Here is a 72,089-nt window from a genome sequence, read left to right as displayed (position 1 = left end):
TATGTCAAAATGTGTTCTACCTATAATTTCCTCTAATAATATAGATTTAGAACGACTGAACTTATATTTAGGTATTTAATCCAGTTTGAGTTTATCTTCTTGTATGATGTTAAGGAGTGACTAAAGGTGATCCACTGAAGAAGTGAATGGCAAAACACCCCAATACACCGATGAATTAACTCTATAAAAAGGCAAAAACATATTACCCTAAAAAGTGTCTCTCCCGGTGCAGAAGCTGTCCAAAATGCTACTGGGGAAGAGTAGAGGGCGATTTCTAATGGCTGTAGGAAACATAAAGTGGTGAGATGAAAGAGGAAATGAAGCTCAGTTATGGATATGTCTGATGATGAAAGTAAAATCTGATGTGCAAGGAACAATAATGCATAAGAACACGGAATGATAGGCCCATGAATCAAGGTAAATTGGATGGGGTCAAATGGGAGAAAGCAAGAGTAAACATCAGCTAGGATTCATGGAACTAAAATGGAGAGGAATGGGTGAATTTAATTCAGATGACTATTTTTTCTATTACAGTGGGCAAGAGTCTCATAGGAGTAAAGGAGTAGTAATCATAATCAACCAAAGAGTCTTAAATGCAGTATTTGGGAGCAGCCTCAAAAGCGACAGAATGATCTCAGTTCGTTTCCAAGGCAAAATATTCAACATCACTGTAATCCAAGTCTAGGTCCCAAAAGCTGACCCAAAGAAATTGAAATTGATCAGTTCTATGAAGACTGCAAGAACTCCTAGAACTAAGACTGAATGAAAGATGTCCCCATCACCATAGGGGAATACAATGCAAACGAATGAAGTCAATAAATACCTGGACCAAACTGGAGCAACTTTGACCTTGGAGTACAAAATGAAGTAGGGCAAAGAAAATAGAATTACACCCAGAGAATGTACTGGTCAGAGCAAACATTCTTTAACTACGTCACAAGAACCGACTTTACACATGAATCTCACCAAAAGGTCTGTAAGGATTATCAGTTTGGTTATTCTAGGCAGCAATCAAGATGGAGAAGCTGTATAGAGTTAGCATAAACAAGACCTGGAGTTGATTGTGGCTCAGATCATCAGCTTCTCATGAAAAAGTTCAGGTTTAAAATAAAGAAAGAGTTGATTGGGTTGGAACCGCTAGGCTAGCCAGGTACAACAAAAATCAAATTGCCTCTAGAAAATGCAGCGGAAATCACAGCCAGTTTTAAGGGCTTAAATCCAGTAAACAGTTCCCCAAGAACTACAGAAGGAGCTTCAAAATGTTGTACAGGGAGCAGTGAACAAAACCATCCTAAAAAAAAAAAGAAAAGCTCGAAGACAAAGTGATTTTCTGAGGAGGGTTTATATGTAGCTGTGGAAAGATGAGAAGCAGAAAACAACTGAAAAATATAAAGATAGCCCAATTAAATGCAGAATTCCAGAGAAATTCAAGAGACAAGAAGTATCTTCAATAAATAATGGAGATAAATAGAAGAAAGCAAGCAGATAGGGAAATACCAGTGATGTATTCAAGAAAATTGAAAAGATCAAAAGATCATTTCCTCCAAAGATGGACACAATAAAGGACAGAAACAGTAAAGGACTAAAGAAGCAGAAGAGATCAAGGCAGGATAGAAAGAATACAGAGAAAAACTTTAGAAAAAAAAAAAAAAACAAAAACCGTAATAACCCAGATAACCACAAGGTGTGAGCATTCACCCACAGACACTCATTCTGGAATGTAAAGTCAAGTGTTATGAAGCATTTCTGACCATAGAACTAGTGGAGGTGATGGATTTCCAGCAGAACTGTTGAAATCTTAAATGCTCTCAAAGTGCTGCAATCAAAATGGTGCAAATGTGGAAAACATAGCAGTGATCAGGCGACTGGAAAAGGTTAATCCTTATCCAAATTTCCAAGAAGGACAGTACTAAATAAAGTTCAAACCACCACTCAATTTCACATATCTCCCATGCTAGTTAAGTTATGCACAAATTCCTTCAAGCTAGTCTTCAGCATTACATGAACTGAGAACTTCCAGAAGTTTGAGCTGGGATTAGAAACATCAGAGGAACCACAGATCAAATGATCACCGATTACTGGATCACAGAAATACCAAATGAATTCCAGAAAATCTCTGCCTGTTTTTCATTGACCACTGTAAAATCATAGTCTGGGCAACATATAAGTTGCGGAAAACCCTTAAAGAGATGGGAATAGCAGAACATTTTATCTGTCTCCTTCATACTTGACCTGTAGGCAGGTCCAGAAGCAATAGGGTCAAGTATGCAATGACTGACTAGCTCGGGGTTGAGAAAGGAGTATGATAAGGCTGTTGATTGTCACCTGATTCATTTAACTTATATGCATAGCAAAGCATGAGAAATGCCAGGCTGGATGACTTACAAGCTGAATCAAGATTGCTGGGGACAATGTCACCAACCTCAAATATGTGTGTGACTATCACTCTGCTGTTATTGCTACTACTGCTAAGTCACTTCAGTCGTGTCCGACTTTGTGTGACACCATAGATGGAAGCCCACCAGGCTCCCCCATCCCTGGGATTCTCCAGGCAAGAACATTGGAGTGGGTTGCCATTTTCTTCTCCAATGTGTGAAAGTGAAAAGTGAAAGTGAAGTCGCTCAGTCGTATCCGACCCTTAGGGACCCTGTGGACTGCACACCGCCAGGGTCCTCCATCCATGGGATTCTCCAAGCAAGAGTACTGGAGTGGCTTGCCATTACCTTCTCTGAATGATAGAAAAAGATGATGAACTAAAGAACCTTTTAATGAAGGTGAAGGAGTACAACAGCTTTTTTTTTTTTTTTTGGCGGTGGTGACAGGATAGTTTACTTTATTACTCATTTCATTATTTTCTTTGTTTAAATTTATTTATTTTAATTGGAGGCTAATTATTTATATTATTGTATTTGTTTTGCAAATTGACATGAATCTGCCCCAGGTGTACATGTGTTCCCCATCTTAAAACCCCCTATTGTACAGATTGAATTAAGCAAAAGCTTTTGAAGAGTGCAAAATGAAAGTGAAGTAATTTAGTCGTCTCTCACTCTTTGAGATTATAGCCTAACAGGCCCATGGATTATAGCCTAACAGGCTCTTCTTTCCATGGAATTTGCAAGGCAAGAGTATTGGAGTGGGTTGTCATTTTCTTCTTCAGGGAATTTTCCTAACCCATGGTCTAACTCTGCTCCCCCGCCTTGTAAGCAGACACTTTACCATTTGTCCCGCCAGAGCAGGCCTAAAACTCAATGGTATAAAAACTCAGATCACAACCTCTGGTCCCGTCACTTCATTGCAAAGAGAAGGGGTAAAAGGAAAAAAAAATGGCAGATTTCCCCTTCGTGGGCTCTGACATCAAGGCAGATTGTGTCTGCAGCCATGAAATTAGAAAATAAATGCTTCTTTACAGAAAATGTAAGACAGAATTAGATACAGTGTTACAATGAAAGAAATCACCTTGCTGGCAAAGCTATGGTCTTTCCCGTAGTCGTATACTGTTGTGTGAGGGACCATAAAGGAGGCAGAACAACTGAAGAACTGATGCTTTTCAACCAGGGTTCTGGAGAAGACTCTTGAGAGTCTCTTGGACAGCAAAGAGAAGAAATCAGTCAATCTTAAAAAATCACCCTGAAATACCCATTGGAAGGATTACTACTGAAGTTGATGCTCTAATAATTTGCCCACCTTATGTGAAGAGACAACTCATTGGAAAAGACCCTGATGCTGGGAAAGACTGAAGGCAAAAGGAGAAGACAGCATGAAGGATGAGATGATTGGGTTGCATCAGTGATGCAATGGACATGAACTTGGGTAACCTTCAGGAGATGGTGTGGGACAGGGAAGCCTGGCATGCCACACTCCATGGTGTCACAACAAGCCAGTGTCCTAATTTCATTCTTTTACTTTTAGCTGTCCAGATTTTCCAACATCACTTATAAAAGAGATTATGTATTCTCCATTGTATATTGTTGTCTCATTTGTCAGAGATTAGATGACCACTTGGGCAAGCGATTATCAGGGTTTCTATCCATCCCAATGGCTTATATTTCTGTTTTGAGCCCATTCCATGATGTACTGATTACTGTAGCTTTGTAGTATTGACTTATGTCAGGAAACTTGATTCCTTAAGCTCTGTTTTCTTTCTCAAGCTTGCATGGCTATTCAAGGTCTTTCGCATTTCCATACTAGTTGCAAAAATATTTTGTATTAGTTCTGTTAAAAATGCCATTGGTATCTTGATAGCAACTGCATTGAAACTGTAAACTGCTTTTTATAGTGTAGCCATTTTCACAATATTGTTTCTTCCAGTGCATGTTAATGGTATATCTCTCCTTCTCTTTGTGTCAGCTTTGCTTTGTTTCTTCCATGCTTTATTATTTTCTGCACACCAGTCTTTCCCCTGCCTCGGTAGGTTTATTACCAGGAATTTTACTCTACTTGTTTCCATGGTGAATGGGATTGTTTCCTTCATTTCTATTTTTGATATTTTGTTGTGAGTGTGTAGGAATACAAGGGATTTCTGCATAATAATTTTATATCTAGCAACTCCCCTAAACTTATTGATCAGCTCTAGTAATTTTCAGGTGGCATCTTTGGATCTCCAGGCATAATAGCATAGCACGTGTAAACAGTGGCAGTTTTACTCCTTTTCCCGTTTGTTTGAAATTGTATTTCTTCTAATCTGATTGATATAATGAGGAGTCCAAAGTCTATGCTGAATACCAGTAGTGATAGTGGGTATTTTTGTCTTATTCATGAATTAGAGGTCACATTTACAGGTTTTCACCATTGAGAATCATGTTTTCAGTGAGTTTATCCATATGTGGCCTTTATTAGCTTGCAGATGGTTCCGTCTGTTCCCACAAGTTATATACAGGGTTTATTTTGAATAGGTCTTCCATTTCGTCAAAAACTTTTACTACATCTCTATCCTAAACTGTTTCAAGATCTTTCCTCTTAAAAGTTAGTTGTCTTTTAGTGTTCTTTCTTCCTTTGTCCACCTAATGCAAAGAACTGACTCATTAGAAAAAGCTCAGATAGTGGAAAATATTGAAGGTCAAAGGAGAGGTGGGCAGCAGATGTTGAGACAGTTAGATAACTTCACCACTCTATAGACATGAATCTGAACAAATTCTGGGAGATAGTGAAAGGAAGCCTGACGGGCTTTAGTCCATGGGGTCACAAAGTTGGACATGATTTCCTGGAAGAGCAACAAATTCTCTCCTCTGTGATTGAGACCATTACTTATTCTCAACTGCTTCATTTTCTATCCACCTCACCCTCTCCATATCTCAGGTATCTTAATTTTACTCGTTATCATGTTTAGAATCAGTTATGTTTGTTTGACTTTATTGTCACCCACCTGGCCCCAAATTTGTGTGATATCTCAAATGCACATGACTTATATGTGATGAGAGCATGGCGTTGACAAATAAAGATATTGAGAGGTGCAGGCAGAGATGGGTTTTTTCCAAGTCCGCTGAGCACAATGCCCTATGCTATTTGTCTGTGGTTTCTGGAAAAAAAGGACAGAGGATAGAATCATGCCAACGTGAATAGCACTGTGAATCTGTCCAAAGTGATGTGAGAATACAGAACACTGTTGTTCACTTCTCAGCTCTCCATAGTGAGCACTTCCAAACCTGCCCACCTCTTTGCAAGGCTGTCCTCCTCAGGAGCAAATCCCCAGGTTAGGAATCTTCCAGGATAATTAGCAGAAGTGGAAGAGGTGCTTGACTTGATTGAAGAGGGAGTGAAAAAAAGAAATAAAAAAGAACTGGGACAAAATAAAAAGTGGGGATGTTGCTTGCATGAAATATTGAATTTTGTATGCTTCACATTTGAAAACTGGGGGAAGATATTCTTACAATTAACGTGAAATCTCTGTATTTCACATGTGAAAATGTAGGTGTAGCTTTTCACACATGAGATATAGGATTTTATATGTTACCAAGATAAAATCAAGTCCTAATATTTTTTTCTTAAAATATGGAATTTTCTACATGAAAAATAAAATCTCTGAATTTCCCATATGAAAATATATTGGTCTTGATTTTTGTGAATACATTTTGGAAGTTTTTGTGTTTCACATAAAATGGAAATCAACCCCAGGATATTTCTATATGAAACATAGATTTCTCTTTCTTGCTGACATGAAGACCTGCACGCATGTTTTCCTAAATGAAAATAAAGAATTCCTCGTAGTCCCTGTGTAAAAATATTGATGGTGATTTGAAACATTAAAACTTGAAGTGAAACATGGAATTTTCCAATTTTATATTTTAAAATCTGGGTGGGTATATTTCACAAGATAATCGGAAATTTTTAAATGTTTAATGAACTCTGCACTGATTTTCCTACATGAAGATGGAAAAATCATGTATGAAAACTTTAGATTTTCCCCCTGAAATAGGTTTTGACATCTATTTTGCACATGAAAAGCTGAACACACCTTTTCCTAAGTGATAATTAGAACTCTCTCTATTAGTTCATGTATGATTCTGTGTGTGCATGTTTATACATGAGTCATTTATTTTTCCAAATTTTTGTATGTTAATCAATGTGCTGGTTCTCTTCTATGAAATACGGAGTTCTTTATGAACACATATCTAATACTTGCGCTGATTATTCTACAGCATTATACGATTCTCCACATTTCACATATGAAATTTTGGGCATAGATGTTCCAACAGGGAACCTTGTGTCCTCTGTAATTAACATATGAGAACTGACTTGATTTTCTGACATGAAAAATGACATTACATATAATTAATATAGTCATCCTACGTGTGGTGAAATATGGATTAATCTATAATATATATATGAAATTCTGCAGATAGAATTTACTACATAAAATATATAATTGTGTATAATTTACATATGAGCAATTGAGTATAATTTTTCAATTTAATATATGGAATTATCTGTGTTTCATATATGGACATCTGAATAAAGCTTGTTTGACATGACTTTTGAAAGTTGTATATTACACATAAGATTTTCTTACATGAAATATGAGGTGTATATTTCACATATGAAAATTAGGATACAGTTTTGATAGATGAAATATGGATTGCGTTATAATTCATAGGAAAACGTGGGTACATTCTCATAAATATATTTGGAAAGTAAAAAATTTACATGCAGTCCTAAACCCAAATTGTCATGTGTAAAATAGGAGTATTTGATATTTTAAATATAAAGAAATCACTTAGTCTTTCAAGCATGAAATATAGAATTTCCTATATTGTTAATATGGAAAACTGAGTGCATATTTTCTCATATGAAACAGAATAAACTCTATTTCACATTTGAAACTCTGGACACAAATTTCTTACATGAAATTTCAGATTTTCTGTATATCATATATGAATATATGTGCTCCAGTTTTTACAGGAAAAATGGAATTTTCTCCTTTTCTTTTATGAAAATCCAGATGGCAACCATCTACCTGAAATATAGGATGCTGTGTATTTCACATAAAAAATTTGGGCTTATCTTCTCTAACATGAAACATGAAAAGTTTTTTACTCTTCATATGAAAGCCTGGACTCTGATTTCCCTGTAAGAAATATGGAATTCTCTGTGCTTAACACAGGAATCCTATAAACAAATTATCTTACAATAGGGTTCTCTATGTTTTACCTACGAAAATCTGCACACACCTTCTCCTGTATGAAACATGAAATTCCCTACATTCAATATATGTAAACCTGGGCACAGGTTTTTTAGCATGATATATAGAGTAAAATATGCAAATTTCCCTATTTTTTATATACAAACTGGGATTCCATATAAAATATAAAAGATTTCCATATAAAGTATTTGTCATTTTACTGAATTTATATGAAATATACTTACAGTTTTTAGTATATGAAATATAAAAATTCTAACATTATATATGTTAAAATAGCTTCAGACTTCCAAACATGAACCAAGGAGTTTGTACATTTTGTATATGAAAATCTGGGCAAAGTATTTCTTATGTGAAGACATGAAAGCCTCTTTATGTTACATTTGGAGTTTGACATGCAGATGTTCCAAAATGAAATTTGAGATTTGCATATTTCATTTCTGAACAGCTGGGTGCTGTTTTCTACATGAAACATACCCAGATTTTCTGTATAACATATGGAATGATCTGTTTTACATATGAAATCTGGACTTATTTTCATTTTAATTATATCCTATCTATATTTCATGCATGAAAATATGGGTCCAGGTTTTCCTCTTGAATTTACTATGCAATTAACTTTGCTTCACATATCAATTCTACACACCAAAATTTCTCCGTGAGTTATGGGATCCTCCTTATTTTACATAGGTTTATCAGATGGTAGATTTTTCTACATGAAGTATGGAATTCTCAATATGATATAAGTATGAAAACCAGAGATTTTCTTACATGAAAAATGTCACTTTCCAGATTTTGTATATGAAAACGTGTGTGGAGGTTTTTTAAATGAATTACTGAATTTAAAATATTTCATGTGTGAATGTATGGATAGAATTTAATGCATAAAATATGGAATTTCCTGTATTTAGTATATAAAACTCTAGACAAAACTCTAGGCAAAAGTTCTATGATTGCAAAGAAATTTTCTCTTTCACATGTGAAAATCTGTGCCCAGGTAATCATCCAAAAAATATGGGATTGTCTATATTTCATATCTAAACCTCTAAGGACATATTTCCACTATTAAGTGTATATTTTATGCAATATATCACAATAAATAACTTTAGGAAACATGAAAATCTAATCATCAATATCCTTCATGAAATATGGAATTTTGTATGCTTCACATATTAAACCTTGGGCACTGATTTTCCATGAGGAATTTTGGAATTTTCTATTCTTACATAGAAAAATCAAAGCACTGATTACTCCACATGAAGAATGGAATTTTCTTTCTTTCCCATATGGGTGTCTATTTTCCCACATATAAACAGAATACTCTATATTTCAAATGTAAGCTATGATCACTGATTTTCCTACATGAAATAGAGAATTCTCTGTATTGCCCATAGGAAAATCTGGGCCCAGGTATTCTTCCATAACCCGTGAAATTCTGCATACTTCAGGGTCAATTTCACCTGAATGAGTGCATTGCCTGCATATGTGAATCTTCTAAAAGATTCTAAATATAGTACTGAAGTCACCATTTTACATATGAAAATCTGCATGTCAATTCTCTCCCATGAAATATGGAATTCTGAAATTTATCGTACAAAAATCTGGACTCTGGAATATACATTTAGAGAAAATTTCATATTCTATTTCACATGAGCAAATATGGATGTAAATTCTCCAACAAGAAATGTGCAAGTGGCTAAATCCAGGTGTGTATTTTATAAGGTGTGTATCACTTATAAGCTATAGGTTTTCCTATATCATGGACTGAATTGGATATATTTCATGCATGAATATCTGGACACAGATTTTCCTAATTAAATATGGAATTCTCTGAATTTAATATACTAATCTAGTCTCTTTACCTACATGAATTATTCCTGCTCAGTTGCTGCATTCGTGTTAGACTCTTTGTGACCTTGGATTGTAATTTTCAGGATTCTCCGTCCATAAGATTCCCATAAAACATGGAATTTTCTATTTTCAATTATGAAATCGTAGAGATGATCCTATATAAAAAAGTAATTTCTCTATACTTAAACATCTGAACATTTTCCCACCTTTTTTCATATATGAAATTTGGAATTTTCCTTATTACATAGATGATTGTATGGGAGCCAGTTAACCTATATATGAAATGTTAAATTCCCTACATTTCACTTGTGCGCATCTCGACAGAATTTTCTCAGAAGAAATGTTGAATAGGATATTTAGCTGCAATATAAAATACTGTATATTTTCCACATGGAAGTTTGTGCAGAGTTTCCACATGCAGTACAGAATTATTTGTGTTTAACTTATGATAATCCAAGAACTTATTATCGAACATGACATATGGAATCTCTATGTCTCCTTTAAAATTCTCTGTGCAGAATTTTGTACATTCAAAATTGAATTCTCTATATTTCACATATGAAAATCTTATCAAAGATTTTCTTCCATGACTTACTGAATTCTTTAGTTTACCTATGAAAATCTGGATGTTGATTCTCCTACATGAAATTGGGAAATTTCATTATTTCACATAGGAAAATCTGGGATAGATATTTTTTCTTAAGTGAATATGGGTTTCTCTATATTACTCAAATAAAATCCAAACATGGATTTTTAAGATTAACTTGAAATACACACTCATATTTGAAAATATTCTTATATCCAATATGGAATCATATTTTTTCACATATGAAATTCTTGACACAGATTATTTTCATGCAGTATTCTCTAGGCTTCATGTATCAATTTAGGATGAAGATATTCCGAAGTGAAGTACGCCTTTCTTTCTATTTCACATATGAGCATCAGAGGGGTGGTTTTTCTATATGATACTTATGGTACTCTTTATTTCACATATCAACACTTGGAGTAGATATCCTACATAAAATATAGATTTGGTATATTTCTCATATGAACATCTTATCACAGATTTTCCTACATGAAATATGGAATTCTCTATGGTTTGCATATCAAATTGTGGGTGGTAATTTTTCCATATGGAATTCTCTAGATATAATTTATGCATGTAATCTGAGTGGCAATTACCCTTATGTATTTCTCTAGATAGTACTTATGAATATTAAGATCTACAGGTGCTTACATGAAAAATGGAATTCTCTACTGTGTTTCACCTATCAAAAATCTGGTTCAGAAACATAAAATTCCCTTCACATCACATAGGAAATTTTGGGCTCATTTTTCTGATATAGGGCATGGAATTATGATATGATACATGCATATATGGTCGTATGGGTCCCTATTAATCTACATATCACATATGAAAACCTAATCACACATTTTCTCAAATGAAAGTGTGAATCCACTGTATTTAACATTGAAAATGTAGCCCCATAATTTCCATATTAAAGTATGGAATTCTCTGTATTTCACATATGAATATCTAGCTGCAGATTTTCCAACAGAAAATGTGGAATTATCTATAGTTCATACATGAATGGCCAGGTGATATTTTCCATGTGAAATATGGATTTCTCAATATTACACATGTATAAGTGTGAGAATACAAAATTATCTGCATTTCATATTTGAAAATTTGAATGCAGACTTTCTCAGAGAAACTTGGGTTTCTCTATATTTCATAGAGGGATGTATGGGTGCAAATATTCCTACTTATAATACATTTCAAGTGATCATACATGTGAAAATCCGCTAACACTTTACTGAGACGTATTACGAAAATTTCTATTTGTCTTATTGAGAATTTGTGTTCAGTTCTTAAAAGACTAAATATGGATATTTCGGGTTTGTGTATTCAAATCTGGCTGGCTATTTACATATACAATATTTGTAACTTTCCTGAATGTATATGAAAATCTACAGAAAGCTTTTCATATGTGAAATATGAAAATTCTAGAATTTTATATGTGATAAATTTTTGGATTTCCAAACATGAAATATGAAATCCTTTATATATTGTATAAGAAAATCTGAACAATGGTGTTTCTATGTGAAGTACATGAAAGCCTCTGTATGTTGTATTTGGAAATGGATGCGGATGTTCCAAAATGAAACAGTAGAATTTGCTGTATTTCATATCTGAACATTTGAGTGCAGATTTTCTACATGAAATGTGGAATCCGCTATATTTCACATAGGAAAAATATTGCTGTCTATTTTTCTGTCTAAAATATGGAGCAATCTATACTTAACATTAGCAGGTTAGAGTGCAGATGATCCTAAATGAAATATGGAATTCTCTATATATGACACATAAAAATATAAATCCTGGTTTTCCTGGATGAAATACGGGATTCTCTATATCTCAATGAATATTTGTACTGAGGAGAATTTTCTGTCTGAAATCTCTATATTTCACATAAGAATGTAGGTACAGATTTTCCCACATAAACTTGGAATTTTATATATTTCACAATATGAAATATTGACTTTCCTGTATTTCACATGTGAACATCTGGGCATAAATACTCTCAGATGAAATGTTGAATTTTATATTTTAAATGGCAATGTGACAGTGTATATTTTTAATAAAATATGAAATACTATATTTTCAATAGGGAAAATATGTGCACAGATTTCTAGAAACAAAATGCCATTTTCTGTATTTAGCTATGAATTTAGCATATGAAACTCCAAGAGCTTATTATTTTACACATAACATATGGAAATGAATATATACACATACATAATATATGGAAATCTGTATTTCTCCTGTAAAATTCTGTTTGCAGAATTTGTACACACAATATTAATTTCTCTTGATTTCACATGTGTAAGTTTGTCAAAGATTTTCCTACCCATAATACTGAATTCTTTACTTTACATATCAAAATCTGGATTTGGATTTTCCCTTATGAAATCGGGAAATCTCTGAATTTCCCATATAAAAATCTCGGGACAGATTTCTCTCCATCAAATTTGATTATTTTCATTTGATAAATGAATATACGATACTTATTTTTCTACATTACATGCATATATTTTGAGCACAGGTTTTCAACATGATATATGGAATTAAAGATGAAACACACATTTCAGAATAGGTAGGACCAGAATTCAATATATGGCACTAGAGAATTCTATATATCATGTATTTAAATCAACATTCTAGTATCCATATATGAAATATAGAAACTTCATATTTCATGTTTGAATTTCTTTTTTCAGGTTACCACATATAAAATGTATAAAATTTCATATTATATTTCAGAAAATGTTCATTCTGATTTTCAATGTGAGTATATAGAGAAACAAAGGTTTCAATAGAAAATTATGCAATCCTTTTTTCTCTGTGAAATATACAAAGGTCCCTATTTCTCGTAGGAAAATCTATGCGTAGAGTTTAAAAGGTCTAATATTGAGCTTTCCATATTTCATTTGGGAATATCTGTGCCACGTTCTCAAATGTAAATTAGAGAGAATACTATATTATTGCACAAAAGTTTGTGTCCAGATTTTCAGAAGTATCCAGTAACATATTTTGTGAGATATAGAATACGCGTTTGAAAGATTTTGAATAGAATTAAGTACATAAAAAATTAAAACATAACAAATAGACCCGAAGGTAACCTGTTTCGATTATATCCAGGTTACTGATAGTAGTTCTGTTGCCACCACTTTTAAAGCAGATTTTCTTTGGGGGAAAAAAAAAAAACAACTTTTAGTCTTTTAACATGCACATATACACTAATATATGTACAACACATTCAGCTTTATTTTACTATTTTCTTAATAAGTGTATTATATATTTGGATGACAATTGAAATTTTCAATAAGATACTGACATTTAGATTTCTTATTTTGACTTCCAAATTGACGTGAGATCCACCAAGACTTATACTATTTTAGTAAAATCATTAATATACATTGAACAGTTAATTTTATTGGAGTATAACTGATTAAGAATACTTTACTAATTTCTACTCTAAACCACAATGCTTGTATATTGCATTCTGTGGGGTAGAAAAGACTCAGAAATGCCTTAGTGATGGAACAATAACCATATATCTAAACCTTCAATTTTAGACTTCCTCCCAATTTAGGTCACCACAGTGCATTAGGTAGAGTTCCCTGTGTTGCATATAGGCATCATAAGCACATGTGTGTCTGTTACGGTTTCCCAGTAGCTTCCACCACAGACCGTTTCCTCCCTGCATCCTTATATTTCTTCTCTATATATGTGTCCCTATCACTGCTTCTCAAATAAGATCATCTCTATCAGTTTCTTAGAGTCCATATATGTGTTAATCTGTAATATTTGTTTTCCTTTTTGCAATTTAGTTCTTTATGATTATACAGTAGAAATGAGAAATAGATTTAAGGGGCTAGATCTAACAGATAGACTGCAGGATGAAATATGGACAGAGGTTAGTGACGTTGTATAGGAGACAGGGATCAAGACCATCCCCATGGAAAAAAAAATGAAAAAAAACAAAATGGTTGTCTGAGGAAGCTTCACAAATAGCTGTGAAAAGAAGAGAAGTGAGAAGAAAAGGAGAAAAGGAAAGACATTCCCGTTTGAATGCAGAGTTTCAAAGAATAGCAAGGAGAGATGAGAAAGCTTTCCTCAGCCATCAATGTGAGGAAAACAACAGAATGGGAAAGACAAACGATCTCTTCAAGAAAATTAGAGATACCAAGGGAACATTTCATGCAAGATGGGCGCAATAAAGTACAGAAATGGTATGGACCTAAGAGAAGCAGAAGATATTAAGAAGAGGTGGCAAGAATACACAGAAAACTGCACAAAAAATATCTTCACAACCAAGATAATCACGATGGTGTGATCACTGACCTGGAGTCAGACATCCTGGAATGTGAAGTCAAGTGGGCCTTAGAAAGCATCACGACGAACAAAGCTAGTGGAAGTGATGGAATTCCAATTGAGCTATTTCTAATCCTGAAAGATGATGCTGTGAAAGTGCTGCACTCAACCTGTCACAAAATATGGACAACTTTGCAATGGATACAGGACTGGAAAAAGTCAGTTTTCATTCCAATGCCAAAGAATTTTCAAGCTACCACACATTTGCACTCATCTCCCATGCTAGTAATGAAATTCTCCAAGCCAGACTTCAGCCATATGCGAACCGTGACCCTCCAGATGTCCAAGTTAGTTTTAGAATAGACAGAGGAAGCAGAGATCAAATTACCAACGTCTGATGGATCATTGAAAAAGCAAGAGAGTTCCAGAAAAACGTCTATTTCTGCTTTATTGACTCTGCATAAGCCTTTGGCTATGTGGATCACTATGAACTGTGGAAAATTCTGAAAGTAATGGGAATACCAGGCTGCCTGACCTGCCTTTTGAGAAACCTATATGCAGGTCAGGAAGCAACAGTTAGAACAGGACATGGAACAGACTAGTACCCAATAAGAAAAGGAGTACATCAAGGCTGTATATTCTCACCCTGATTATTTAACTTATATGCAGAGTGCATCATGAGAAACGCTGGCCAGAAGAAGCCCAACCTGGTATCAAAATTGCTGAGAGAAATATAAATAACCTCAGGTATGCAGATGACACCAGCCTTATGGCAGAAATTGAAGAGCAACTCAAAAGCCTCTTGGTGAAAATGAAAGAGAGTGAAAATGTTGGCTTAAAGCTCAACATTCAGAAAACTAAGATCATGACACCTGGTCCCATCACTTCATAGCAAATAGATGGGGGAAATGTGGAAACAGTGTTAGACTTTATTTTGGGGGGGCTCCAAAATCACTGCAGATGGTGACTGTAGCCATGAAATTAAAAGACACTTACTCCTTGGAAGGAAATCCATCACCAACTTAGATAACACATTAAAAAACCAGAGACAATACTTTGCCAACAAATGTCCATCTAGTCAAGACAATGGTTTTTCCAGTAGTCATGTATGCATGTGAGAGTTGGACTGTGAAGAAAGCTGAGCACAGAAGAACTGATACTTTTGAACTATGGTGTTTGAGAAGACTCTTGAGAGTGCCTTGGACTGCCAGGAGATCCAGCCTGTCCATCGTAAATGAGATCAGTCTGGGTATTCATTGGAAGGACTGATGTTGAAGCTGAAACTCCAGTACTTTGGCTACCTCATGTGAAGAGTTGAATCACTGGAAAAGATCCTGATTCTAGGAAGGTTGGAGGCAGGAGGAGAAGGGGATGACAGATGATGAGATGGCTGGATGGCATCACCGACTCGATGGAGATGAGTTTTCATAAATTCCGGGAGTTGATGATGGACAGGGAGGCCTGGTGTGCTGTGGTTCTTGGGGTCGCAAAGAGTCAGACACAACTGAGAGACTAAACTGAACTGAACTGATATGACCTTTTCTGAATCCAGACACATTTCTGCAATTGACATGATTTCTTTCCTCTTTAAGACTGAACTCTGTGGTAGAGGGTGAGGGTGGGATGTTTTGGGAGAAAGGCATTGAAACATATATATTATCATATGTGAAACGAATCACAGTCCAGGTTCGACACATGATACAGGATGCTCAGGACTGGTGCATGGGGATGATCCAGAGGGAGGATAAGAAGAAGAAGGAGGGGGGGTTCAAAAAAGGGAACACATGTACACCAGGGACCGATTCATGTCAATGTATGGCAAAACCAATATTGTAAAGTAATTCAGTTCAGTTCAGTCGCTCAGTCGTGTCCGACTCTTCGCGACCCCATGAATCACAGCATGCCAGGCCTCCCTATCCATCACCAATTCCCGAAGTTCACTCAAACTCATGTCCACAGAGTCGGTGATGCCATCCATCCATCTCATTCTCGGTCATCCCCTTCTCCTCCCGCCCCCAACCTTTCCCAGCATCAGAGTCTTTTCCAGTGATTTGCCTCCAATAAAAATAAATGAATAAAATAAAAAATAAAAGACTGAGTGATAGTCTAATATATGAGTTCAATTCAGTTCAGTCACTCAGTCGTGTCCTAGTCTTTCCGACTCCATGAATCACAGAACGCCAGGCCTCCCTGTCCATCACCAACTCCCAGAGATCACTCAAACTCATGTCCATCGAGTCGGTGATGAAATCCATCCATCTCATTCTCTGTCGTTCCCATCTCCTCCCACTCCCCAATACCTCCTAGCATCAGACTCTTTTCCAGTGAGTCAACTCGTCGCATGAGGTGGCCAAAGTATCAGAGTTTCAGCTTTAGCATCAGTCCTTTCAATGAACACCCAGGATTGATCATATTCAGAATGGACTGGTTGGATCTCCTTGCAGTCTAAGGGACTCTCAAGAGTCTTCTCTAGCACCACAGTTCAAAAGCATCAATTCTTCGGTGATTATGTGCCAGATTGTCTTTATATATTTCTCCGTAGGTGGACACTTGTTTTTTCCAGGTGCTAGCTATTGTAATTATTGCCACCATCAATTTGGGGATATGTATCTTTTGGAATTTAGATTTTTTTCAGGTATATGACCAGTAGTGGGATTGTGAATCATAAGGTAGTTGCATTTTTATTTTTTAAAGGACCCTCCATATTGTTCTCCGTAGTGACTCCTTCAATGTATATACCAAGCAGGAGGAGAGAAGGATACTCTTTTCTTCACACCCTGTGTAGGATTTATTTTTTTTGGTAGATATTTAGATACTTGCCATTAGGGCCAATGAGAGTTGATATCTCATTGAAGTTTTTATTTTCTTGTCTCTAACAGTGATTTTGAGCATCTCCTCATCCATATTTGCCATCTCTATATCTTCTTGACAGAAATGTGTATTTCGTCTTCTGTCCAATTTTTTTTTTCAATTTGGTTGTTTGTTTTTCTGTTATTGGGCAACATCAGCTTCTTCATATTTTGGAATTTAACCTCTTGTAATTTCCTTCATTGCAAAATATTTTCTCCCATAGTGTGAATCATTTTCTGTCATATTTGTCGTTTTGCTGTGCAAGCCATTTAAGTTTAATTAGGTTGCACTTGTTTGGTTGATTTTTGTTTTATTTTCATTAAAATAGGAGGTAGGTCAAAGATAAAAAATAAAGATATTTTGATATAATTTATGTCAAAGAGGTTACTTATACTTTCTTCTAATGTTATAGATTTAAACTGGCTGGGATTATATTTGTGTCTTTCATCCATCTTGAGGTTATCTTTTACTGCAATAATTTGGCCACCTCATGCAACGAGTTGACTCACTGGAAAAGACTCTGATGTTGGGAAAGGTTGGGGGTGGGAGGAGAAGGGGACGACTGAGAATGAGATGGCTGGATGGCATCACAGACTCTGTGGACATGAGTTTGAGTGAACTCCGGGAGTTGGTGATGCTCAGGAGGCCTGGCGTGCTGTGATTCATGGGGTCGCTGAGAGTCGGACACGACTGAGTGACTGAACTGAACTGAACTGAACTGAACTGAAAGAGTGATTCCAGTTATCCGCTGATGAATGGCATGGCAAACCACTCCAGTCACTTGCCCTGATTCCCTCATGGATGTGTAAAAAGGCAAAAAAAAAAAAAAAAAAACCCACACAAATGACACTGAAAGTTGAGTCCTTCAGTTCAGAATGTGTTCAGTATGCTACTAGGGAAGAGCAGAGGAAAATTACGAATGGCTGTAGAAAACATGACGTGTTTTGACCAAAGCTGAAATCAAACTCATTTATGAATTTGTCTGCTGAGGAGTGTAAACTGTTTTTTTCCCTACTTTTGTGAAAGGTTCTATTAGTAATTGCATAGGAATTACATTGAACCTTCAATCTCTTTTTGTAGTGTAGGCATTCCCCAATATTGATTATTCCACTGCAAGAGAACAGTATATCTCTACATTTCTTTGTGTTATTTTGATTCATTTTATTTCTGCCTTATTCTTTGCTGCACACCAGTATTATCCCTACCTAGGTAGACATATTCCCAGGAATTTCATTCCACTTGTTGCTGTAGTGAGTGGGACTGCTTCCTCAATTTAAATTTTTGTCCTTTTGCTGTTAGTGTGTAAGAAGGAAAGATATTTCTTTAGGTTAATTTTGTATCCAGTAACTTCCCTAAGTTACTGTAATTTTGTATCCAGTAACTTCCCTAACGGAGAAGGCAATGGCAAGCCACTCCAGTACTCTTGCCTAGAAAATCCCATGGATGGAGGAGCCTGGCAGGCTGCAGTCCATGGGGTCACTAAAGGTCTGACACGACTAAGCGACTTCACTTTCACTTTTCACTTTCACACATTGGAGAAGGAAATGGCAACCCACTCCAGTGTTCTTGCCTGGAGAATCCCAGGGATGGGGGACCCTGGTGGGCTTCTGTCTATGGGGTCACACAGAGTCGGACACGACTGAAGTGACGCAGCAGCAGCAGCAGCACCAACAACTTCCCTAAACTCAACCCTTAATTCTAGGCATTTTTAGGTGGCTTATCTTTCACCATAATCTATCATCTCAGACTGGATCTTCAGGATAAGGTAATAACATTCCAGAGCTCTAGCCTCTCTGCTTTCACAATATACATGTTTTCTGCTTTACTAACTCTTCAGTGTGATTGTGTGAATGAATGACAACTTGCAGAAATGAACCTTGAGCCCTGCTCTATGGTTTCTCAGTGCCTCATAATGACTGAAAGTAGTCCCAAAACGGGGTGCCTTCTCAGGGGTTTATACCAAACTGCCAATACCAAGAGGCATACAACATCCCTGTGAAGGGAGTGGCTAGAAATTGGTGAAGTGTGTAGACTGAACTTTCCTTTCTAGGTCACCTTTTCATGATCTCTTTGACTATTTCATAATCTCATCAGGATGTATAACTACTAACCTAATCTGTCAGATTATCCACTTTCAAGGGACTTGAGAGCCATGTTGTTGCTGTGTACTTTTACTTAGCCTCCATGTTTGTAAACATCTAGCCTTGTTAGGGGCCAAAAGTTACAGGAACACGTTTGGAAATGATTTGGAACTCTATCTTCAGCACCAACCCACTTTGCTGCCTGCCTCAGGGGCTAGGGACCTGGAAATGACGCTTTATCATGCTGTGCCTCTGATTGATAGATCTATGTGAATTGGAAGAGCAATGGACTTCTTCCTTTGGTAGTGCTAGCTCTTAACAAACCAGACAAAGCTCCTCAGTGGCTTCAGTTTCTATTATATAGATAGTTGTTTTGTAGAATCTGTGGAAATGAACTGAAAGTGTTGGCCCTAGTAACTGGAGGAGAAAATTCACTTTTTCCTTGCTGGCCAACCCTCTAACACCTCTTTTGATTTCAAACATACTAGCATGGTGAAACTCAGATGGGACATCTTGGTTCTTGATCATTCCTTTATGACTCACTGTTTCTACTGTGGTCACGACTACTCAGGAATGTGTACAGGTACACATTAGATGGATGCCTCCCCAAGTAGTCCTAGTTTGAGAAACATTCTGAGAAAGCTACTCTGTTACACTCTGGGTGGTATCTGACTAAAGTGAAAATCAAACAAAGGTCTTGGTGATAAGTAACTAGAAAATAGTCTGGGATGCCATCAGGTCTACCACTGGTGCATCTCCACCGTGCCTCAGTGGTATAACCGGGAGGGACCAGTAACACGCCTTTGTTGGTGAGGAACAGACTAAATCCGAACAGGGAAGGAAAGCTTTGTTGGAAAATCCTGTCTCCACCCACTTCTAGAGTAGGAAGGGACACCTCCTGGTGAAAGGAGCCATGACCGTGGATGCTGCTTTTTTCTCTTTTACAGATGGGAGATTGACATTCCGGAACCACTCCTTTAAAATGTGTTAAAACAGCAGAGGGAGGAAGATGGCAGAGGAATAGGATGGGGAGACCACTCCCCCCCTCCCCCGCAATTCATCAAAAGAACATTTGGACGCTGAGTAAATTCCACAAAACAACTTATGAATGCTGGCAGAGACATCAGGCACCCAGAAAAGCAGCTCATTGTCTTCAAAAGGAAGTAGGAAGTAAAATAAAATATAAAAAGAGAGTCAAAAGAGGTAGGGATGGAGATCTGTCCGGGGAAGGTAGGCTTAAAAAAAAAAAAGAGAGAGAAGTTTCCATACACCAGGAAACACTCACTGGCAAGTCTGTGGCAAGTCTTGGAACATAACTGAGGGCAACATAACTGAGAGAAAAAATAAATAAATAATTTAAACCCACAGATTATGTTTCCAATTGTAACTCCCAGTGGAGAAGCAGCGCAGACGCCTGCATCCCCACTAGAAAAGAGGGGCTGGGCAGGGTGGAACAGGCTGCATTGCTTAGAGTAAAGATTGGGCCTGAATGTCCCGAAGGCAATCTCAGGGAACTAACTTGAAATACCAAAGCAGACTGTGGGATACCTACCCCGTGAAAAGGCGAAAAGCCCTAACTTAAGACACTGCTAGACATGCTCACTGAACAAAGGACTGAGCAGAGCTAGCCAGCTGTGGATGGTCTATCCCTGCCAAGACAGGCAGGGTAGGGCAGCCAAAGCCAGAAGGGGGCAATCGGGCCCTCAGAGAAACATCTGATACCAAACTGCAGGCAGGCTTCATTGCTAACCAAGACTTCCTGGGATTCAGGCCAGTCGACATCCACCTGAGAAGGTACGCTGGTTTTACACTCAGAAAACACAGGGGCAGGACTGGGGAGGAGATAAGTCACAGTGACAACGCTCGCCAAATATCTGGTCACCTGAGCTGCTCAGAGAAGGGCACAAAACGCAGGCCCAACCAAGTCTGAGCCTTTGAGGAGTGCCCGAGTACCTGACCCTGAGGGGCTTAGACCTGGGAAATGCATACAACCCAGGGAAGTCTTCAGACTCTTCCTGGCAGAGCAACCTAGAGCCTAAGCAGTATAAACAGGGAAAGCACATACACTGTGAGCGGGGACAAACACAGTGTGGCTGAGACACTGCAAGCACTCCCCACAGACGTCAGTGATATTTGTTTGCAGTGTTCCTCCCTCCCCACAGCGTGACTGAACAAGTGAGCCAAAAAGGTGTCCACCACCGCCCCCTTGTGTCATGTCGGAAATTAGACATTAAAGAGACCAGCAAACTGAAGAAGCTAAAACAGAGCGAACTGCCTTGGAAGTGATGGATGGAGAAGTCTTGAGGCTACTGCAAGAATAAGACTGAAAACTAGAGGCAGGAGGCTTAAGTCCAAATCCTGAGAACAGCAGAGAACTCCTGACTTCAGGGAATATTAATCCATAGGAGCTCATCGAACGCCTTCATACCTACACTGAAACCAATCACTACCCAAGGGTCAACAAGTACCAGAGCAAGAGATACCACAAAAAGTCTCCAGCAACACAGGAAAATAGCCCTGAGTTCAATATACAGGTTGCTCAAAGTGACTCCAAACCCATCAACATCTAATAAAACATTACTGGACACTTCATTGCACTCCAGAGAGAAGAAATAGAGCTTCACCCACCAGAACACCAACGTAAGCGTTGCTAACCAGGGAATCTTGACAAGCCACCTGTCCAATGCCACCCACAGCAAGGAAACTCCACAATAAAGAGAAATCCACAAACTACCAGAAGACGGAAAAGCTACCTCAAACACAGCAATATAAGCACCATGAAAGGCAGAGAAATGCCCAGCAAGTAAAGGAACAATATAAATGCTCATCAACCCAAATAAAAGAGGGAGAGATAGGGAATCTACCTGATAAATAATTGCCAATAATGATAGTGAAAATGATCCAAAATCTTGAAAACAAATTGGAGTTACAGATAAAAAAAACCTGGAGACAAGAATCGAGAAGATGGAAGAAAGGTTTAACAAGGATCTAGAAAAAATAAGAAGAGTCAATACACAATGAATAGTGCAATAGATGAGATAAAAAAAAAAAAAAAAAAAACCTCTGGAGGGAACCACAATAGAATAACGAAGGCAGAAGATAGGAAAAGTGAGATAGAAGATAGAGTGGTAGAAATAAATGAAACAGAGGAATAAAGAAAAGCGAATTAAAAGAAATGAGGACAATCTCACAGACCTCTGGGACAATGCTAAATGCCCGAAAATTCGAATCATATGACTCTCAGAAGAAGAAGACAAAAAGAAAGACCATGAGGAGATACTTGAGGAGATAATAGTTGAAAACTTCCCTAAAATGGGGAAGGAAATAATCACCCAAGTTCAAGAAACCCAGAGAGGACCAAACTGGATAAACCCAAGGCGAAAAATGCCAAGACATACATTAATCTAATTAACAAAGATCAACGCAGAGAACAAATATTAAAAGCAGCAAGGGAAAGGCAACAAATAACACTCAAGGGATTTCCCATAAGGATAACAGCTGATCTTTCCATAGAAACTCTTCAGGCCAGGAGGGAATGGCAGGACGCACTTGAAGTGTTGAAAGAAAATAACCTACAGCCCAGATGACTGAACCCAGCAAGGATCTCATTCAAATATGAAGGAGAAATCAAAAGCTTTACAGACAAGCAAACCTGAGAGAATTCAGCATCACCACATCAACTCTCAAGCTAAAGGACCTTCTCTAGATACGAAACACAGGAAGGGTGTATAAACTCTAACCCAAAACAAAAAAGTAAATGGCAATGGGATCATACTTATCAATAATTACCTTAAATGTAAATGGACTGAATACCGCAACCAAAAGACAAATCCTGGTTGAATGGATACAAAAAAAAAGACCCCTATATATGTTGTCTACAAGGGACCCACCTCGAAACGAGGGACACATACCGACTGAAAATGAAGTGCTGGGAAAAGATACTTTACGCAAATAGAGACAAAAAGAAAGGAGGAGTACCAATATTCATATCAGATAAAACAGACTTTAAAACACAGGCTGTGAAAAGAGACAAAGAAGGCACTACATGATGAGCAAAGGATCAATCCAAGAAGAAGATATAATAATTATAAATAAATATGCACCCAACATAGGAGCACCACAATACGTAAGGCAAATACTAACAAATATGAAAGGGGAAGTTAAAAAAAACATAATAATAGTGGGAGACTTGAATACCCCACTCACACTTATGGATAGATCAATTAATAGAAAATTAACAAGGAAACACAAACGTTAAATGATACAATAGATCAGTTAGACCTAGTTGATATCTATAGGATATTTCACACCAAAACAATGAATTTCACCCATTTCTCAAGTGCACATGGAACCTTACCAGGGTAAATTAAAAATAAAAATAATAATAATTCCCAGCATCTTTTCTGACCACAATGCAGAAAGATTAGATCTGAATTACAGGAGAAAAACTATTAAAATTCCAACATATGGAGGCTGCACAACACAGTGCTGAATAGCCAACAAATCATAGAAGAAATAAAAAAAAAGAAATCAAAAAATGCTTAGAAAGGAATACAAATGAAAACACAAAAACCCCAAACCTGTGGAACACTGTAAAGGCAGTGCTAAGGGGAAGTTTCATAGCAATACAGGAATACCGCAGGAAACAAAAGAAATGTGAGGTGTATAACCTAACTCTACACCTAAAGCAACTATTAAAAGAAGAAATAAAGAAACCCAGGGTTCATAGAAGGAAATAAATCTTTAAAATTAGACCAGAAGTAAATACGAAAGAAACAAGAGTCCATAGCAAAACTCAACAAAGCCAAAATCTGATTCTTTGAGAGGGTAAATAAAATTGATAAGCCACTAGCCAGACTCATCATGAAGTAAAGGGAGAGACACCAAATCAATAAAATTAGAAATGAAAATGGAGAGATCATAACAGACAACACAGAAAGACAAAGGATCACAAGAGACTACTACCAGCAATTATATGCCAATAATATGGACAACCTGGAAGAAATGAATAAATTTTTAGAAAAGTACAACTTTCCAAAACTGAAACAGGAAGAAATAGAAAATCTTAACAGACCCATCACAGGCACGGAAATTGAAACAGGAATCAGAAATCTTCCAGCAAACAAAAGCCCAGATCCAGATGGCTTCACAGCTGAATTCTCCAAATTTTAGAGAAGAGCTAACAACTATCCTACTCAAACTCTTCCAGAAAATTGCAGAAGGTAAATTTTCAACTCATTCTATGAGGCCAACATCACCCTATTAACAAAACCTGACAAAGATACCACAAAAACAGAAAACTACAGGCCAATATCACTGTTGAACATAGATGCAAAAATCCTAAATATATTTCTAGCAATCAGAATCCAAAAACACATTAAAGAGAGCATACATCATGACCAACTGGGCTTAATCCCAGGGATGCAAGGATTCTTCAATATTCAACAATCAATCAATATAATACACCACATTAACAAAATGAAAAATAAAAACTATATGATTATCTCAAGAGATGCAGAGAAAGCCTTTGAGTAAATTCAATCAATTTATGATAAAAACCCTCCAGAAGGCGGGAATAGCAGGAACATACTTCAACATAATAAAAGCTATATATGACAAACACATAGTAAACATTATCCTCAATAATGAATAATTGAAAGCATTTCCCCTAAAGTCAGGAATAAGACATTGGTGCCCACTATCACCACTAATATTCACCATCGTTTTGCAAGTTTTGACCATAGCAATCAGAGCAGAATAAGGTATAAAACGAATCCAAACTGGAAAAAGAGAAGTAAAACTCTCATTGTTTGCAGATGACGTGATCCTCTATACAGAAAACCCTAAAGATTCTACCAGAAAATTATTAGAGCTAATCAATGAATAGAGTAAAGTTGCAGGATATAAAATCAACAAACAGAAATCCCTTGCATTCCTATACATCAATAAAGGGAAAATAAAGAAATTAAGGTAACATTTCCATTCACTGTTGCAAATAAAAGAATAAAATACTTAGGAATATATCTACCTAAAGAAACAAAAGCCCTATATATAGAAGACTTTAAAACACTGGTGAAAGAAATCAAATAGAACACTGATAGATGGAAAAATATATCGTGTTCATGGACCGGAAGAATAAATATTGTGAAAATGAGTATACTACCCAAAATCATTTATAGATTCAATGCAATCCCTATCAAGCTACCGATGGTATTTTCACAGAGCTAGTGCAAATAATTTCACAATTTTAATGGAAATACAAAAAACCTCAAATAGTTAAAGCAATCTTGAGAAAGAAGAATGAAACTTGGGGAATCAACCTGACGGACTTCAGGGTCTACTACAAAGCCACAGTCATCAAGAGAGTATGGTACTGACATATCTCATGAATAGCAAACTACGAAGTAAGAAGTCCTCAATTTCACTGTGTCATTTTGCTCAAAGCCAAAGAAATATCTTCAACCACTATTTTTGTCCATAAATTCCAGATGACAAAGAATTGAAGAGAATACTGTAAATCAACTATATATCAATAAAAAATCAAATTGGTGAAATATACCAAGCATGTTTGATTTGTTGATATCCTGTTTTATAGTGACTAGTGAAAATTTAGCTACTGACAGATTAGTACGAATAAAATATTTTTCTCTCTCTTAAAAAAAAAAGAAATATAGATCAATAGAACAAAATAGAAAGCTCAGAGATAAAGCCCTGCATCAATGGACACCTTATCTGTGACACAGAAGGCAAGAATATTAAATGGAGAAGACAATCCCTTTAACAAGTGGTGCAGGGAAAACTGATCAACACCTTGTCAAAGAATGAAACTAGCACACTCCCTACTACCATACAAAAAATATAAACTTCAAATGGATTAAAGATCTAAATGTAAGACCAGAAACTATAAAACTCCTAGAGGAAAACATAGGCAAAACACTCTCTGACATAAATCACAGCAGGATCCTCAATGACCGACCTCCCAGAATAATGGAAATAAAAGCAGAAATAAACAAATGGGACCTAATTAAAAACAAAAGCTTCTGCACAGCAGAGATTCACAGACAGCCTTCACAATAGGAGGAAATTATAGCAAATGAAGCAAGTGACAATTAATCTCAAAAATATACAAGCAGCTCCTGCAGCTCAATTCCAGAAATATAAAAAACCTAATCAAAAAATGGGTCAAAGAACTAAACAGACATTTCTCAAAAAAAAAAAAAAATACAGATGGCTAACAAACACATGAAAATATGCTCAACATCACTCTTAATCAAAGAAATGTAAATCAAATCAACAATGAGGTACCATTTCACACCAGTTAGAATTGTTGCTATCCAAAAGTCTACAAGCATTAAATGCTGGAGAAGGTTTGGACAAAGGGGAACTCTCTTACACGGTTGGTGGGAATGCAAACTAGTACAGTCACTGTGGAGATTCTTTAAAAACCTGGAAATAGAACTGCCATACCACCCAGCAATCCCAGGGCTCTGCATACAGACGAAGGAATCCAGAATTGAAAGAGACATATGTACCACAATGTTCATTGCAGAACTGTTTATAATAGCCAGGACAAGGAAGCAACCTAGATTTCCAACAGCAGATCGATGGATAAGGAAGCTGTGGTACACAATGGAGCATTACTCAACCATTAAAAAGAATACATGTGAATCAGTCATAATGAAGTGGAAGAAACTGGAGCCTATTATACAGAGTAAAGTAAGCCAGAAAGAAAAACACAAATACAGTGTACTAACACATATATAAGGAATTTAGAAAGATAGTAACAATAACCCGGTATGCAAGACAGCAAAAGAGACATGGTAGTATAGAACAGTCTTTTGGACTCTGTGGGAGAGGGAGAGGGTGGCATGATTTGGGAGAATGGCACTGAAACATGTACATTGTCATATGTGAAATCAATCGCCAGTCCAGGTTTGATGCATGATCCAGGCTGCTTGGGCCTGGTGCACTGGGATGACCCAGAGGAATGATATGGGGAGGGAGGTGGAAGCGGGGTTCAAGATAGGGAACACATGAACACCCAGAGTGGATTCATGTCAAACTATGGCAAAACCAAAACAATACTGTTATTAGCCTCCAATTAAAATAAATAAAATAAATAAATAAAATGTGTTAAAAAAAAAAAAAAAAGCCTACAGCAGGTTTGAACCTCATGCCTGATCTTCTTTGGTGAAACTGAATTGACAAAGTACTGTTTGGAAGATGGGGAACTAAAAAACACTTTATCAGTGTTTTATAGTTTTCTATATATAGTTGTTTTGTTGCTTTCAGTTCAGTTCATTTCAGTCACTCAGTCGTGTCAACTCTTTCCGACCCCATGAATCACAGCAGACCAGGCCTCCTTGTCCATCACCAACTCCCGGAGTTAACTCAAACTCATGTCTGTCGAGTCAGAGATGCCATCTAGCCATCTCATGCTCTGTCATCCGCTTCTCCACCCGCCCCCAATCCATCCCAGCATTAGAGTCTTTTTCCAATAAATCAACTCATCAAATGAGGTGGCCAAAGTATTGGAGTTTCAGCTTTAGCATCAGTCGTTCCAATGAACACCCAGGATCAATCTTCTTTAGAATAGACTGCTTGGATGTCCTTGAAGTCCAAGGTACTCTCAAGAGTCTTCTCCAGCACCACAGTTCTAAAGCATCAATCCTTCGGCTATCAGCTTTCTTCACAGTCCAACTCTCACATCCATACATGATAACTGGGGAAACCATAGCCTTGATTAGACGGACCTTCGTTGGCAAAGTAATGTCACTGCTTTTTAATATACTACCTTGGTTGGTCATAACTTTTCTTCCAAGGAGTAAGTGTCTTTTAATTTCATGGCTACAATCAGCATCCTCAGTGACTTTGGACCCCCAAAAAATAAAGTGTGACACTGTTTCCACTGTTTTCCCATCTATTTCACATGAAGTAATGGGACTTTGTTTCTTTAGGTAGGTGTATTCCTAAGTTGATTTTTTTTTCTTTTTGTTGCAATGGTGAATGGAATTGTTTCCTTAATTTTTCTTTGTGTTTTCTAATTATTAGTGTATAGGAATGAAAGGGATTCAGTTCAGTTCAGTTCAGTTCAGTCGCTCAGTCGTGTCCGACTCTCCGCGACCCCATGAATCACAGCTCGCCAGGCCTCCCTGTCCATCACCAACTCCCGGAGTTCACTCAAACTCATGTCCACAGAGTCGCTGATACCATCCAGCCATCTCATTCTCTGTCGTCCCCTTCTCCTCCAGACCCCAACATTTCCCATCGTCAGAGTCTTTTCCAGTGAGTCAACTCATCGCATGAGGTGTCCAAAGTATTGCAATTTAAGCTTTAGCATCTGTATGTTAATTTGATATCCTACAATTTTACTATATTCATTGATTAACAATTGTAATTTTCTGGGAAAGTCTTTAGGGTTTTCTATATAAAGGTTCATGTCATCTGCAAAGAGTGAGTGTTTTACTTCTTGTTTCCCAATCTGCATTCCTTGTATTTCTTTTTCTACTCTGATTGTTGTGGCCAAATCTTTAAAAACAAACAATGTTGAATAGTAGTGGTGAGTCACCTTTGCCTTGTTCCTGACTTCAGGAAAAAGCTTTCAATTTTTCACCATTGATGTTTACCGTGGGTTTGCCATATATAGCTTTTATTATGGTGAGATATGTTCCTTCTATCCCTGCTTTCTGGAGGGTTTTTATCATAAATGGATGTTGAATTTTGCCAAAGGCTTTTTCTGCATCTATGGAGATAATCATATGGTTTTTATCTTTCAATGTGTTCATGTGTTGTGTTACATTGACTGATTTGCAAATATTAAAGAATCCTTGCATTCCTGGAATAAATCCCACTTGGTCATGATGTATGAACTTCTTAATATGTTGTTTGATTCTTCTTGCGAGAATTTTGTTAAGGATAGATGCATCAATGTTCATCAGTTATATTGGCCTGTAGTTTTCTTTTTTGTGTGTGGCATCTTTGTCTGGTTTTGGAGAAGGAAATGGTTAAGCCACGCCTGTACTCTTGCTTGGACATTCCCACGGATGGAGGAGTCTGGTGGTCTACAGTCAATGGGATTGTAAAGAGTCAGATACGAATAAGTGACTTCACTATTCATTTTGTCTGGTTTTGTTATTAGGATGATTGTGGCCTTATAGAATGAGTTTGGAAATTTACCTTCCTCTTCAATTTTCTGGAAGAGTGTGAGTAAGATAGCTGTGAGAATTCATCTGTGAATCCGCCTGTCCTTGGCTTTTGTTTGCTGGAAGATTTTTTATTACAGTTTCAATTTCCTTGCTTGTGGTGGATCTGGTAAGATTTTCTATTTATTCCTGGTTCATGTTTGGAAAGTTAGACTTTTCTAAGAATTTATCCATTTCTTACAAGTTGTCCATTTTATTGGTATATATTTGCTCATAGTCTCTGTGTATTTCTGTGTTGTCTTTTGTGATTTTTCCATTTTCGTTTCTAATTTTGTTGATTTTATTCTTCCCCTCTGTTTCTTGATGAGCTTGGCTAATGGTTTATCAGTTTTATTTATCTTCTCAAACAAACAACTTTTCGTTCTTTTTCATTTCTATGTTCTCTTTTCTTTCTTTTGTATTTATTTCTGCCCTAACTTTTAAGGTTTCTTTCCATCTATTAACCCTGGGGTTGTTCATTTATTCCTTTTCTAGTTGTTTTAGGAGTGGAGTTAGATTATTCAGTTGACTTTTCTATTGTTTCTTGAGGTAAGCCTGCAGTGTTACGAACCATCCCTTAGCACAGCTTTTACAGTGTCCTATAGGTTTTGGGTTGTTGTGCTTTCATTTTTCACTCCTTTCTATGCATATTTTTCTTTTTTTTATTTCCTCTGTGAATTTTGGTTATTCAAAAGCCTCCATATGTTGGCAATTTTAATAGCTTTTTATCCCCTGTAATTGAGATCTAATCTTACTGCATTGAGGTCAGAAATGATGACTGGAATGGTTTTAATTGTTTTTGAATTTACCAAGGCTAGATTTATGGCCCAGGACATGATCTGTCCTGGAGAAGATGCCATGTGCACTTGAGAGAAAGGTGAAATTGATTGTTTTGGAGTGAAATGTCCTATAGATATCAACTAGGTCTAACTGGTCTATTGTGTCATTTAAAGTTTGTGTTTCCTTGTTAATTTCTGTTTAGTTGATCAATTGTTTTATTGTTAATTTCCCCTTTCATACTTGTTAGCATTTGCCTTACATTATTGCAGTGCCCCATGTTGGGTCCATATATATTTATCATTGTTATATCTTCTTCTTGGGATGATCCTTTGATCATCATGTAGTGTCCTTCTTTGTCTCTGTTAACAGCCTTTATTTTAAAGTCTATTTCATCTGATATGAGTATTGCTACTCCTGCTTTTTTTATATTTTTGGTCTCTATTTTCGTGTAATATGTTTTTCCAGCCCTTCACTTTTGATCACTTTTTTGTGTCCCTTGTTTTGAAGTGGGTCTCTTGTAGAGAGCATATAACGTGGTATTGCTTTTGTATCCATTCTTCCAGCCATTGTCTTTTGTTTGTGAAATTCAACCCATTTACATTTAAGGTAATTATTGATATTAGTATCCCATTTTCATTTGCTTTGTAGTTTGGGGTTCGAATGTATATACTCTTTCTGTGTTTCCTGTCTAAGGAAGATCCTCTAGCATTTGTTGAAGAGCTTGTTTGGTGGTGCTGAATTCTCTTAGCTTTTACTTGTCCATAATGCTTTTGATTTCTCCTTCATATTTGAATGTGATCCTACCTGAGTACAGTAGTTTGGGTTTTAGGTTTTCTCTTTCATCACTTTAAATATGTCCTGTCATTCCCTTCTCACCTAAAGAGTTTCTACTGAAAGATCAGTTGTTATTCTTATGGGAGTCCCCTCATATGCTATTTGTTGTTTTTCCCATGGAGGTTTTAATATCTGTTCTTTGCGTTTGATCGTTGTTAACTTACTGATTCGTGGAGCTTGTCTCTGGGTTCTTATGAGTAGAACTGTGTTTCTTCTCTCTGGATTGCAATGAAGTGTCCAGTAGTGAGATTTGAGATATCTATGGGGTTGGTGTGACTTTGGGAAGCCTGTCTATTGAAGCTCAGCACTATGTTCCTGTGTTGCTGGATAATTTGTGTGGTATGTCTTTGTCTGGAACTTGTTGACTCTTGAGTGATCCTTGCTTTCAGTGTAGGTATGGAGGCTTTCGGATGATGTCTTACCAGTTAATATTCCCTGAAGTCAGGAGTTCTCTGGTGTTCTCAGGTTTTGGGCTTAAGCCTCCTGCTTCTGGTTTAGAGTCTTATTCTCACAGTAGCCTCAGCACTTCTACATCCATACAGCACCAATGATAAAACTTCTAGGTTAATGATGAAAAGACTCTCCACATTGAGTGACACCCAGAGAGGTTTGCAGAATTACATGGAGAAGAGAAGAGGGAGGATGGAGATAGAAGTGACCAGAAGGCGGAGAGGGGGAGTCAAAAGGGGAGAGAACAATCGAGCCAATAAACCATTCCCTATGTGCTCTCCAGAGTCTGGAACCCTCAGAGAGGCTCACAGAGTTATATGGAGAAGAGAAGCAGGAAGGAGATAGAGGTGAAATGGTGGAGGCAAAAGAGGGAGGGATGGAGCTCCGTCCTGGGAAGGAAGGCTTAAAAAAAAAAAAGAGAGAGAAGTTTCCAAACATCCGGAAATACTGGCGAGTGGAACCTCAGAGGGCCGCATAACTGGGAGACAAAAGACATAAATAATTAAAACTCACAGACTAAGTGCCCAGAGGAAACTCTCAGTGGAGAAGCGGCGCAGACACCCGCGCCCCCTACTAGCAGGGGGGTGCTGGGCAGGGAGGTGCAGGCGGCGGTGCTTAGAGGGAGAACCCGGCTTGAACAACCTAGGGCAAACTGAGGGCGCGAACTTAAGATACCAAAGCAGAAGCTGCAGCTAAAAGGTGAAAAGGCTAGGAAAAGCCTTCGAAAAGCCCCAACCCAGGACTCTGCCAGCCCTGCCCACAGAACGGGGAGCTGAGCAAAGCAAGCTGGCAGCGGGCGGCCCAGCCCCCAGCCCCCGCTGACACAGTCGGGGAGGGCAACCAGCACTGGGGCGGGGGCAGCCGCAGCCCCAGAGAGGCTTCCCGTACCAAGCTGCAGGCAGGCTTCCTTGCTGGCCAGGACTTCTTGGGTTCGGGCCGGTCGTTATCCGCCTGAGAAACTGCGCCGGTGGTACTCCCAGAAAACCAAGTGGCAGGGACCAGGAAGGTGATAAGTCGCAGCAACCGTGCTTGCCAAACGCCAGTTCACCTGAGCTGCTCAGACCGGGGAAGACACAAAAGGCAGGCCCAGCCAAGTCTGTGCCTTTGTCAAGTGCCCGAGGACCTGAACCTGAGGCGCTCAGACCTGGGAAGTGCATGCAACCCAGCGCCAGCGGCAGAGAGCTCCCAGCAGAGCAACCTAGAACCTAAGCAGCATAAACAGGGAAAGCACACAAGCCTCGAGCAGAAGCATTCCCAGTGTAGCCGAGACACTGCAAGCACTCCCAACAGACGCCAGGGATATTTGTTAGCTGCGTTCCTCCCTCCCAAAGCAGGATTGAACAGGTGAGCCAGAAAAAACAAAAGGGTCCACCACTGCATCCTGGTGTCAGGATGGGAATTAGACACGGTGGAGACCATAAAGGAGAGCTTTTTCAACAGAAGGAACTGCGTTGGAAGTAACAGAGGGAGAAGCCTTGAGCCTACTACAAAAATAAGACTGAAAACCAGAGGCAGAGGCTTAAGTACAAATCCTGAGAACACCAGAGATCTCCTGTTCCAGAGAACATTAATTGATAGGTACTCATCAAATGCCTCCATACATACACTGAAACCAGGCACCACCCAAGGGTCAACAAGTTTCAGTGAAAGACATACTACACAAACTATCCAGCAACACAGGAGAATAGCACTGAGCTTCAATATAAAGGCTGCCTAAAGCCACTCCAAACCCACTGACATCTCAGAATCATTACTGGACACTTCATTGCACTCCAGAGAGAAGAAATCCAGCTCCACCCACCAGAATATCGACACAAGCTTCCTTAACCAGGGACCTTAACAAGTCATCCATCCAACCCAACACACAACGAGGTAAATACATAATAAAGAGAACACCACAAACTGCCAAAAGACGGAAAGGCCACCCCGAACACAGCAGTATAAGTAAGATGAAGAGGCAGAGAAATACCCAACAAGTAAAGGAAGAGGATAAATGACCACCATCACAAACAAAAGAGGAAGATATAGGGCACCTACCCGATACAGAAATTCTAATTTTAATTTTGAAAATGATTCAAAATCTGGAAAGCAAAACGAAGTTACAGATAAATAAAGTGGAGAAAAGGATTAATAAGATGCAAGAAATGCTTAATAAGGAATTAGAGGAAATAAAAAGAGTCAGTACACAATGAATAATGCAATAGATGAGATCAGAAACACTCTGGACGGAACAAACAGTAGCATGACGGAGGCAGAAGACAGGATAAGCGAGCTAGAATATAGAATTGTAGAAATACATGAAACAGAGACGGAAAAAGAAAAAAAAATGAATGAGGAAATATTAGAGACATATGGGACAATATTAAACGCCCCAACATTCGTATCATAGGAGTCCCAGAAGAAGAATACAAAAAGAAAGACCATGAGAGAATACTTGAGGAGAAAATAGTGGAAATTTTCTCTAAAATGGGGAAGGAAATAATCACCCAAGTTCAAGAAACACACAGAGTCCCTAATAGGATAAACCCAAGGCGAAATACTCCAAGGCACATATTAATTAAATTAACAAAGATCAAACACAAAGAACAAATATTAAAACCAGAAAGGGAAAAAAAAAACAAATAACACACAAGGGTAGCCCTATAAGGATAACATCTGATCTTTTAGCAGAAACTCTTCAGGCCAGGAAGGAATGGCAAGACATACTTAAAGTGATGAAAGAAACTAACCTACAGCCCAGATTACTATACCCAGCAAGAATCTCATTCAAATGTGAAGGATAAATAAAAAACTTTACAGAGAAGCAAAAGCTGAGAGAATTCAGCATCACCAAACCAGCTCTCATACAAATACTAAAGGATCTTCTCTAGACAGGAAACACAGAAAGGGTATATAAAATTGAACCCAAAACAATAAAGAAAATGGCAACGGGATCATACTTATCAATAATCACCTTAAACGTAAATCGGTTGAATGCCCCAACCAAAAGACAAAGGCTGGCTGAATGGATACAAAAACAAGACCCCCATATATGTTGTCTACAAGAGACCCACCTCAAAACAAGGGACACATACAGACTGAAAATGAAGGGCTGAAAAAAGACATTCCACGCAAATAGAGACCAAAAGAAAGCAGGAGTAGTAATACTCATATCAGATAAAATAGATTTTAAAACAAAGGCTGTGAAAAGAGACAAAGAAGGAAACTACATATGGATCAAAGGATCAATCCAAGAAGAAGATAGAACAATTAAAAATACTTATGCACCCAACATAGGAGCACCACAATATGTAAGACAATTACTAACAAGTATGAAAGGGGAAATTAACAATAACACAATAATAGTGGGACACTTTAATACCCCACTTACATCTATGAATAGATCAACTAAACAGAAAATTAACAAGAAAACACAAACTTTAAATGATACAATAGACCAGTTAGTCCTAATAGATCTCTATAGGACATTTCACCCCAAAACAATGAATTTCACCTTTTTCTCAAGCACACATGGAACCGTTTCCAAGATAGATCTCATCCCTGGCCATAATTCTAGCCTGGGTAAATTCAAAAAAAAAAAAAATTGAAATCATTCCAAGCATCTTTTCTGACCACAATGCAGTAAGATTAGATCTCAAATACAGTAGAAAAACTATTAAAAATGCTAACATATGGATGCTGAACAACATACTGCTGAATAATGAACAAATCAAAGAAGAAATCAAAAGAGAAATCAAAATATGCATAGAAATGAATGAAAATGAAAACACAGCAACCCAAAACCTCTGAGACACTTTAAAAGCAGTGTTCAGGGGGAAGTTCATAGAAATACAGGCACACCTCAAGAAACAAGAAGATAGCCAACTAAATAATCTAACTCTACATCTAAAGAAACTAGAAAAGGAAGAATTTAAGAACCCCAGCGTTAATAGAAGGAAAGAAATAGTAAAAATTAGGGCAGAGATAAATGCAAAAGAAAGAAAAGAGACCATAGCAAAAGTCAACAAAGCCAAAAGCTGGTTCTTTGAGAAGGTAATTAAAATTGACAAACCACTAGCCAGACTCATCAAGAAACGAAGGGAGAAGAACCAAATCAATAAAATTAGAAATGAAAATGAAGAGATCACAACCGACAACACAGAAATACAAAAGATTATTAGAGAATACTATCAGCAATTATATGGCAATAAAATGAATAACTTGGAAGAAATGGAAAAATTCCTAGAAATGTATACCTTGCCAAAACTGAACCAGGAAGAAATAGAAAATCTGAATAGAATCATCACAAGCACGGAACTAGAGGAAGTAATCAGAAAACTTTCAGCAAATAAAAGCCCAGGTCCAGACGTCTTCACAGCTGAATTCTACCAAAAAATTAGAGAAGAGCTAACACCCATTCTTCTCAAACTCTTCCAGAATATTGTTGAGGAAGGGAAACTTCCAAACTCATTCTATGAGGCCACCATCACCCTAATTCTAAAAACTGGTAAAGATCCCACAAAAAAGGAAACTACTGGCCAATATCACTGATGAACATAGATGCAAACATCCTTAACAAAATTCTAGCAATCAGAATACAACAACATATTAAGAAGATCATACATCATGACTAAGTGGGCTTTATCCCAGGAATGCAAGGATTCTTCAATATCCGAAAATCAATCAACGTAATACACCACATTAACAAACTGAAAAAATAAAAAAAACATATGATTATTTCAATAGATGCATAGAAAGCCTTTGACAAAATACAATATTCATTTATGATAAAAACCCTCCAGAAAGTGGGAATAGAAGGGACATATCTCAACATAATAAAAGCTATATATGACAAACCCACAGCAAGCATTATTCTCAAAGGTGAAAAACTGAAAGCATTTCTCCTAAAGTCAGGAACAAGACAGGGTTCCCACTCTCACCATTACTGCTCAACATAATTCTGGAAGTTTTGGCCACAGCAATCAGAGCAGAAAAAGACATAAAAAGAATACAAATTGGAAAAGAAGAAGAAAATTTTCACTATTCGTTGACGACATGATTCACTACACAGAAAACCCTAAAGACTCTACCAGAAAACTACTAGAGCTAATCAATGAATACAGTAAAGGTGCATGGTATAAAATCAACACACAGAAATCTCTTGCATTCCTATACACTAAAAATGAGAAAATAGAAAGAGAAATTAAGGAAACTTTTACATTCACTGTTGCAACGAAAACAATTAAATACTTAGGAATATATCTACCTAAGGAAACAAAAGACTGGTACATAGAAAACTATAAAACACCACTGAAAGTAATCAAAGAGGACATTAATAGAGAAATATACCCGTGTTCGTGGATTGGAAAAATAAATATTTTGAAAATGAGTATACTAACCAAAGGAATTTATACATTCAATGCAATCCCTATCAAGCTACCAATGATATTTTTCATATAACTAGAACAAATAATCTCACAATTTGTATGGAAATACAAAAAAACTCGAATAGCCAAAGCAATCTTGAAGAAGATTGGAACTGGAGGAATTAACCTTCTGGATTTCAGGCTCTACTAAAAAGCCACAGTCATCAAGACAGGATGGTACTGGCATAAAGACAGAAATATAGATCAATGGAACAAAATAGAAAGCCCAGAGATAAATCCACGCACCTATGGACACCTTATCTTTGACAAAGGAAGCAAGAATATAAAACGGAGAAAAGACAGTCTTTTAACAAGTGGTGCTGGGAAAACTGGTCAGCCACTTGTAAAAGAATGAAACTAGAACACTTCCTAACACCATAAACTGAAATAAACTCAAAATGGATTAGAGAGCTAAATGTAAGACCAAAAACTATAAAACTCCTAGAGGAGAACGTAGGCAAAACACTCTCCGACATAAATCACAGCAGGATCCTCCATGACCCACCTCCCAGAATATTGGAAATAAAAGCAAAAATAAACAAATAGGACCTAATTAAATTCAAAAGCTTCTGCACAGCAAAGGAAACTATAAGCAAGGTGAAAAGACAGCCTTCAGAATGGGAGAAAATAATCAAAATGAAGCAAGTGATAAAGGATTAATCTCCAAAATATACAAGCAGCTCCTGCAGCTCAATTCCAGAAAAATAAATGACCCAATCAAGAAATGGGCCAGAGAACTAAACAGACATTTCTCCAAAGAAGACATAAAGATTGCTAACAAACACATGAAGAAATGCTCAAAATCCCTTATAATCAGAGAAATGTACATCAAAACCATAATGAGATACCATTTCACACCAGTTAGATTGGTTGCTATGCAAAAGTCTACAATCAATATTTGCTGGAGAGGGTGTGGAGAAAAGGGAACCCTCTTACACTGTTGGTGGGGATGCAAACTAGTACAGCCACTATGGAGAAAGGTGGCGAGATTCATCAAAAGACTGTAAATAGAACTGCCATATGATCCAGCAATCTCACTCCTGGGCATACACACCGAGGAAACAAGAATTGAAAGAGACACATGTACTCCAATGTTCATTGCAGCACTGTTTATAATAGCCAGGACATGGAAGCAACCTAGATGTCCATCTGCAGATGAATGGATAAGAAAGCTTTGGTACATATACACAATGGAGTATTTTTCAGCCATTCAAAAGAATGCGTTTGAATCAGTTTTAATAAGGTGGATGAAACTGGAGCCTATTATACAGAGTGAAGTAAGCCAGAAAGAAAAATATCAATACAGTATACTAACGCATATATATGGAATTTAGAAAGATGCAAATGATAACCCTGTATACGAGACAGCAAAAGAGACACAGATGTATAGAACTGTCTTTGGGACTCTGTGGGAGAGGGTGAAGATGGGATGATTGGGGAGAACGGCATTGTAGTATGTGTATTATCATATGTGAAATGAGTCACCAGTCCAGGTTTGAAGCATGATACAGTATGCTTGGGGCTGGTGCACGGGGATGACCTGGAGGGAGGATATGGGGAAGAGGGAGGTGGGAGGGGGGTTCCAGAAAGGGAACACATGTACATAGGGGCGGATTCGTGTCAAGGTATGGTGAAATCAACCAATATATTAATGTAAGGTAATTTGCCTCCAATAAAATAAATTAAAAAATAAATAAATAAACTCAGAATGTATTAAGGATCTACATGTAAGACGAGAAACTCCAAAACTTCTAGAGGAACACAAAGGCAAAACACTTTCTGATATTAATCACAGCAGGATAGTCTATCAACAACCTCCCAAATAATGTAAATAAAAGAAAAATAAATAGGAATGAAGTAAATTTAAAAGCTTTTGCACAATGAAGAAACCTATAAGCAACGTGAAAAGACAGGCTTCAGAATGGGAGAAAATATAGGAAACTGAACCACTGACAAAGAATTAACTTTAAAAATATACATGCAGAAGATGGCAGAGGAATAAGATGGTGAGACCACTCTCTCCCCTACAAATTCATCAAAAGAACATTTGAACGTGGAGTAAAGTCCACAAAACAACCTCTTAATACTGGCAGAGGACCTCAGGCACCCAGAAAAGCAGCCCATTGTCTTCGAAAGGAGGTAGGGAAAAACATAAAAGATAAAAAGCGAGACAAAAGAAGTAAGGATGGAGCTTCATCCCGGGAAGGGAGGCTTTAAAAAGAGAGAAGTTTCCAAACACCAGGAAACACTCTCACTGGCTAAACTGTGACGAGTCTTAGAAGCTCAGAGGGACACATAACCCTCTTTTTTCTTTTAAGATTTTTTTAAAACCCACAGATTACCCGCCAAACGGTAACTCCCAACAGAGAAGCAGCACAGACACCTGCATACGCCATTAGCAAGCGGGGGCTGGGCAGGGAGGAGCCGGCTGAACTGCTTAGAGGGAGGACTGGGCTTGAATGCCGCGAGAACAATTTGAGAGAACTGGGGAGAGCAAAGCAGACTGTGGGATAGCTTCCCCACGAAAAGGTGGAAAGCTCTAACCTAAGACTCGGCCAGCTGCGCTCACAGAATAAAGGACTGAGCAGAGTGAGCCGGTTGCGGCTGGCCCAGGGAGCGCAGCCAGAGCCGGAGCGCGCAACCGCGGCCCCAGAAAGGCATCTGATACAAACTGCAGACAGGCTTGTTGCTAATCAGGACTTCTTGGTTTCGGGCCGGTCGATATCCTCCGAGAAGGTGCGCCAGTTGTACACCCAGAAAACTGAGTGGTGGGGACAGGGGAGGCGATAAGTCGCAGAGACTGAGCTCGCCAAACACCTGGTCCCTGAGCTGCTCGGACCAGGGAAGGCACAAAACACAGGCCCAACCAAGTCTGTGCCTTTGTGGAGTACCTGAGAACCTAAACTTGAGCCGCTCAGACCTGGGAAGTGCATACAACACGGCACCAGCCTCGGACAGTTCCTGCCAGAGCAACCTAGAGACTGTGCAGTGTAGACTGGGACAGCATATGTGCTGTGAGTGGGGGCAAACCCAGTGTGGCCGAGACGCTGAAAGCACTCCCGACAGACACCAGAGATATTCGTCTGCAGTGATCCTCCCTTCACAGAACAGGACTGAACAACTGAGCCTTCAAAAGTATCCACCCGCTCCCTAGTATCAGGGTGGAAATTAGACACTGAAGAGACAAGCAAACAGAAACTAAAACAGAGGGAACCACCTTGGAAATGACAGACAGAGACGTGTAGAGAGTACTCCAAGAATAAGACCAAAAACCAGAGGCAAGAGGCTTAATCCCGAATCCTGAGAACACCAGAGAACTCCTGACTCCAGGGAACATCAATCGATAGGAGCTGATCAAACGTCCCCATACCTACACTAAAACCAAGCACCACCCAAGATCAACAAGTTCCAGAGCAAGGCATACCATGAAAAATCTCCAGTAACACAGGAAACTAGCCCTGAGCTTCAATATACAGGCTGCCCAAACTCACTCCAAACCCACTGACATCTCCTAACTCATTACTGGACACTTAATTGCACTCCAGAGAGAACAAATCCAGCTCCACCCACCAGAACACTGACACAAGCTTCCATAACCAGGGAACCTTTACAAGTCACCTGTCCAACCCCACACACAGCGAGGAAGCTACATAATAAAGAGAACTCCACAAATGGCCAGAAGAGGAAAAGGCCACACAAAGCATTATAAGCAAGATGAAGAGGCAGAGAAATACCCAGCAAGTAAAGGAATAAGATAAATGCCCACCAACACAAACAAAAGAGGAACACATAGGGAATCTACCTGATAAAGAATTTCGAATTTTGGTGGTGAAAATGATTCAAAATCTTGAAAGAAAAATGGAGTTACAGATACATAACCTGGAGAAAAGGATTGAGAAGATGCAAGAAAGGTTTAATAAGGACTTAGAGGAAATAAAAAAGAGTCAATATACAATGAATAATGCAATAGATGAGATCAGAAACACTTTGGAGGGAACAAACAGTAGAATAACAAAGGCAGAAGACAGGGTAAGCGAGCAAGAAGATAGAATTGTAGAAATAAATGAAACAGAGAGGAAAAAAGAAAAACAAATTAAAAGAAATGAGAACAATATTAGAGACCTCTGGGACAATGTTAAATGCTCCAACATTCGAATCTTAGGAATCCCAGAAGAAGAAGACAAAAAGAAAGACAATGAAAGAATACTTGAGGAGATAATAGTTGAAAAATTCCCTAAAATAGATAAAGAAATAATCACCCAAGTCCAAGAAACCCAGAGAGTCCCCAACAGGATAAATCCAAGGCGAAATGTTCCAAGGCACATATTAATCAAAGTAACAAATATCAAACACAAAGAACAAATATTAAAAGCAGCAAGGGAAAAACAGCAAATAATACACAAGGGGATTCCCATAAGGAAAACAGCCGATCTTTCAACAGAAACTCTTCAGGCCAGGAGGGAATGGCAAGACATACTTAAAGTGATGAAAGAAAATAACCTACAGCCCAGACTACTGTACCCAGCAAGGATCTCATTCAAATATGAAGGAGAAATCAAAAGCTTTACAGACAAGCAAAAGCTGAGAGAATTCAGCATCACCAAACCAGCTCTCCAACAAATGCTAAAGGATCTTTTCTAGACAGGAAACACAGAAAGGGTGTATAAACTCGAATCCAAAGCAATAAAGAAAATGGCTACGCGATCGTACTTATCAATAAATACCTTCAACGTAAATGGGTTGAATGCCCCAGCCAAAAGACAAAGGCTGGCTGAATGGATACAAAAACAAAACCCCCTTATATGTTGTCTTTAAGAGACCCACCTCAAAACGAGGGACACATACAGACTGAAAGTGAAGGGCAGGAAAAAGATATTCCATGCAAACAGAGACCAAAAGAAAGCAGGAGTAGCAATACTCATATCAGGTAAAATAGACTTTAAAACAAAGGCTGTTGAAAGAGACAAAAAAGGAAACTACATAATGATCAAAGGATCAATCCAAGATGAAGATATAACAATTATAAATATTTATGCACCCAACATAGGAGCACCGCAATATGTAAGACAATTACTAACAAGTATGCAAGGGGAAATTAACAACAATGCAATAATAGTGGGACACTTTAATACCCCACTTACATCTATGGATAGATCAACTAAACAGAAAATCAACAAGGAAACACAAACTTTAAATGATACAATAGACCAGTTAGACCTAATAGATATCTATAGAACATTTCATCCCAAAACAATGAATTTCACCTTTTTCTCAAGCGCACATGGAACCTTTTCCAGGGTAGATAACATCCTGGGCCATAAATCTAGCCTTGGTAAATTCAAAAAAATTGAAGTCATTCCAAGCATCTTTTCTGACCACATGCAGTAAGATTAGATCTCAATTACAGGAGAAAAACTATTAAAAATGACAACATATGGAGGCTGAACAACACGCTGCTGAATAAATGAATAAATCAAAGAAGAAATCAAAAGAAAAATCAAAATATGCATAGAAATGAATTAAAATGAAAACACAACAACCCAAAACCTCTGGGACACTTTAAAAGCAGTGCTAAGGGGGAAGTTCATAGCAATATAGGCACACCTCAAGAAACAAGAAAAAATTCAACTAAATAACCTAATTCTACTTCTAAAGCAACTAAAAAAGGAAGAAATGAAGAACCCCAGGCTCAGTAGAAGGAAAGAAATCGTAAAAATTAGGGCAGATATAAATGCAAAAGAAAGAAAAGAGACCATAGCAAAAATCAACAAAGCCAAAAGCTGGTTCTTTGAGAAGGTAAATAATATTGACAAACCATTAGCCAGACTAATCAAGAAAAAAAGGGAGAAGAACCAAATCAATAAAATTAGAAATGAAAATGGAGAGATCACAACTGACAACACAGAAATACAAAAGATTATTAGAGAATACTATCAGCAATTATATGGCAATAAAATGAATAACCTGGAATAAATGGACAAATTCTTAGAAAAGTACAACTTTCCAAAACTGAACCAGGAAGAAATAGAAAATCTGAACAGACCCATCCCCAGCACAGAACTAGAGGCTGTAATCAGGAATCTTCCAGAAAACAAAAGCCCAGGTCCAGATGGCTTCACAGCTGAATTCTACCAAAAATTTAGAGAAGAGCTAACACCTATTCTACTCAAACTCTTCCAGAATATTGCTGAGGAAGGGAAACTTAAAAACTCATTCTATGAGGCCACCATCACCCTAATCCCAAAACATGGTAAAGACCCCCCACACACACAAAAAAAAAAACTACAGGCCAATATCACTGATGAACATAGAAGCAAAAATCCTTAACAAAATTCTAGCAATCAGAATCCAACAACACATTAAGAAGATCATACATCATGACCAAGTGGGCTTTATCCCAGGAATGCAAGGATTCTTCAAAATACGCAAATCAATCAACATAATACACCACATTAACAAACTGAAAAATAAAAATCATATAATTATCTCAATAGATGCAGAGAAAGCCTTCGACAAAATTCAACATCCATTTATGATAAAAACCCTCCAGAAAGTGGGAATAGAAGGGACATACCTCAACATAATAAAAGCTATATATGAAAAACCCACACAAAGCATTATCCTCAATGGTGAGAAACTGAAAGCATTTCCCCTAAAGTCAGGAACAAGACAAGGGTGCCCACTCTCACCACTACTATTCAACATTGTTCTGGAATTTTTGGCCAAAGCAATCAGAGCAGAAAAAGACATAAAAGGAATACAAATTGGAAAAGAAGAAGTAAAACCTTCACTGTTCGCTGATGACATGATCCTCTACACAGAAAACCCTAGAGACTCTACCAGAAAACTACTAGAGCTAATCAATGATTACAGTAACGTTGCAGGATATAAAATCAACACACAGAAATCCCTTGAATACCTATTCACTAATAATGAGAAAATAGAAAGAGAAATTAAGGAAACTATTCCATTTACTGTTGTAACGAAAATAATTAAATACTTAGGAATATATCTATCTAAGGAAACAAAAGACTTGTACATTAAAACAAACTATAAAACACTACTGAAAGTAATCAAAGAGGACACGAATAGATGGAGAAATATACCATGTTCATGGATTGGAAGAATAAATATTGTAAAAATGAGTATACTACCCAAAGTAATTTATACATTCAATGCAATCCCTATCAAGCTACCAACGACATTTTTCACAGAACTAGAACAAATAATCTCACAATTTGTATGGAAATACAAGAAACCTCAAATAGCCAAAGCAATCTTGAGGAAGAAAAATGGCACTGGGGGAATCAACCTGCCGGACTTCAGGCTCTACTAAAAAGCCACAGTCATCAAGACAGGATGGTACTGCAATAAAGACAGAAATATAGATCAATGGAACAAAATAGAAAGCCGAGAGATAAATCCACGCACCTATGGACACCTTATCTTTGACAAAGGAAGCAAGAATATAAAATGGAGAAAAGACAGTCTCTTTAACAAGTGGTGCTGGGAAAACTGGTCAGCCACTTGTAAAAGAATGAAACTAGAACACTTCCTAACACCATAAACTGAAATAAACTCAAAATGGATTAGAGAGATAAATGTAAGACCAGAAACTATAAAACTCCTAGAGGAGAACATAGGCAAAACACTCTCCGACATAAATCACAGCAGGATCCTCCATGACCCACCTCCAGAATATTGGAAATTAAAGCAAAAATAAACAAATGGGACCTAATTAAAATCAAAAGCTTCTGCACATCAAAGGAAACTATAAGTAAGGTGAAAAGATAGCCTTCAGAATGGGAGAAAATAAAAGCAAATGAAGCAACTGATAAAGGGTTAATCTCCAAAATACACAAGCGGCTCCTGCAGCTCAATTCCAGAAAAATAAATGACCCAATCAAAAAATGGGCCAAAGAACTAAACAGACATTTCTCCAAGAAGACTTAAGATGGCAAACAAACACATGAAAAAATCCTCAACATCCCTCATAATCAGAGAAATGCACATCAAAACCACAATGAGATACCATTTCACACCAGTCAGAATGGCTGCTATCCAAAAGTCCACATGCAATAAATGCTGGAGAGGATGTGGAGAGAAAGGAACCCTCTTACACTGTTGGTGGGAATGCAAACTAGTACAGCCACTATGGAGAACAGTGTGGAGATTCCTCGAAAAACTGGAAATAGAACTGCCATATGATCCAGCAATGTAACTCCTGGGCATACACACCGAGGAAACAAGAATTGAAAGAGACACATGTACTGCAATGTTCATTGCAGCACTGTTTATAATAGCCAGGACATGGAAGCAACCTAGATATCCATCTGCAGACGAATGGATAAGAAAGCTTTGGTACATATACACAATGGAGTATTATTCAGCCATTAAAAAGAATACATTTGAATCAGTTCTAATGAGGTGGATGAAACTGGAGCCTATTATACAGAGTGAAGTAAGCCAGAAAGAAAAACACCAATACAGTATACTAACACATGTATATGGAATTTAGAAAGATGCAAATGATAACCCTGTATACGAGACAGCAAAAGAGACACAGATGTATAGAATTGTCTTTGGGACTCTGTGGGAGAGGGTGAGGGTGGGATGATTTGGGAGAAAGGCATTGAAACTCGTATGTTGTCATATGTGAAACGAATCACTAGTTCAGGGTCAATGCATGGTATAGGATGCTCGGGGCTGGCGTGCGGGGATGACCCAGAGGGAGGATAAAGGGAGGAGGGAGGTGGGAGGGGGGTTCATGAGGGGGAACTTATATAAACCCTGGGTGAATTCATGTCAATATATGGCAAAACCAACCAATATAATATTGTAAAATAAAAAAAGCAAAGAAAAAAAAAAAGCATATACTGTGAAGCATGGTGAATTATACCCATTATCTTGCAACAATCTATAATGAAATATAATCTACCAAAATACTGAATCTCTTTGCTGTATACCTGAAGCTAATAAAACACTGTAAATCAAATAAACTTCATTAAAAACTAAAAAAAAAAATAAAAAAATATATACATGCAACACATTCGGCTCAATTCTCGAAAAATAAACGACACATTCAAAAAGTGGGCCAAAGACCTAAACAGATTCTTCTCCAAAGAAGACATTACAGACAGCTAAAAAACACATGAAAATTTACTCAGTATACCTCCTTACCAGAGAAATGCAAATCTAAACCACAATGAGGTACCATCTCACACCAGTCACAATGCCTGCTATCAAAAAGTCTACAAACGATAAATGCTGGAGAGGGTACGGAGAAAGGGGAACCCTCTTACACTGTTGGAGGGAATGCAAACTAGTACAACCAGTATGGAGAATGGTGTTGTGATTCCTTAAAACCCTGGAAATAAACCTGCCATACGACTCAGCAATCCCACCTCTGGGCATAATACACACCGAGGAAATCAGAATTGAAAGAGACATGTTCAAACCAATGTTCAATGCAGCACTGTTTACAATAGTTAGGATATGGAACCAACCTAGATGTCCATCGGTACATGAATGGGTAAGGAAACATGGTACATATACACAATGGAATATTATTCAGCAGTTAAAAACATTTGAATCAGGTCTAATGAGGTGGATGAAACAAGAACCTATTATACAGTGAAGTAAGTCAGAATGAAAAACACCACTACAGTATCAGTTCAGTTCAGTTCAGTTCAATCCAGTCCCTTAGTCGTGTCCGACTCTTTGCGACCCCATGAACCACAGCACGCCAGGCCTCCCTGTCCATCACCAACTCCCGGAGTTCACTCAGACCCATGTCCATCGAGTCGGTGATGCCATCCAGCCATCTCATTCTCTGTTGTCCCCGTCTCTTCCTACCCCCAATCCCTCCCAGCATCAGACTCTTTTCCAGTGAGTCAACTTGTCACATGAGGTAGCCAAAGTATTGGAGTTTCAGCTTTAGCATAAGTCCTTCCAATGAACACCCAGGATTGATCTCTTTTAGAATGGACTGGGTGGATTTCCTTGCAGTCCAAGGGAGTCTCAAGAGGCTTCTCCAGCAGCACAGTTCAAAAGCATCAATTCTTAGGCGATCAGCTTTCTTCATAGTCCAACTCTCACATCCATACATGACCACAGGAAAAACCATAGCCTTGACTAGACGGATCTTGGTTGGCAAAGTAATGTCTCTACTTTTCGTGACAGTATAGTAATGCCTATAAATGGAATTTAGAAAGGTGATAACAATGACCCTATGTGTGAGACAGCAAAAGGAACTCAAAGTTAAAGACAGACTTTTGGGTTCTGAGGGACAGGATCACACTGAAACATGTATATTACCATATATGAAACAGCTTTCCAGTCTGTTTGATTCATGAGACAGAGTTCCCTGCACCGGTGCACTGGGACAACGCTTCTGGGTGGATTGGGGAGGAAGGTGGGAGGGGATTCAGGATGTGGGACACATGTGCACCCACGGCAGATTTACGTGAATGTGTGGCAATAAGCACTACAATATTGTAAACAATTAGCCTCCACTTAAGTCAAATGATTAAAACAGAACAAAACAAAATTTAATGATACACCAGAGAGGAACCGCTTCTGACAGCTAGGCTTTCCCAGGAGAAGGGGCAGGAGAGAAGAGCCAACGTAATCTCAAACTCAATGAGCGGCAGGAGGCAATAGGTTGACAGGACCTGGGGAATACTGATTCTGACAAAGGTGCTTAATTCACCCTGCCTGCATCAGGATCACCTAGGATTCACATATTATACCTACAGATGCTTTGAGTGAGATTTGGACACAGGAAGTCCCCAAGACCCCCAACTCAGACTGTCATTATCTAACTTCATGATCCGAATCCAGGCTCAGCAGCCAACCTGCATGAGCCTAGCTTCCCCATTTGGGAAAGGAGAGTGTCCCAGACTCTACAAGTCTGGGACTTCAGGGACCACCTCCTGTTTCCCTCAAAACCTGTTTTCCTATCAGGTACCATTATGGTAGGGCTTTCTTCCCAGGGGTAGTACTGCAGGGGATCGACCAACAGTCATCGGAGATACACTGCTGGCAAGATAAAAAAGGTCAGAACACGTCTGAAGAGGTCCCAAACCCTCTCATGTATAGACAAGAACTCCAATATCCATCTCCAATTCTGTGGAAGGCCCAGAGGTATATCACCTCTGCAATCCTGATCAATCCTGGTCAGTTGTGGTTTGACAACCAGTTTAGGAAGGAAAGGCTGATGGTGTCCAGACTGAGGCTAGGAGCTCCCCATCCATAATCCCAGAAAAAGTGGACTGGAGTGAAATGATATACCCTATACCCTGGGAGTGGACAAGTGGGACAGGGAAGGATCACACAGGAGGAGCATCCACTCTTTCCACCACCCACCCACAATGATTGGGAGCCACATCATACCAGTGATGTCATGGTAGTACTCCTTCATGATGACTGCATTCCAGAAGTAAGGGCTGTAACAAAAGGAAAATATCTGGTTACAGTTGGACTGGGGATGGACTAGTTCCTGCATATGCCAGGAACAGGAGGAGGGAAAAGGTGCAAGCTTCTACGGTCCTCGGCTTGCATGCCAGGAAGGCATCAAAGCATTCTGCTTCTCTTCTCCAAACACTCACACTGCACATGCACAGATAATATGATACTTCCCCTCCCCCACCTTCTCTGCCCAGCACCCTCATCCACCTGTCTTCAGCCTTCCTCATTCACCTTCAAATTAATCATGTCCATAAGGAAGTCTTTATCTTGGTCACTGATCATGATATACATCTAGGGGTGGTTCATAAACTGCCTTAGGTCAAGGAGCAAGTACAAGTACAAAAGCAAGTACAGTGGAACAGGCATCGTCAAAGGATGTGGGCATTCCTGCTTGCTAGACCGCGCCACTGACATCTCCATCCCCAGGCATACCATCAAATATGCTCATAGTTCTATGTTCCCCATGGTCTTCCAGGTCCCTTCTCTACATCCACTGAGGGAGGGTCTGTGTCTTACGGTTTCTGATCTGCCTGGTCTGTGTGTGCTGGGTAGTGGCATGTCACTGCTTAAACATCAGTATCTGAAGTCCCTGTAGCATGCCTTGTCTGCAGGCAAGTGTATCTTCTGTGTTTGTGCACACGTGTGTGTGTGAGAGAGAGTTAGTGTGTTTGGCAAGAGATCCCTAGGACTCTCAGCTTCTCCCTGTCTTCACCATACGGCATTCGGATATGTCTGGAGTGGTGTGGCCTTAACTAGGGAGGAAAAGAGTGGCTCCTTTCTGCTACACCTTAGGTGAGTGGACAATGTCCTACTTTTACACTGCACTAGCTGGAACAAATACAGGGGCTCTAAATGACCAGGATGGGTTATCGGACTCCAAATGTCTCTGCTGCTTTCCAAGATAATCTACAATTACAATAATAAGGCTTTGAGAATGATGTTATGGCATACTGTCTCTGGTCACACAGAGTTCCACCTCCAGGGGACAACTTCCATTCAGATGCAGGCCAAAAGGAGTCACCCAGAGTCATGGATCAGACACACACAAGTGGAGATCTGGCCTGGCTTTTCTGGCACTTGACTTTGGAGCACACCATTCCTCCCAGCCCCCACTTCCCTCCACCCCTTATGTTTGCCTGTGCCCTCACACACATTCCTGCTCCTGCTGCTGCTCCTTCTCTCCTCCTGAACAACCGACCCTAAGAAGCGGTAGTAAGGATATGACTTTGCCAAAGGAGCCAGGAATGCCCTGGATGATGCCACTTCTCCGAGACAAGCGACCCTTTTCCTCTGAAGGTTCTTAGACCTGAGTGGAAAGTAGGCCCTGGGGTAATTTTCACCCCCACAGCTCAGCTCTACCTGTGGGAAAGCCAATGCTTCCAGCACGCGAAGTGAGGGCAGAGTGGGCTAATTCCTCGGGGCTCCATGTCTTGGGTGTTCCTGGTCCTGTTCCTCTGGGTTCTCCTCACACTCTTGAAAGGACAGCAGCTCCTGTTCCTCCACAACAGACACCAGCTTCACCTCCTCCATGATGTCTTCCACCAGCGGTTGGAGGTCTTGCCGGAACCTTGCCATCTCTCCTTCCTGCAAAGTTTTGCCTTCCTCCACCATCTCCAACCTGAAGAGGGTGCCCTCCTTGCCTGGTGTCCCCTGCCCCCGCTCCCTGTAACGTCCCTGATGGCCCCACCGAGCCAGCAGTTCGCATGGCCCATGCAGCCTGAAAACCATTCTCATAAGTAAGAAGATTAAAGCTCCCAGGGACACTCCAGCCTTCTTCTGGTCTTCCTCTCCTTGTGGCCCTGGCCATGTTTCAGGTTTGTGAGAGAGGTGGGCCTGGAATCAAAGCAACTGGCTGGCACAGCGGACCCACTGGCTTCAGTCACTCCCCACCAATTGATTACTTGCCAACACTTCCAGAAGGGAAGGTGAGGCACACAGGCAGATCCTGTATCATCACCCATGCATAGTATGTTGGTGGGAAGGGTCTGGCTTCTACACGCTGACCTTCCAAACATTTCAAGAACCAATCAAATGGAGTCTAAAGGCATTTCCTCAGGGGCACTCTGGCTGCAGTGAGCCAGATGCCATCTCTGATCAACACAAGCATACCCTACATGGAAGCTGTTTTCATGAGAAACAGTGTCAAAGTGCAAATAGGGGAGGCAGGTGTTTCAGTAGCTGAAGACCCAGTGGTTCTTATGAAATATAGAGATTTCCATATTTCTTACAGGAAAATCTAATTTCTGATCTTCAACTGTGAAATATAGAGAAGCCCTACTTCCGTGAAGGAGGATTAACCAAGATTTTGACACAGGAAATTCAGAGAATTCCGTATTTCAGGGTGAAAATTGGTTCTCTTGATATATGTTTGAGAAATACCAAGAATTCCATATCTCTTGAAGAAAGAGTGATGGCCAGACTTTCTCTGTAAAATAGAGATGATTTCAATTCCATAACGATTCTCTGTATCTTAAGAAAACCAATGCCAAGGTTTTCATATGTGAAATATAGATAATTCCATATTTCATTTAAGAAAATCACCACCCAGATTTTCGTATATGATATATAGGGAACTCTACACTTTGGGTAAGAAAAATAGCATGATACAGGATGCTCGGGCGTGGTGCACTGAGATGACAGAGAGGGATGACTTGGGGAGGGATGTAGGAGAGGGTTCAAGATGGGGAACACATGTAGACCCAGGACAGATTCATGCCATTGTATGGCAAAATCAATACAGTACTATAAAAGGAACTAGTGGTCATATATGAATGTGAGAGTTGGACTGTGAAGAAAGCTGATAGTCGAAGAATTGATGCTTTTGAACTGTGGTGCTGGAGAAGACTCTCGAGAGTCCCTTGGACTGCAAGGCGATCCAAAAAGTCCATTCTAAAGAAAATCAATCCTGGGTGTTCATTGGAAGGACTGAAGCTAAAGCTGAAACTGCAATACTTTGGCCACCTCATGCGACGAGTTGACTCACTGGGAAAGACTCTGATACTGGGAGGCACTGGGGGAAGGAGGAGACAGGGACGACAGAGAATGAGATGGCTGGATAGCATCACCGACTCGATGGACGTGAGTTTGTGTGAATTCCGGGAATTGCAGATGGACGGGGAGGCCTGGTGTGCTGTGATTCATGGAGTCGCAGGGTGGGACATGATTGAACGACTGAACTGAACTGACTAAAATTAAAAATGAAAATTAAAAATAAAGAATATGATAAAACATGTATAAAAAAGAGAGAAAAAGAAAGCCAAGTTTTTCATATGTAAAATATAATTAATGGCATGTTTCATCTAAGAAAATTACCACCCAGATTTTCATATATGATATATAGAGAAATCCACGTTTCGGGTAAGAAAAGTAGCATCCGAATGCTTATAATGTGAAATGCCAGAAAATTCACTGTATTGTATACTAAAATCAGCAGCAAGTTTTTCATATGTAACATATACAGTTTCAGATTTAATTAAGTAAAATTGTCACCATAATTTTTTAAGATGTGAAATATAAAGAATTCCATATTTTATGCAGGACTATGCCTGCACTGATTTTGGTGTCTGAAATGTACAGAATCCTACATTTCATGCGGAAATGGTTTTTCATATGTGATGTACATAAATGTCAGTCTTTATCTAGGAAAATTTAAGCAGATATTTTTGTATGTGATATAGAAAGTATGTTATATATCATGTAGATAATGTGTGGACAGTTTTCAAATGTGAAATATAGAGTATTCCATATTGCACCCAGGTAAATCTGCTTGCAGATCTAAATTGTGGGATATAGAGAATTCCATATATCAGCTAGAGATAGCTACACCTAAATGGTGAAATATGAAATATAAAGAATACCATATTTCATGTAGGAAAATATGTGCCTTGATTTTATACGTGAGATTTAGAGGATTCCAAAATGCACATGAGACTATCTGCACCCATATTTTCCTGAATGAATTACAGAGATTCCTTATTCCATGTGAGAAATCTTTCGCTCAAATTTTTAAATGAGAAATAGGGATGATTCCATATTTCATGCAGGGAAAATGACATCCACTTTTTCGTATGTGAAATATACAGATTTCCATAGTGAATGTGGGAAATCCAACAGCTAGAAATCCAACTGTTACTATAGCTATGTACATATTTTCATGTACAAATATGGCACCCAGATTTTCTGGTGTGAAACATAGTTGATTACATATTACTTTTTTTTTAATGCTTTATGTATTTTTTTAAATATAAAGTAATCAGGCTCTAATTAAATTAAGTGAAATAAAATTAAATAAATATTACTTATTTCATGTTTGAAATCTTCATATGGACTTTTATAAGAGCAATCCAGAGAAATGTAAATTTCAATAGGGAAATCAGGGATACAAGAAATAAGTTGATCCTATATTTGATTGCTTGTTCCAGATCTTAATTTCTGAATCACAGACAATTAAAGTTTCATGTGGGAAAATTCTGACACACGTTTTCAAACATTAATAACAGAGGCTCTGAATTCATATGAGCAAATCTATCCTCATATTTTCAAAGATGAAATATAGTGAATTCCATATTTCATGTTGGAAGAACTTACAGTGGAATATAGAAAATTTTATAGCTCAGCATGAAAATCATATTTTCTCAAATCAGATGGAAGATTCTGTATTTCTTGTAGCAAAATGAATGTCGTTTTTCAAATATGAAATCTGCAGCATTCTGTATTCATAAATGAAAGCCACACATAGATTTTCAAATGAGAAATATGAAAATTACATTATAATTACATTTTGTGATTGAACTCTGGGAGGTGGTGATGGACAGGGAAGCCTGGCCTGCTGTGATTCATTTGTCGCAAAGACTCGGACATGACTGAGCGACTGAACTGAACCTAACTGAACTGAAATACATTAAGATAAATCCATGTCAATATTTTCATATTTCACGCCAAAAGTTCTGTGTGCATACTTTCATATGATATACAGATATCCCCAGATTTTTGTGAAATATGGAATTTCATATTTCATGTAATAAAATCTGCATGTAGAGTTTCATATGTGAAACTGAGAATTTCGTCTTTCATGTAATACTAGATTTCAATATATGAAACATAAAATCGATAGTGCATCCATCAGTTCAGTTCAATTGCTCAGTCGTGTCTGACTCTTTGTGACCCCATGAATCACAGCACACCAGGCCTCCCTGTCCATCACCAACTCCCGGCGTTCACAAAAACTCCTGTCCATCGAGTGGATGATACCATCCAACCATCTCACACTCTGTCGTCCCTTTCTCCTCCTGCCCCCAATATTTCCCAGCATTAGAGTCTTTTCCAGTGAGTCAACACTTCGCATGAGGTGGCCAAAGTATTGGAGTTTCAGCTTTGAACACCCAGGATTGATCTCCTTTAGAATGGACTGGTTGGATCTCCTTGCAATCCAAGGGACTCTCAAGAGTCTTCTCCAGCACCACAGTTCAAAAGCATCAATTCTTCAGCGATCAGCTTTCTTCATAGTCCAACTCTCACATCCATACATGACCACTGGAAAAACCATAGCCTTGACTAGATGGACTTTGGTTGGCAAAGTAATGTCTCTGCTTTTTAATATGCTATCGAGGTTGGTCATAAATTTCCTTCCAAGAAGTAAGTGTCTTTTAATTTCATGGCTGCAATAATCATCTACAGCGATTCTGGAGCCCCCAAAAATAAAGTCTGACACTGATTCCACAGTTTCCCCATCTATTTCCCACGAAGTGTTGGGACCAGATGCCATGATCTTCGTTTTTTGAATGTTGAGCTTCAAGCCAACATTTTCACTCTCCTCTTTCACTTTCATCAAGAGGCTTTTGAGTTCCTCTTCAATCTCTGCCATAAGGGTGGTGTCATCTGCATATCTGAGGTTATTGATATTTCTCCCAGCAATCTTAATTCCAGCTTGTGCTTCTTCCAACCCAGCGTTCCTCACGATGTACTCTGCATATAAGTTAAATAAGAAGGGTGACAATATAGAATGTTGACATACTCCTTTTCCTATTTGGAACCAGTGTGTTGTTCCATGTCCAGTTCTAACAATTGCTTCCTGACCTGCATACAGGTTTCTCAAGAGGCAGGTCAGGTGTTCTGGTATTAGAAAATGTACCCCTAGATTTTCACATTTGAAATGTAAAATATTTCATGTCATTTTTTCTATCCATATTTTTTGTCAGTGTATTTTTGTTCTGATTTTGATGCATGAAATATTCAAACACTTATAGTTTCAGAGGGAAGTTCTGCATGCAGATTTCATTAATGAAACAGAGAAAATTCCTTATTTCATGTAGAAATATCTAATTTTTCTATGGACATATAGGAAATTCCACGTTCCAGGTTCAAAAATATCATCTTGATTGATATATGTGAAATAAAGTTGTTGACATTCAGTCACTCAGTCATGTCCAACCATTTGCAACACTGTGGACTGTATCACTCCAGGCCTCCCTATCCTTTACTGCCTCCAACACTTTGCTGAGACTCATGTTCATTGAGTCAAGTGATGCTGTCCAACCATCTCACCCTCTGTAGCCCCAATCTTCTCCTGCCCTCCATCTACCCACATCGAGCTAATGATTTTCTCTTTCTTTTTTTAAAGACAAGGCAGAACCTCATGTTTTTTTTTCCCAATGAATCACTTCTTCACACCAGGTAGCCAAAGGATTAGAACTTCAGCATGAGCATCAGCCCTTCCAATGAATATTTAGGGTAAGTTTCTTTTAGAATTGAGGGGGTTGGTCTCCTTCCTGTCCAAGGGTCTCTCAAGAGCCATGTTCAGCACCACAGTTGCAAAGCCTCAATTCCTTGGCACTCAGCCTTCTTTCTAGTGATACTAGCACATCCGTACATGTGTACTGGTAAAACCATCGTCCTGACTATGTAGACCTTTGTTGGCAAAGAGATGTCTCTTCTTTTCAGTACCTGTGTCTAGGTTTCTCTGAACATTTCTTCCCAGGAGAAGGTGTCTTTTATATTCATGGCTGTAATCACTGTTCCCAGTCATATTAGAGCCCTAGAAAACTGTCACTCTTTCTATTTTTACCCTTTCTATTTGCCAAAGCATTGCTATTGTTTGCTCTACCTCTTTCTGAACACCACAGTCAAATACGCCTGTTACTCCATGTATCTTTTACCTTCTGCTTTTACGCTCCAGAACCGTATGATGAAATGGACATCTTTTTTTTTTTTTTTCATTATTAATTCTAGAAAGCCCTGAAGGTCTTCCTACAACTGGTTAAGTTCCCTGGTAGCTTTTGGTAAAGAAGTGAAACGCAGAGACTGCCATTGTTCATGTAGGAAAATCCGCAACCAGATGGTCATGTTCAAGAGAGAGAACTCCACATTCCTTGTAGGAAAAAAAAAAAATCCTGAATATCAGCTGTGAAATACAGATAATTCTATATGTCATGAAGGAAAATCTTCAGCAATATTCATACGTGAAGTGTAGAGCATTAATATTTCAGATATGAATATTGACACTGATTTGCCTATGTGAAAAATAGGAATTCCATATTTCTAGTAGTCAATTTGGCAACTGGATAGGTGATGTGAAATACAGAGAACTCCATTTTTAGATATGAAATTCTCTCGATATAAAGAGATTTACAGATAAAGCATCTCTAAATAAGAGATGCTATGGTCAGGATCCGCCTAAGGGACCTAACTCATCATTGTCAGAGGAATTGAAGTCTGTTCATTTCCTGTACAGAGGCCATTTCAAAGTAGTTCTGTTCTCATCCTGCCTACTGGTGAGAACACATGCCACCCTACCCCGTCACCCCAGGGCTGCGGGGCTGCGAGTAGCTAGAGGAACATCCTAAGCCATGCTTTGCAGAGTCCTGATAACTCAGGCGTTCTGCCAAGACCTTAAAGAAGGGTATTTCAAACCGGCATACTGTGCAGGTAGCAGCTGCTTATGCTATAGTGCCGTCAGTCTCTAAAACCTTACAAAAACGGCAAGATGTGCTCATGTGCCTGGTCCTGTGGGAGAAAGAATACTGCTGTACTGGAGAAGGACAGAAAACTGTTTGTAAGGACTGTGCATACCCCATCTCTGAGCATGGTAATCTTACCCATTCTGTTTCTTGCTCCTTTTCATCTCCCTGTATGGCCCTGAATGTTTTCTGCCTGCTGCTCCTTTCTGCTTAGTGATCCAGGGTCCAGCAGCATGTCTACCCTTAGAGCATCCTTTCTCGATCATATCCCTGGGCTTGATTCCCTGTCGTCAGTGCTTTGGCTGCCCCACGGTTAATGTAGTTTACACAAGTTTGTTCATTTTCTCGGTATTCCTTATCCTTCCCTCAGTCAGGCCAGTTCTGACACCTCATATGCACATTTCTGCTGGTGGGCATGCACACATATATACATACAACTTTAAAAGGAAATTTTCACATTTGCATAAGATAATATGCAAATTGTCATAGCTTTGTTTTCCAGGGTAATGGACTTTGGTTCAGTTCAGTTCAGTTCAGTCGCTCAGTCGTGTCCGACTCTCCGCGACCCCATGAATCACAGCACGCCAGGCCTCCCTGTCCATTACCATCTCCCGGAGTATACTCAAACTCATGTCCACAGAGTCAGTGATGCCATCCAGCCATTTCATTCTCCGTCGTCCCCTTCTCCTCCCACCCCCTACCTTTCCCAGCATCAGAGTCTTTTCCAGTGAGTCAACTCGTCGCATGAGGTGGCAAAGTATTGCAGTTTCAGCTTTAGCATCAGTCCCTTCAATGAACACCCAGGATTGATCTCCTTTAGAATGGACTGGTTGGATCTCCTTGCAGTATAAGGGACTCTCAAGAGTCTTCTCCAACATCACAGTTCAAAAGCATCGGTTCTTTGGCGATCAGCATTCTTCACAGTCCAGCTCTCACATTCATACATGACCACTGGAAAAACCATAGCCTTAACTAAACGGACCTTGGTTGGCAAAGTAATGTCTCTGCTTTTTAATATACTATCTAGGTTGGTCATAACTTTCCTTCCAAGGAGCAAGCGTCTTTTAATTTCATGGCTGCAATCAGCATCTGCAGTGATTTTGGAGCCCCCCCAAAATAAAGTCTGACACTGTTTCCACTGTTTTTCCATCTATTTCCCATCAAGTGATGGGACCAGATGCCATGATCTTTGTTTTCTGAATGTTGAGCTTCAAGCCAACCTTTTCACTCTCCTCTTTCACTTTCATCAAGAGGGTTTTGAGTTCCTCTTCACTTTCTGCCATAAGGGTGGTGTCATCTGCATATCTGAGTTTATTGATATTTCTCCCGGCAACCTTTATTCCAGCTTGTGCTTCTTCCAGCCCAGCGTTCCTCATGATGTACTCTGCATATAAGTTAAATAGGCAAGGTGACAATATACAACCTTGATGTACTCCTTTTCCTATTTGCAATCAGTCTGTTGTTCCATGCACAGTTCTGACTGTTGCTTCCTGACCTGCATACAGGTTTCTCAAGAGGCAGGTCAGGTGGTCTGGGATTCCCATCTCTTTCAGAATGTTCCACAGTTTATTGTGGTCCACACAGTCAAAGGCTTTTGCATAGTCAATGAAGCAGAAATAGATGTTTTTCTGAAACTCTTTTGCTTTATCCATGATCCAGCGGATGTTGGCAATTTGATCTTTGGTGCCTCTGCCTTTTCTAAACCCTGCTTGAACATCTGGGATTTCTCGGTTCACATATTGCTGAAGCCTGGCTTGGAGAATTTTGAGCCTGTCTTTACTAGCGTGTGAGATGAGTGCAATTGCGCGGTAGTTTGAGCACTTTGGCATTGCCTTTCTTTGGGATTGGAATGAAGACTGACTTCTTCCAGTCCTGTGGCCACTGCTGAGTTTTCCAAATGTGCTGCCATATTGAGTGCAGCACTTTCACAGCATCATCTTTCAAGACTTGAAGTAGCTCAACTGGAATTCCATCACCTCCACTAGCTTTGTTTGTAGTGATCCTTTCTAAGGCCCACTTGACTTCACATTCCAAGATGTCTGGCTCTAGGTCAGTGATCACGTTATCATGACTATCTTGGTCATGAAGATCTTTTTTGTACATTTCTTCTGTGTATCCTTGTCACCTCTTCTTAATATCTTCTGCTTCTGTTCGGTCCATACCATTTCTGTCCTTTATCGAGCCCATCTTTGCAAGCAATATTCCCTTGGAATCTCTAATTTTCTTGAAGTGGTCTCTTGTTTTTCCTATTCTGTTGTTTTCCTCTATTTCTTTGCATTGGTCACTGAGGAAGTCTTTCTTATCTCTCATTGCTATTCTTTGGAACTCTGCATTCAGATGCTTATATCTTTCCTTTTCTCCTTTGCTTTTCACCTCTCGTCTTTTCTCAGCTATTTGTAATGCCTCCTCAGACAGCCATTCAGCTCTTTTGCATTTCTTTTCCATGGGGATGGTCTTGTTCCCTGTCTCCTCTACAATGTCACGAACCTCCGTCCAGAGTTCATCAGGCACTCTATCAATCAGATCTAGTCCCTTAAATCTATTTCTCACATCCACTGTATAATCATAAGGGATTTGATTGAGGTCATATCTGAATTGTCTAGCGGTTTTCCCTACTTTCTTCAATTTAAGTCTGAATTTCGCAATAAGGAGTTCATGATCTGAGCCACAGTCAGCTCCTGGTCTTGTTTTCGCTAACTGTATACAGCTTCTCCATCTTTGGTTGCAAAGAATATAATCAATCTGATTTAGGTATTGACCATCTGGTGATGTCCATGTGTAGAGTCTTCTCTTGTGTTGTTGGAATATATTCTGGTTGTTTTCTTTTACTAACTTGTCATTCAAGTTAGTGTCCTGTTCTATCTCTACACTTTATTCTGGAAGATTACAAATTTGGGGATTTACTCGTGAAAAGGACTGACTTGGAAAGACATTCGGTGGGCTTGAAGTGCTCGTGGTGAATAGCTGATTGATGGGTGCTCATGTCATGTATTCTCTCATCACATTGACTGTTTCACAGTGCCAATCATTTTGGCATGATTCCATTTCATGTGCTTTCCTTCAAGGAATGACACAATAAATATCAAGTGGATTGAGACTGCACTGACTTGGAACTACCAATCTCAGCCTACACCTCTCAAAACCATTCCTAGTCGATGCTGGGCTCTTGAGGCAGGTCCATTGTCCAATCAGGCCCAAGACCTTCTGATCAAGGTGATCCTGCTCCTCCCAACTGTGTAATAGGCTGTTTGCAACTGTTTCCATTTTTCCCCTAAAGGTTGTCTCCCTGTAGCTGGGAAAGACCAATCTGATGTCTCGACCTCCAAAAGGGCAAAAAAAATGTGACATGCCTGTGTCTGAAACAATATCATGAAGAATGTGCACGCAGATCCAAAGGACCTCTGCTGAAACAAGGCACTGAATGTGAGATCAAAAATGTCCAGTGGCCTCCCTTTTTGTCACCAATACACTTTATTTCTGCCCACTCATACCCATAGCTCCCACACGGATTACACCCTGAGGAGCTTGCCTTCCCTGGACCCACAGCTCATGCCTCTATTGTGCAAAGAGCAACATTCCTCTCCCAAATGCTCCAAGAGGGCTTGATTCCAGGCCAGGCCTCACTAACTTGCTAAATGTCAACACTCTCTTTCTGCTTCCCTCATCAGACTGTGGTAGATCTGCCTATAGTTCAGGATCCTTGCTAGCCTGAAAAGTTGGCATACCACAAATGCAGCTAAAGGTTGGATTTGGGAACGTCCAAGGTTGCCCACTTCAAATCAAGGGTACCTGTGAATGTCTCATAGTGCATATCTCCTTAAAGATTACCATGACAATATCAGATATTCTACTCCAAGGAGATTGTGAGAACCATCACTCATGTGCAGACAGACCCACATTGTTCCTTTGCTATCGACAACCAAGGATAATACAAAAAGAAAGGAAAGAATTCATGTCAGGATTTTGGGCATGAGCAATGGGACGTCTTCATCAGGACGGCTATTCCCTAGTCCCTAAGCCTGAACTGCTGCCATGGGCATCAATATTCCCGCTGGCCCAGGGTCACTTCATGCAAACAGCCCTACACAAATCAGTTCACTTCACTTCCGTCCCTCATTTATCTGACACTTTGTGACCCTATGAACTACAGCATGCCAGTCTTCACTGGTCATCTAAAACTCCCAGAGCTTGCTCAAACACATGTCCATCAAGTGATGATTCAATATCACTCTTGCTATTCTTTGGAAAATTATGATACCGTCCAACCATCTGATTCTCTGTCATCCAGATCTCCTATCTTCAATCTTGTCCAGGATCAGGGTCTTTTACAGTGTCAGTTGTTCACAAAAATGTACAAAATATTGAGTTTTCAGTTTCAGCATCCATCCTTGCATTGAATACACGTGACCAATTTCCTTTAGGATTGACTGGTTTAATCTCCATGCAGTGCAGGACTCTAATGAGTCTTCTTCAATACTATAGTTCAAAAATATCAGTTCTTCCAGTGTTCAGCTTTATGGTCCAAAATTCAGTCATACACGACTCCTGGAAACACCATAGCTTTGACTAGATGGCCATTTGTCAGCAAAATATTTTCTGTGGATTTTCAATAATGTCTATATTTGTCACAGATTTCCTTCCAAGGAGCAAGCGTCTTTTAATTTCAGTGCTGCAGTCATCATCTACAGTGATTTTGGAGCCCAAGAAAGCAAAGCCTTTCACTGTTTCCACAGTTTCCCCATCTATTTGCAATAAAGTGGTGGGACCAGATGCCATGATCTTCATTTATTGAATGGTCAGTTTTAAACCACCTATTCAAATCTTCTCTTTCATCAAGAGGCTTTTTACTTTCTCTTCACTTTCTGCCATGAGAGTGGTATCATCTGCATATCTGGGATTATTGACAATTCTCCCAGCAAACTTGATTCCAGTTTGTGCTTCATCCTGCCTGGCATTTCACATGATGTAGTCTGCGTTTGAATAAACTGGTGACAATATAGAGCCTTGAGGTACCACTTTCCCCAACTCTGGAACCAGTTTATTTTTCCAAGTCCATGGTACTGTTGCTCCTTGACCTGCATACAAATTTCTCAGGAAGCAGGTCAGATGGCCTAGGATTCCCATCTCTTGAAGAATGTTCCAGTTTTTCATGTTTGTTCCACAAGTCAAAGACTTTGCCATAGTCATTAAAGCCAAAATAGATGTTTTTCTGGAACTGTCTTGCTTTTTCAATCAAACAATGGGTGTTGACAATTTAGTCTCCGGTTGCTCTGCCTTTTCTAATCCAACCTGAACCTCTGGAAATTCTTCATTCTCCTTCCTTGGAGAATTCATGCATTATTTTTTGACTGTGTGAGATGAGTGCTATTGTGCATTAGTTCAAACAGTCTTGGCATTGGCTTTTTTGGGAGTGGAATGAACTGATCTTTTCCAGTTCTTTGACCACTGCTGAATTTTCCAAATTTGCCTGCAAATTGCAGCATTTTCACAGCATCATCTGTTAGAATTATACATAACTCAACTGGATATTCACTGCTTCCAACAGCTTTTTCTTGCTGATGTTTCCTAAGGCCTACTTGATTTTGCATTCCAGGATGTCTGGGTCTGTCAGGATGCATTCAATTTTATGGGATCCAATATGTTGTCTTCTTTGTGTGCTGTTTCTCAAGGACTCTCTCTTCCTAATCAGTTCCTGCAAAACAGGAACGATCAGAGCTGCACACAATTCTCAGGACTGAGATCATGGGAAAGGACACCTACTTAGATTCCCTTCAGTGACTCCCTTCGGTGACTCTCTTCAGTGACTTTGTATGGAAAGGACTATCCATTTTGTTTCAACAGGTGGAATTTCATTGTTTTTAATGGCTGAGTAATCATTTTACTGAAGATATATATGCACGTGTTTCTTCAAATAAAGTACCCTTGTTTCACTCAACACTTGGGTCCCTGCTTCCTTCTCACCAAGTCCAGTCCCCAGATCCCAGTCTATGCTGACCGTGACAACTGGTGCCTGAACAGGGACATGGTGAACATTCTTGGTAAGCAGACGGAGTGACTGTTAGGTCCTGGGGAGATCGGTAAGTGCGGGATTATGAGAGAAATGGCTGGAAATCCCCACCACCTTTCTAGTTTACTTCATCATTTATTTAAGGTTCAACGACATTTGGTTTCACGTCAGCAGATAAAGGCTCATCTCCACACAGTGACTGAATAGAATCTGTGGTTCCCTGGTGAAGGCAGTTTGGATTTAGAAATTTGAAACTGGGTTAAAGGAAATGTTGAACGAGCCACAAGATGGGGAGTAAATAGTCCAACAAATTTCTGACCCTTGTGGAACATCATTAAAGCCGTGACAGTTTCATTTCAAGGCAATTCTAACTGCAACCTCCATATTCGTCAACAAGCTAGTGCTCATTATACGAATATAAATTAGATGATGAGACTTTACATAAAGCCCAATTAGAGCAACATACAATCTTTCAAAACTTTCCCAACATCCCTGTTCTGGCTGTCCCAAGCGCTCCTCCTCCTCTTGTAATGGACACGAAACCTAAGCTCCCCCGATTCGAGGACAAGATGAATCTAATGTTTATACTTCTGATGCTCTCTTTGACACTAAAGCCAACTATAGATATAGATATATAGATGTAGATGATATAGATATAGATATATAGATAGGTGTATGAAAATGATAAGCTCCTAAAACGCACTCATATTTATGAAAACAGAATCTCCACTCATTCTCTTTTACGACAAAGGCTTTCTGATTTACTGGATTTGCAAACTCGAGTCTCTGAGGCTGATGATCTTTTTCTCTATTCTGTGATAAGAAATGGTAATGCTCAAGGGTAACTAATGCCTCAATACAAAGGTGTTGACTTTTCTCACATACAACAAATGAAAAAGGCTGTAACTATGTACAGCCCTTCTTCTCCGTTTGCTAAAGAACTTCTATACATTATGGCATCTTTTATTGGAAATTTTATTTTATTCTTTAGATACACTGGGAGTTGCTCTCTCCTGTGGTGCTGTCAGAAAGAAGGCCAAAATGCAATGTTAAAAACTGTTTGTATATGGAGAATGAAAATCAGGAATGTCAGAGAACCATCACACTCATTCGTGAGACTAAGAATGCTCTTGTTGTAACTTAGGGTCAGAAACTCAGAAAATGCAAACATTACCTGACCCATTGGCTACTTCCTTTAAAAAGGGGAATGAAGGGTGTTTTGTTTGTGGGGATAAGAGCTATTGGAAAAAAAAAATTGATTGTCCTAAAAAACACACAGAAAAAAATAAAACTACTAAAAAGCCTCCAGGAATCTGCCTTCGATGTTGTAAAGGGGTACACTGGTTCACTCAAACCCATGTCCATTGAGTTGATGATGCTATCCAGCCATCTCATTCTCTGTCATCCCCTTCTCCTCCTGCCTACAATCCCTCCCAGCACCAGAGTCTTTTCCAGTGAATCAACTCTTCTCATGAGGTGGCCAAATATTGTAGTTTCAGCTTCAGCATCAGTCCTTCCAATGAACACCCAGGACTGGTCTCCTTTAGGATGGACTGCTTGGATCTCCTTGCCATCCAAAAGACTCTCAAGCCTTTTCTCCAACATCACAGTTCAAAAGCATCAATTCTTCAGGTATCAGCTTTCTTCACAGTCCAACTCTCACATCCATACATGACCACTGAAAAAAACACAGCCTTGATTTGACGGACCTTGGTTGGCAAAGTAATGTCTATGCTTTTTAATATGCTATCTAGAATCCAATGCAATGTATTCTCTAATAGTATAACTATCACTAATACAGCTGTTTGTTTTAAATTTTTTAAACTTACCACAAGGAGATATTGTGACAAAAGCAGAAAACCATTTCTAGGAACTGAAGGACACTTTTGTTCCTCTGCCTGTTTTGTATCAAGACGGATGCCTAAACAACGGATGTGGAAAATTAATATTAGCGGGAAAGGGGCATGATTGTATTTCCCAGAGGGACTAACGAAGTCATTTGGCTCCCGCTTCAGAAGATCCACTCCAAAGGAGCTAAGATAGAGAGGAAAAGGTGAAATCCCCGGAGGAGGACATTCCAGTATAAGCCATGGCTCCCTTAAAAATTTCCAAGAAATGCCAAACTTGACGTCATTGACCTAATGATCTCCCTACTCAGATACAGATAAAAACTCTTAATAATCAGGCTGAAAACCTGGCTTTTGAAAAGGAAATGTCCTGGAATTCTGAGATTATTTCTGTCGCTACACTTGCTTTGCTTGCTTTGGCTTTGCCCGCTGAGGCTGACTTGATTAATCACATTTATTAGGCCCCATGAACAGTATCAAATGGCAAAATGAATGAGGAATTCCCTGGTCGGTAGGTGCCCAGTATGCTACTAGAGATCAGTGGAGAAATAACTCTAGAAGGAAGGAAGGGGTGGAGCAAAAGCAAAACCAATACCCAGTTGTGAATGTGACTGGTGATAGAAGCAAGGTCCAGTGCTGTAAAGAGCAGTATTGCATAGGAACCTGGAATGTTAGGCCCATGAACCAAGGCAAACTGGAAGTGGTCAAACAGGAGATGGCAAGAGTGAACATAAACAATCTAGGAATCAGTGAACTAAAAAGGACTGGAATGGATGAATTTAACTCAGATGACCATTTTATTTACCACTGCGGGCAGCAATACCTTAGAAGAAATGGAGTAGCCATCATAGTGAACAAAAGAATCTGAAATGCAGTTCTTGAATGTAATCTTAAAAATGACAGAATGATTTCTGTTCGTTTCCAAGGCAAACCATTCAATATTACAGTAGTCCAAGCCTATGCCCCAACCAGTAACGCTGAAGAACCCGAAGTTCAACAGTTCTATGAAGACCTACAAGACCTTTTAGAACTAACACCCAAAAAAGTTGTCCTTTTCATCATAGGGGACTGGAATGCAAAACGAGGAAGTCAGGAAACACCTGGAATAACAGGCAAATTTGGCCTTGGAGCACGGAATGAAGCAGGGCAAAGGCTAATAGAGTTTTGTCAAGAGAATGCACTGGTCATTGCAAACACCCTCTTCCGACAACACAAGAGAAGACTCTACACATGGACATCACCAGATGGTCAACACCGAAATCAGATTGATTAAATTCTCTGAAGCGAAATATGGAGAAGGTCTATAAGGTTAGCAAAAACAAGACCAGGAGCTGACTGTGGCTTAGATCATGAACTCCTTATTGCAAAATTCAGACTTAAAATGAGGAAAATAGGGAAAACCACTAGACCATTCAGATATAACCTAAATCAAATCCCTTATGATTATACAGTGGAAGTGAGAAATAGATTTAAGGGACTAGATCAGATTGATAGAGTGCCTGATGAACTCTGGACTGAGGTTTGTGACATTGTACAGGAGATAGGGACCAAAAACATCCTCATGGAAAAGAAATGCAAAAAAGCGAAATGGCTGTGTGAGGAAGCCTTACAAAAGCTGTAAAAAGAAGAGAAGCAAAAAGCAAAGGAGAAAAGCAAAGATATAAGCATCTGAATGCAGAGTTCCAAAGAATAGCAAGGAGAGATAAGAAAGACTTCCTCAGCGATCAATGTAAAGAAATAGAGGAAAACAACAGGATAGGAAAAACAAGAGACCTCTTCTAGAAAATTAGAGATTCCAAGGGAACATTTCATGCAAAGATGGGCTCGATAAAGGACAGAAATGGTATGGACCGAACAGAAGCAGAAGATATTAAGAAGAGGTGGCAAGAATACACAGAAGAACTGTACAAAAAAGATCTTCACGACCAAGATAGTCACGAAAACATGATCACTGACCTAGAGCCATACATCTTGGAATGTGAAGTCAAGTGGGCCTTAGGAAGCATCACTACAAACAAAGCTAGTGGAGGTGATGGAAATCCACTTGAGCTACTTCATAACTTGAAAGACGATTCTGTGAAAGAGCTGCACTCAATATGCCAGCAATTTTGGAAAACTCAGCAGTGGCCACAGGACTGGAAAAGGTTAGTCTTCATTCCAATCCCAAAGAAAGGCAATGCCAAGGAATGCTCAAACAACCGCGCAGTTGCACTCATCTCACACGCTAGTAAAGTCATGCTCAAAATTCTCCAAGCCAGGCTTCAGCAATATGTGAACCATGAACTCCAAGATGTTCAAGCAGGGTTTAGAAAAGGCAGAGGCACCAGAGATCAAATTGCCAACATCCGTTGGATCGTGGAGAAAGCATGAGAGTTCCAGAAAAATATCTATCTCTGCTTCATTGACTATGCCAAAGCCTTTGACTGTGTGGACCACAATAAACTGTGGAACATTCTGAAAGAGATGGGAATATCAGACCACCTGACCTGCCTCTTGAGAAACCTGTATGCAGGTCAGGAAGCAACAGTCAGAACTGGACATGGAACAACAGACTGGTTCCAAATAGGAAAAGGAGTACGTCAAGGTTGTATATTGTCACCTTGCTTATTTAACTTATATTCAGAGTACATCATGAGGAACGCTGGCCTGAAGAAGCACAAGCTGGAATCAAGATTGCTTGGAGAAATATCAATAACCTCTAATATGCAGATGACACTACGCTTATGGCAGAATGTGAAGAGGAATTCAAAACCTTCTTGATGAAAGTGAAAGAGGAGAGTGAAAATGTTGGCTTGAAGCTCAACATTCAGAAAACAAAGATCATGGCATCTGGTCCCATCACTTCATGGGAAATAGATGGAAAAACAGTGGAAACAGTGTCAGACTTTATTTTTTTGGGGCTCCAAAATCACTGCAGATGCTGACTTCAGCCATGAAATTAAAAGACGCTTACTCCTTGGAAGGAAAGTTATTACCAACCTAGATAGTATATTGAAAAGCAGAGACATTACTTTGTCAACCAAGGTCCGTCTAGTCAAGGCTATGGTTTTTCCCGTGGTAATGTATGGATGTGAGAGCTGGACTGTGAAGAAAGCTGATGGCAAAAGAATCGATGTTTTTTAACTGTGGTGTTGGAGAATACTCTTGTGATTCCCTTGGACTACAAGGAGATCCAACCAGTCCATTCTAAAGGAGATCAATCCTGGGTGTTCAATGGAAGGACTGATGCTAAAGCTGAAGCTGCAATACTTTGGCCACCTCATGCGACGAGTTGACTCACTGGAAAAGACTCTGATGCTGGGAAAGGTTGGGGGCGGGAGGAGAAGGGGACGACAGAGAATGAGATGGCTGGATGGCATCACCGACTCTGTGGACATGAGTTTGAGTGAACTCAGGGAGTTGGTGATGGACAGGGAGACCTGGCGTACTGTGGTTTACGGTGTCACAGAGAGTCGGCCACAACTGAGCGACTGAACTGAACTGAACTGATTAGACTTATATACCTAGGCCTCCTTTATTGCAAGTTGTAGAATGGACAGATATAGAACGAATCATATCCACTAATGACACAGTACATATGCATTCTCCTTGGAGATTGGAGGTGCCCTCTCTTCCTGAGGAAGATGGAAAACTAATAAGCATTTCGCTAGGCTATGAAATCCTTCCTTTATTCATGGTCCCAGCAGAATTCTGTATTAATGTTAGTCAACAAAAGTGGGCTTTCATCCTGCCTCCAAAAAAGAATTTCTGTTCATTGCTTGGACTGTTTCCTGCCCTGTCCTTTTATGAAAACCATGTGAATACTATCCAAACTTTCGGAAAAGGACAAAAGTTGAAATGTAAGGGGTTTACGTATAAGGACTCTACATATATTCCTCTTTACTGGGGTAGATGTCAAGCTCAATCATGGAAATTAATATTTCTGGCCATTTACACCATTGTTGATTGGTGAACCCATGGAATGTGGCTATCTAATTGCTCAGATGATCTTAATAATACACTGTGTGATTATGTTACTCAAGTAGAATGGAATATTACCAACAGTTCAATGGAAAACTTCCATGTCATAGGACTCTTTGCCTGGCTTGACAGCAAAATGGCAACTCCTCGCTCTCGAATCATCCTCAATAAATGAATTGGACCTGAACAATGGGACATCTGGAAACTTGATGTACGTACTGAAATACTTGGAACATGGACTTGATATCTCACAGGGACCAGTCGTTGTCATAGTAACTCTTCCTTCCGTTATAATCATTCATATTTTATACAAGCTTGCATCCCCCTTCCTTTTGTTATAGCCATAGGGAACACATAATTTAATGAGACTGTATGTTCTGTGACTTGTATAGATTGCAAGTTGCATACTTGTCTAAATTCCTCTATTTCTCTCTAAAAAAATGAATCCCTTTTGATTCTTCATTCTCGGAACAGTCTGTGGTTGCCAAGTAGATCTCCGACGGCCCTGGGAAGAAAGTCCCATGGTAGGACTTGCCTCCCGGTTACTCTCTAAATTACTCCAACGATCTAAGCGATTCATTGAGTGGCTAATTCTTGGCATTTGGGGACTAATAGCCATTTGCATCACTGCCAGAGTTGCAGGCATTGCTTTACAAACCTCAGTTCAAACCCAAAACTTTATTCAAATTTGTACTAAAGATGCTGATACTGTGTGGGCCACCCAGCCTCAGCCGGATGAGGACGTTCAGGATAAAATACAAGAATTAAAAATGGGCATCCAATTGGTCAGAGAACAATTAATAGATTTAAAAATGCAAAGATTATTAAAATGTGATTGGATTTCTACACAGTTTTGCGTTACTCCTGTTTGGTTCAACAATAATGCTTACAATTGCGAACAAACTAAATTTCATTTACAAGATATCCATAAAAATGCTTCCTTAAATGTACAATTGTTCCAAAAGAAAATCTTTGAAATCTCCTCTAAGAGTCTATCCTCTTCCAAAAATTTGGAAACCTTAGCTGAACAGCTAGCTGATCAATTATCTGGGCTACTCACTTGAGGATGACATCAAAGCATTACATGTCGTATTGGATCTGGAGCCATAATGCTGATAATTATCACGGTGATTATATTTGTAGTATACAGATGCCTTTCAACTAAAATGTTCAGACTAAACAGGCAAACTCAATTGGTCAGTGACTTTTTCACAGAAGCATATGCAGTCACCCCCAATTATGAAAAAATAAAACAGAGAGAATAGTCAGGGGACATTCAACTAAAGGGTTCCAATATGTTTTCTTCCCTTGTGTACCATTTCTCAAGGACTCTCTGTTCATTCTCAGTTCCTGCAAAACAGGGATGAGCAGATCTGCACGCAGTTCTCACGACTGGGATCATGGGAGAGGACACCTGCTTGGATTCCCTTCAGTGTCTCAAAGGATTAACCATTTTGTTGCAACTGGCGGAATTTCATTATTTTTGGTGGCAGAATAATGATTTTATTGATGATATATAAGCATGTATTTCTGCAAAAAAAAAAGTACCCTTGTTTCACTTGAGACTTCTGTCCCCTGCATCCTTTTCTGTTAACTCCATTTACCAGGTCCGGGTCTACGAAGATCGTGACATGGATCTAGTTCAGTGATGACACCATCTTGGTTATCTGGTCATGAAGAGTTTCTTTGTAGAGTTCTCTGTATTCTTGACACATTTTAATAGTTCCTGCTTCTGTTAGGTCTCTAATATTTCTGATCTTTATTGAGCACTTCTTTGCATGAAATCTTCCCATGGTATCTTTAATTTTCTTGAAGCGACCTCTAGTCTAACTGATTATATTTTTAACCTCTATTTCTTGGCATTGATCAATGACGAAGGTTTTCTTATCTGCCCTAGCTATTCTTCAAAATTCTATATTCAAATAGGTATATCTTTGCCACTTTCGTTTCACTTCCACTTCTCTCTCTCTTTTTTCTTTTTTTCTTCTTCTCAGCTAGTGTAAGGTGTCTTCAGAAAACGATTTTGCCTTTGTGCATTTCTTTGTCTTGGGGATAGTCTTCATTGCTGCCCGTGTACAATATCACGAACCTCTGCCCTTAGTTCTCCAGGAACTCTATTAGATTTCCAATGATAATCAAAGGGGCTTTTACTTAGGTCATACCTGAATGATCTAGGGATTTTCCTACTTTTGTTGAAATAAGTCTGAATGTTTCAATATGAGCTGATGATCTGAGCCACAGTCAGCTCCAAGTGTTGTTTTGGATGGCTCCATCGAGCTTCTCCGTCTTCAGCTGTAAAGAGTATAATCAGTTTGATTTCGGTATTAACCATCTTCTTAAAAGACTCTGATGCTGGGAAAGGTTGGGGGCGGGAGGAGAAGGGGACGACCAAGAATGAGATGGCTGGATGACATCACTGACTCTGTGGACATAAGTTTGAGTGAACTCCGGGAGTTGGTGATGGACAGGGAGGCCTGGCAAGCTGTGATTCATGGGGTCGTGGAGAGTCGGACACGACTGAGCGACTGAACTGAACTGAACTGTGTGCATGTGTAGAGTCGTCTCATTTGTTGTTGGAAAAAGTTTCCTATGACAGTGCTTTGTCTTGGCAAAACTATGTTAGACATTGTCCTGGTTCATTTTGTACCTAAAAGCCAAAATTGTCTGTGAATCTAGGTATCTCTTGATGTCCTCCTTTTGCATTCCAGTCCCCTATGATGCAAATTATATCTTTATGTGTGTGAGTCTGTTAATTCTAGCAGATCCTGATGATAAACATAGAATCACTCAACTTCAGCTTCTCACTGACCTTCAGCTCAATTTCTACTTGAACATTGCTGATCAGGTCATATATTTGTATTATTGTGCTGTTGCATAGTTTGCCTTGAGAATCAGCAGAGATCTTTCTGCTATTCTTAAGAATGCACCCAGGAACTGCATTTCACACACTTTTGTTGACTATGAGTGCTACACCATTTCTTCTCTAGGAATTCTTGCTCACCATAGTAGATAAAAGGGTCATCTCAATTAAATTTGCCCATTCCAGTCAATTTTAATTCACTGATTCCTGAAAGGTTGATGTTCATCATTGATATATCTTGTTTGACGAATTCCAAGTTTACTTGAGCCATGGACCTAACTTTCTAAGTTCCTGTGCACTATTGTTCTTTACAGAGTGAGGCTTTTTCCATCACCAGTCACTATCACAGCTGGGTGTTATTTTTGCTCTGATTTCATCTCTTCTTTTTTTTTGGAGTTACTTCTCCACTGATTTCCAGAAGCACATTAGCACCTCCCAACCTGGGGAGTACATCTTTCAGTGTCCCATCTATTTGTCTTTTCATACTGTTCGTGGTGTTTCAAGGCAAAATACTGAAGCTATTTGCAGTTCACTTCTCCACTGGCCCACGTTTTGTCAGAACCCTCCATCATGACACATCCATCCTGGATGGTCCTACATAGTGTGACTCATAGTTTCATTACATTAGACAAAACTGATCCACTTCATCAGTTTGGTTAGTTTTCTGTGATTGTGGTTTCCATTCTGTCTGCCCTCTAATGTATTTGCATAAAAGCCTTATAGAAGCTTTCTGATGGGAGGGACAGACTGTGATTGAACCTGAGTCATTTTTATATAGGTGGGGCCATGTTCAGTAAATCTTTAATCCGATTTTCTGTTTGCAGTGGCAGAGGGGTGGGGTGCGGGTTGTTGTGTTCCAGCCCTGTTGTTTAAACTGAGGATAAACTCATATATGAGTAATGAAAGTAACTGTGATCTTCAAAAGGGATTGTGCAAGCACTGTTGTATTCAGTGCCCCTCATCCTGCTGCAGCCCACTCTCTGCCCACGGCTCTGCCAGAGACTCCTCGACACTCACAGGCAAATCTGGCTCAGTCTATTGTGG

Source organism: Moschus berezovskii, chromosome Y (genome assembly GCF_049115385.1).
Source record: "Moschus berezovskii isolate FMDL1 chromosome Y, NW_MosBer_1.0, whole genome shotgun sequence".
Taxonomy (NCBI): domain Eukaryota; kingdom Metazoa; phylum Chordata; class Mammalia; order Artiodactyla; family Moschidae; genus Moschus; species Moschus berezovskii.
This window is presented reverse-complemented; position numbering follows the sequence as displayed.